Below are 72089 nucleotides of genomic sequence, written 5' to 3'. Positions count from 1 at the left end.
TGCTGTAATTCTGTGTGTTATGTCAGAAAAAGTGTGTGTAATAGTTAACAAGCACCCGGTTCACAATGCCTAACAACAGTTACATCGATGTGAGCACGGAGTAATGTTCCTGAAGACCAAAGAATCCCAGCAAGCAAAAAAACCCTGGGCTGAGGTCAAGTTCAGGCTGGTAGAGTTGTCGTCTTCAACGCCTCTGCAACGTTGGACCAGTGATGGCTTAGGAAAGGTTCTGATCCTGCGGTCGGTCACTCGGTGTATGTGCTGCACAGCTAATTCCTTCTCTGAGGTCCATGTGAGTCAAATGCTTAACTGGAGTTTTCAGATGTGTCTGATTCTGCATCCTCATAAAAAACACGGAAGCAGTGATTGGATACTCCTGTCCCAGTACCCTTCAGCAGTCCATTTTTGTTAGTAGGAGAAGTCAGAGCTCCCTGGTCATTGTGGGGTGTCTCTTGCTGCATTCCCCTACTTGAGGGGGGGAAAGGACACCTTGTCTAGATCTAATTGGGAACTAAATTATCTTCTAGCTGAAGCGGAGGTATGTCGGCAGAAGACATGACCCTGTGCTGTTACAAAGCATTGTAAGAAGCCATGAGCTCTCTGATCCAGTAGGAATTTTTGAAAATCTCGCTGCAATTTTAAAGGAGAGGGAATATACTTATTAATTCCAACTTTTACAATATGTATTGGGTTATTCTTTGGTAGTCCTAATTCAGGCTAATAAGATTTTTTTAAAATTTTTTTTTTTTTAAGGGTGCATGTTTTGGGGCGACTACCACTCATTATAAAGAGGCACTGAGTGGTTGGATCCCGCTGCACAGTTGAGTGAAATTTAATAGGGTTATCAAATAGCCTACTTTTATCCATGTTTACTAATATGTAGTCATTTTTTTTCCTCTTGAGCAACAGTCCAGGAGAACGATGCTGTTATTGGAAAGAAAATATTGAGTATATGAATAGAGACCACAGCAGAGAACTCTTGCCTGTTAGGATCGTCACGTGTGGTGTACATTGGGTACCTATAAACAAATAATCAAACTCAGTAATACGGGTATATTGGGCGCCTATCATAACAAAATTAAAACAAGGAAAAAATGCATGTGCCTGTGGGATGGGACTTCACTCAACGAGGACCTGACTTTGCTCGTTAAAGTCAGCAGGTTTATTCCTAGGGATTTCGGCGAGAGCAGGGCTTAACCGTGGCGAGTGCATCTGAAAACTTGGCCTGCTGTTAGTACAGTAGACATGAAAGCTTAGCTTGGGGGGCTCACAGGAGCAGTTAGATTTGCTGCATCGGAACGGAACAGTGACCACTATCAGAACCTAGAACAATACTAATATTTAAGGCCCCTATTTTCTAAGCACGTACTCTGTTTCCTGTATTTTGGCACTATTGAAAGCCACTGAGATATTCTTCTTGTTTTTTTAGGGGAATTTGGAACTGCCTTTGGTGTTCCGAGAAGCTCAGTAGAGGTTTGGTTGACTTTAGTATGAGAAGTGGAGCTGGTCTGCAGGCTTGACTTGAAATTTTGTCGGTTTGGGATGGAAAGATAGAGAAAAGTATTATGGCTTTATTTCCATTTCATTTTCTGTTGTGATCCGTGTGTGCTGCCTGGGCCTTGGGTTTGGAATAAAGCGCATACGGATTCTTCAGAAGAAGACTTTGTTATCCAGATAAAAATGTGCATTTCAGAAGCAAAACACATCTGCGTTGCAGCACGGCAAGTTCAAAGCCGCTCGGAGAAGTTTATGGGAAGCAGCTGCGGGTTGTCTTTGCTAATTAGGAACAGAACATACTTGAGGATTTGACACAACAGGTTTACACAGTGCGATTAGGTAAAGAAAGTTAATGTCTGCTTTTAATAACAAGAGCAAGTAGCAGAGGTGGCAAAGTATTTTTAATGACATCATTTGCCCAGCTGTTTTACACATCTGTAATGCGGAATGTCGTTCCAGTTCTGTAACACTTCATCCTTGCTCTTCCACACCTTTGGGATGAGGGATAAAGTTACCTGTCTGGAAGGGAGCAGCCTGGGAAACATTTGTATTTGGGGTTAGTTATCAGCATTGGTCACGTTAAAATGTTGGCTAGAGTGTACTGAATCAGGTATATATTTTTTTTCTCCGTGTGCTAATTACTTCACTGTGAATTTGGCACTTATGCGGAGATCCCGGTGCTCTGGGCCAAGCTTACATCTAGGAATGAAACATTTGCAGCAGCTGCAAAAATGTTTTTACTTATTTAGAGCATTATAATGTTTTCTAGCCATGAATAATGACAAGTATATAAATCACTCATTAATTTGTAATGTTAGATGCTCCCCCTTACCAGGTCTGAGACAATGATGGCACGGAAAGGATACCGTAGGTGGCTACACTGCTTTTATATGCAGGCGCACGTGTTGTCTTACATATATAGGATCTTTTTCAACTCCTGGTAAATTCAATGGGATTTCCATTTGAGCGGGCTTTGATTCGGGCTCCTTTTCTCTCTGTCTTTTGTGAGGATGGTGTAGCTCTGCAGAACTACCCTTAAGGTGGTGCCCGGGCTCCTGTTTTCAAAAGAAGGCCTTGTTTTGTGAAGATGCCACGGCCAAGTAAGGATGGGTGCGTAACGACATCCAAAGCATTCCTGGGACGAATTTAATTGATTTGTGTGCTAGAAAAAAACCCATAATAATTAAGTCTCTTAGGTTGCATATTTCTTTTTTTTCATAAACCTGAGCAGTTTGCAGTTTGCTAGCTCAGTGGGAAACAAGGGGAAACTTCCTTTTAAAATAACTTTGGGATTTGCCATCTCTTTGGGTCAATGTGTCTTGCGCTCCTCAGCCCAGTAAGTGGTTCAGAAAGGCACTGTCCAGCTGGCGTGCTCCATTTGTCATTTGGGTCCACTCTCGAATAGCTATAATGGAATTGAAAATTTTCTTTGTCATAAGAAACACCGGATACGAAATACGGACTTTCTTAGACTATTAGTATATTGACAGATTGCGCATGGCGTGCTTTGGGAACATACCCGAGCTGTACGATTTCATTACAGTGCGAATTAGCCTTCAGTTTGCAGGAAATAATGAAAACGCTAACTTTGATACAAAATTGTAGTGTGCCTGGAGAGAAATAAGATACCAACTAATATTTAAATGCAAAATAAAACAGGTTCATGAGAGATAATGCTGTGGGATGAAGAAAGGGGCACTATTCATTGTAATATAATAGTAAAAATCTTCTTGCTGTTTTTCTTTATTACCATTCTTTATTACCATTTCTTTATTACCATTAACTACCAGGTTAAAGTAGATCGTCTAGAACTTGGGGGACAAAAAGATGTCTTTTGGGGAAAGATGTTCTTTAGGAAAGATGTCTTCTTTCTTTTAAGATGATACTTAATATAGAATTCGCTGGAAACCTAGATAATTAGTAAGTGCACAGATGAGTCTAATGGTGCTCCTTTCAGCCAACAGCTCCTTTTCATCACAACTTTGTATGTTCTGTTGTGTTAGTGGTTTTGTATGTACATTTTAATTTATTTGTGTGTGCCGTAATGGTTGACTTTCCATAAGCTTCGTTGCAAAAACACATGGGTGTTTTTCAAAATCAGAGGTTTTTCAGAACTGTTGAAATGAGCTATAAAATTCCTGCAGGGTTAGAAAGTCCAAAAATTTAATTTGCTTCTGAAAAAATTAAATTTCACTCCATGCTGTAGAAAAGATTGAAAAGGTTCAGGTGGATAGCACAAGTCTTTAAACAGCGAAGGCAAAATACAATTTTAAAGCAGGCTGATAGATTCAAGGAGGAGACGAGAACACTTTTTTTCGTAGTGAAAAATGAACTTTGTAAACCTTGGGGTTTTGTGTTAACGAAGTTAACATTTACAATTTTTCAAGTTTCTTTAAGTGATATATGAGTGATACAATAAAAAAAAAAAAAAAGGAAAGAAAGCAGTGACAATTTGCATCAGTGGGAGAACCACCACGCGAAACTGGTAGAAGATGGCAGGTGCTGTACGTGTCTTAGAAGTGGGGAAGTCTGGGCAGGTGATCACAGAGAGTCGGGGTTGCACAATTTGATTCCCGAGTGCTCTTCAATTGTGACGTGACCTTCAGGTGAAGACTTGAGGCCAGAAGCCAAGTATTCGGGTAATATTTCAAGGGTGTACTCAGAACTGAAATTCTTTGTATTTAACACCTCGGTGGCACGGGGACGACGGGAGGTTGCAGGTAATCCGTCTTGCCAGCCCCTAACCTCACCTACTAGCACAACTGCGTGTAGGCGGCTTTTTACATGAGTTCCACAATTCTGTCTCCTTTTCTAAACAAAATTAATCCCAAGGTAAGCGCTATCCTCTATTCTTGGAAGAGATGGGCATTTCCCATTTAATTTATCAGTAGTTGATTAGAACTACCGATAACTTGCTGAAAAATTACTAAGTCAGTTCTCAGTATTGAGATTGATTCAAATCAAGACTGAGCCTCTTTTTTAAAAATGTATCTTACCTGAACCAAAAAGATTTGGCCTGACAAAGGAATCATCTGCAAAATTCTGTACGCGGTGTTGTGCGGATGGTTAGTTAGATGATCATAAGTTCTCCTTTCTGGCTTTAAAAATCTATTAATGCTTCCTGTTGCTTGAAAATACTGTGAAACTTAATGAATCTGACTAAGAAAAAGCGGGTGAAAAATTCAGCTTTGCGAAACTAATGTGTGTTTGTGTTGGTGTAGCCCAGCAGAGGAGGGGTTAAGGTGCGTGAGCGGGTTTTCTGCAGCGGGTGCATGGATCTGTCGCGGGGTCCCGGGATGCAGAGGGATCGGGGCCGCCTGGAACACAGCGCGGTGCAGTTTGCAGAGCGGGGCCGGCTGCCAAGCCGTTTAACAGTCGGCTGTTTTTGTTGAAAAGGCAGCTTGAAAAGTTAAAACCTTCTGATTTTTTAAAATCAGCTGGAGAACATTATAGTCACGCAGAACTGAAGGCAGACAACTCGTTAAAATTAGCATTGGCCATAATTAAAAACATGCTGGGGGAAAAAGACCATGAGAAGAAACAGACTCTTGGAAAGCTCATGACGTTGCTAGATGTCTAAATGGAAACGTAGCTTGCTAATTGATTTAAATAATTGCGAGGTTACTACACGCTTCACCCTCTGGAGCGGATAGCAAAGCTGTTCTGGGTGTGGTGGAGCCCCCAAAATCAGGTCTTGCAATCCTGGGAACCGATAAAGGACCTTAACGGAGGTGGGCAGAGAGAGCAGCTGGTGCACTGCCAGGCTCCCCTGCGCCGTGCTGGGCAGGGACCTCTTCCTCCTTTCCCAAATCTGTTACTCGTCTCTCATTTCTCAGCGTGACAACTTGACTTCTTGTGCCAGTTGTGATCGGCATCGCTGAGGAACTTGCTTGATGATTTGCATCCTCCTCTAGGACTCTCCTAGAGGTTGTGTGCTACCTTTGAGCCTGGGTTTGGTCCACGCCGGTATGCAGTTCATACCTGCTCCGCGTTTAAGACTACAAGCATACGCATGGGAAAGGAGATTTTCGGGAGGGTGAGGAACTCAGAATTGAGTTCAGCCTTTGCTGTGAGTGCAGATGATGACCACTGGTGATGCTGACAGGCTTGAGGCCAACTTTGGGAAGAGTGAAGGGGAAAACTGGACGTTCTAGGTCTGTGCTGTGATGGGAATGGGCGTTGTGTGACCGTCCCAGCCTGCTTCCCATTGCTGCGTTGCTGTCTGCAGTACTAGAGGTGTTATTATTTGTCAACAAAATGTCAGGAGTTTCTACTCAGCCTGCTGCTCTTACCCCTCACAGTGAGGGTCAGTAAAATGAGGTGTAAGGGGGAGGTGTAACCTGAGTCTTCAGCAATGCATGTGCTTGCCTAGGACGTGGCATCTGAAGACAGTAAAGTTGGGGAATACAGGTTGTGTCTCTTACAGATGGCAATGCAGACGCACGATGGCAAGTCAAGGAGCCCGTCTGGCATCTGTCTGCTCCCTGCTCCAGGTTCCTGAGGGTGGTGTAGCTCCAAGGACGGGGAGAACAGTCAAATCAGCATTATCATTGGGTGCATTTGGAGTACTGTTGCTAAAATAATGGAGCTACCGGCTTTTATACCTGTGGGAGGAGTTTCTCTGCTGGATAACATAGTGTTTCTTTTCACTTTTGAAAAATATGCTTAGTTCTTAGCAAAAGTATCTTCCGAAGCTCCTGTAGTAACTTTTCCTCAAATAAACATCATTACGGCTTGAACAGTACCTCACGCTGCCTTGCGTGCTGCCTTCAGATGAACAGGCAGCCCCAGTGAATCCCTCTCCTTATTGTACTATTAGGTCTGATTTTGTAGCGCTGTGAATTTTACATCCATCCTGTCCCATTTAGGAGGAATTTTTATTTCATAGCTATTGCATATGGTTAGGAAGCGTCCCTTTCCACACATCATAATTCATTTCTTTTCTGTTGGCTTCTATTGTATAACCCAACATAAGCGTGAAAAATCTTCTTCTCGTTTAGTCTCAAGAAGCCCCATTTCATATCATCGCGCAGAGTCTGGCGGTTTGTCCGCATCGTTAGGAAGATAACAAATCCCACTTCGTGGCCTTATGTAAGACCTACTGGCTTCAATTAAGCGTTGTAACTCAATGACTACCCTATTAAAATCATAACGCCATTTATATTGGCGTTTACTGCACATCGTAACATGATGATAGGCCCTTTTCATGCGATGCCTTTTGGCTTTTTTAACAAATCGAAATGTCACAGCCCACCTTTTTATATTCTAATGTAATGAACTCTTTCCACAGCTCCATCCGATGATTATTGGCTTCTGTGAGAGATCCTATTCCTAATTTAATGAGTCCCTCTTCGCATCATAATGTAATGCGTGCCGGCTTTTACAGCGTATCCTTGCACACCAGTGCCAAACCGTATTGTGTCATAAAGCTAAGTGGCTCTAATGGACGTCGCACCTCCGTAACGCTGTCGCGCGCTGTAGTGTTCATCTCTGCTTCTCTAACACGTTGCAGAAGGCCAGCGGCTCTGCGGAGCGTCGCCTTCGGACGTGAGCCCTGCCGGGGCTCGCCAGCAGACTGCTGCAGCGCGTCCTGAGCCGCTGCGGGCTCTCGTGCACGCAAAGTCTGTCTCACGGGTGTGTTTTAAAGACTATTTTAGAGAAACGTTGCCTTCTAGCCTTGAATGACTCCCTTGGTCCTCGTCGGTTCTTGCACAAATAGTGGGCTGAGGTCCTTTTCTCTCTTGGTGTGTTTTAAGCACGTGTAGGGTTTATCCTGTGTAAACTTTCAGTAAGGCGTTTATTTGCTTCCTTAGCAAACTCTGATTTTAGGACTAAGATTGTTTTTTTTTTCCATTCCCAAATCCATTTGGGGCTTTTATGTTGTCTAGGAGAAGGTTTTCCAGCATGGAAAACCAGAAAATTCCTTTTTGGGTTTGTATTGCTGGCAATTCGAGCACTCTTGTCTGAAGGCAGAAGAGACGGTGACCCCATGTTCTCCTCTCCTGGTGCTCGGCGCCGCTGACGCCAAGGGAGTAAATACAGTATTTCACCGACATCTCTTGAAACCTTTAAATGTTCTTCAGAAGAAAAGGATACACAAATATGTACTGCTCCAAGCTGGAACATGAGATAGCATTAGTTTCAAGGTATGCCGATTTAGGGCCTAATACTGATTCTCTTTAGAGCGCCTCTCAATAGGGTTCACGTATCTTAAATATTATCAGTATTGTAAAGCAGATGCTAAAAATGGGATTTGTCTTCCCAAACTTCAAATGTCTACGTCTTGTCTAGACCCCTTAGCCTATATTTGTAGGTGGAAGGGAGAAATGACAATGTTGGTACGTGATTATTGGATTTAGTATAGAAAACTCCTTGTAGCTGAGGAGAATTGCTCCCTGAAAATGTTTTCGTTCCCCTGATGAAAAATGGGGTCTGATGACTTGTGAGATGGAGGATCCCAGCCTTGGTAAGATGACTGTTTGTAAAAATATCACAGCCAGGTACTGTAAATTGCACATTTGGGATTTTTTTAAAAAATCTCCATCATATTTTCTGATGTTATAAAGTTTTCATCAACTTGTAACGACTCAGCTTTTCTCCTTGCTTTATGTTCCCTTGTAGCCTGTTCACCCCCCAGCCCTGCACCATTTTTTCCCCCACCTGACATGCATCCAAGATGATGCTGGTTGTTACCAAACGCTGTTTGCCAACGTTCAGTAGGATCTTCCTTCTCCAGGTCCCTGAGAAGAGCTGGTGAAGTGCAGTTCAGCCTATGCACGTGAACGTGCAGGTGCACCGGAGACCACTGAAGGATTTGTGATTTTAACACACGCCTGATCATTTCTGAATCTCTTAACGAGCTGTGCGTTACCTCTCTTGTTCTCTGTGGTGCTATAAAAGAGTAATCCTTGGCCAGGGTTTCAGGCTGACATGCAATGCGGTCCTTCTAAGTCAGCTATTGTTATAACTCTTTAAAACTATCATCCATATTGTTAATTATCAGATAATAGATCTGACAGCAGTAATTTTATAACTGAGCTCCTTTTAACACTGTCATGGGATTTAATTACCTTTAAAAAGGCAAGTGAATAACTTTTGCTTTTTACAGGACAACCTGTTCTCATTGCTCTTCAAGCTTTGGTAATAGAAAAACTGGTGTGTCAAAACTTTTTAACAGAAATCTGAGCTTCTAACAGCTTTGCCACTGTTCTTCTCCAGGTTTGAAGCTGGGAGAACTCAGTCCCTGTTCTCTTCTGTGGGCTGGGTTCATCCACCGGATTATTTTGACATTGACTCACGATGACCTTATCTTCCCCCGAGATCTGTTTTGTTCCAAGTGGGAGGGCAGGTCATGGTACATGGTGGAGTATGAAATGAGATCCATGGAAGGTGGTGGAGTCTCAAGCTCCTGTAAAGCCAAGCTTTTCTATTTGATCAGTGTGTAGACTCTCAGCGTAGCTGAGGTTGGCAGGGGGGTTGGACTAGGGGTCCCCCAGAGCTCCCCTAGTCCAGCCCCCTGTCCGGGCTGGGTCTTCTACAGCATGTGGCTCTCAGGTGCGTCCAGTCAGATCCTGAATTAGCGCTGAGGATGGAGACTCCACAGCTGTTCCAGGCAGGCTTTCCACTGTTTGACCATCTCGCAATAAGAACAAAGTTTTTCTTACCTGTAAGTGGATTTCCTGGGTTTCAATTTATGCATGTTGTCTCTTACCCTGTGACAGGACACCACTGGGGAGGGCCTGGCTCCCTCTTCTCTACTCCCTCTGTCAGGTATTCACGCGGACTGATGAGATCTCCCGAGCCTCCGCTGCTGCCGGCTGGACGGTCCCAGCTCGCTCAGGCTGTCCCTGTATGACAGATGCACCATTCCCTTTGTCATCTCCCTGGCCCATCGCGGGGCTCAGGGCTTACCAACAGCTCCTACGCACCGTGTGTTGATGTTGGAAAGAGCGTTGTGTTCCCTCCACCTTAGCTTTGAACGAAAGCTTCTGTGGTCGCTGAATATAAAGCATTGGCAGTATTCATTTTTCAGTGGTGCTTATATATTTTATGGGATAACTCCTATAGCTGGGGTTGGTGCAGTCGTATTACGCACACGTGTGAGTGTAACTGGTGAAGTGCTGTGTGGACAGAGCTATAGTATGAAAAAGGACATCACTGCTAAGTACCGGTGACACACTGATAAATTGGAAGGCATTATTATTCTAACATTTAGGGCTTTAGAGAGAGTTGTGACTTTATAGACTTAGAGGCAGAGCTTGGCGCTCGAGGTAATTTTATCTTTATTATCTGCGTCTGACAAATTCAAGAGTTGTACCATCTCCTTATCTGAGTTACCTATTACCAGTTGCTGGGCACAGATTGACTTGTCAGTTCTGTTAAAAGAAAACCTATGCACTGTATGAAAACAAGGACAGATAATTTGAATAAGTAGTTGTAGCATCTGGAATCATAATTATGTTGATTATTTTATATATACAAAGATATTGGAGCTAAAATAGTAAACCCAAAAATATAGAAAAAGTTTCATTGCAGAATATCTTCCCAAGAAGTGAATATTGCCTCCTTGTGTGTCCTGGTGAACAGTACTCTTGGAACAATCCCGCCTGCTGTGTCCCGTCCTCTGGCTAAGGATGCCAGGATGTGGCAGCTTCATTGTCCATCGTTAGAACACGGGGTAGGTGCTGCTGGGAAATGTAAGAGACTCCTCTCCAGCTCTTCTATTTTTTGGCTCTGTCTGAGCTAGTGTGCCTGAAGCAGTTAAGACTCACACTCGCTTGGAGTGAATGAAGTGATTAATATTTTCTACCTATTTTTGAGTCATGTGTTAGATGGCCCTCGAGTTTTTTGGGGCCAGTATGCAAAAAAAGATGACGCAAATCTTCACCTGGATGAAACTGCTCAGCTGGTCGGTTTGTGAGGCTGCGGTGCTTGTGAAGTGCAAACTCAATTTACGGCGTGCGGCCAGGGAAGGAGTGAGCTGGCTCCTGCAGCCCCCTCCAGGGACTCACGCTGCCAGCTGCCATCCCCCCTTTCAGGTCTTGTATTACGGGTTGCAGGCACGGGCAGGGAGTTGGGTGACTCTGGTCACACCTGCACCAGTGGACTATGGACAAGATAGCCGGATCCCATGTCCTCATATGGGAGCAGAGGGAGATCCAAAATCTTCCCCCCTTATTACAGATAGATCCAGGACATGTGGGTTTCAAAAGCAGGCACTGCAGGATTTGATGTTTTTTATTCATAAGCCCTGATCTTACTAATTACTTCATTTTACAAGTTGGAGATCTCTGCGCTCGGTTGGTAAGTCTGAACCAACTTATTTACCAAACTCTTCTGGCTGCTTAGATACTGAGATGGTTTGTGTATTCAGTCCTGTTATGAAACTCTTTTTGGCGGCGAGCGGATCCCTTAGGTACAATAAGCAGGATGAGTAAATACCAGCCTGTCTGCCAGCGTGGGCACTGCCCTTGGAGAGCTGTCCCCCGGTCCCTGCGGGCAGCGGCGTCACCCTCTCAGCAGACGGGCAGCGGTCCCCGCAGGGGAGGGAGCATGCGGCCGTGGTGACAGCGGAGAGCAAAGATCTCAACCCACCGGAGCAGTCGTGTGTGAGTGGTAAAGAGAATGAGGTATTTTGGTGATTTGCTGGATTTCAAGTCAGACGTACGTGTTAAGCTTTGCCCATGCTGGAGGACCTTGCTATATGTGTGTTTACGTGCATTATCCAAGGCAAGGCTCGTACCAGCGTCGCACACGGGGCTGATAGCCCGTTTCCTTGCTGCGCTCTCCACCCTGCCAGCCTGTCTCCCTCGGGGATCATTATGCTAAGAAGAAAACCAGCGTTTTGCATAAGCAGAATGATCTCTCCTGCTGACGGTAGAGTATGTGAGCTAGTGCTCCTCACAGAAGTGAAGCACGACTGAAGCAAGAACACAATAAATAACACCGTGGTTCTCTTCATCTGTAGCGGACGGATGCTGCAGAGATCACCCCGTTCCTGCTGCTCGTCTTGCAAAGTAGGCTTTATCTCCCACTCCTGCCCAGAGGCAGGAAAAACAAAGACATCTTTGAAATTCCCTTTACATTCTTTCCCGAGACAAGCTCTTTTCCCTGCTGAAGGAATCAGACTTCAGTGTTACTCGCTGGGTGTGCCAAAAAAGCCACCTGCTTGTGTGCAGCCCAGTAAGCCCCTTCTAGAAACATCTGACATCCTGGGCCGAGATGGGCTGTGCTCATGGGGCCGCAGTCCTCGTGCTTTCTACTGGTCTGGCCCTGGTGGGGGACTCTGCTCTCCTGTCCCCCGTTGGCTTCTCCCTGTGGCACAGGGGCAGGGGGGAAAAGGGCACCCTAGGGGCTCTGGTCCAGGAGAGAACTGGTGCTCAACAAAATTTGCCTCAACCTTGTAGAAAAGATAGTGGTAGAAATAAAAAATTAGAATTAACTGCCAGGTGCGTGTTGCTGTCTGGGAATTTCATCGTTAAAATGGAGATTTTGGGGGGTGTTTAGAGATTATGTTGCAGTGATGGTTTTTTACGGGACGTGATTTGCCTAGAGCCGGTAGATTGTCAGAATACAGAATGGTGGCTTGATGAGGTGGTTGTTATCTTTACAGTTTGCATTGCATTTCTGTATAACTTCTTAGTGTGTCATGCTTCTTACCTTTATTTAGTACATGGGGGTTTGCTAGGACTGCGATCTTGGAAGCGACAGGTAAAGATCCAGAGGACAATGTTTGGATTTCCTACATTGGAAGGACATCGTGGAACCTATTCAAGGTAGAGAAAGATTGCTGTGTCAAGTTTCAGCTATGGTAGGAGGTTTAATATAAAACCAGGTGAATTAAAACTTCAAAAGCTTCCAATCAGATAAAATGAGGAACATATTAAGTGAAGTAGACTGGCACTGTTTATTAGAAAATGGCCTATGAAGGAAAATTGGCTAAACTTTAAAGAGGTGCCGGAGTTGGCTCGGGGGGAGTGAATATATCTTTACATAAAACTAAACATAAAACTTTAAAACCAACGTGGATGAGTGATAAGTTGTTAAAGTTAATTGTGAGTGAAAATAGAGCTCTAAAGCATACAGGGAATAGCAGAGTATGGGGTTGTCGGGGGGATTTATAAGGACAAAGCTGCTATACAAACGTAGGATTTGAAGGGCAGAATGGAGCGTGAGTGGTTAAGGCCATTAAGCTACAGAGTGCTCTGGTGAACCAAGAGGTGAAGTGAACCAGAGGGACTGCTCTTGGGATACTTATTCTTTGCTCAAACAAAAAAACCCCATGTAACGCCGTACCATTAAATGGTTCAACTCTTACAAGTGCCTGGATTTGATTACCTATTATGCCCGTTGTTATTACTAGTAATTAAAATAAATGATTACATAATAATATTTATATAACTACTACAAGGTAATGTGTATGATTATATATTGTGTGCTATAACTACATAGTTATGTCTATTGAGGTACGGGTTCATGTAGTGCATATAGTATGGTATCTATATGATCTGGTATTTATCTAGCTTATAAACAGGCTCACGCAGGAAATACATCCTGTAGGAGATTCTTACAGATTCATCGCATTATGTGATAGTATGCATCATGTAGTATACGGTTATGTTAATGTTACTTATACATAATAATGAGAATAGCAGCAGCTGCTGGCCCCTGGTGCCTGTGGGCTGTACATAAATAACCTGTTGGGAGGCAGCTGCAGTCATGCAGGCGTTGTAATTTTGCAGCGTACTTTGCTACGAGCTTACCTTCTATCCACTCTCACGTGCAGCCAGGGGAGAAGATGCTGAAAAAAACCCCCAACCATCTAAAACGAAACAAGAAGTGTAGATGGACTCAGACGCAGTACCACTCGGATTTCAAACACAACCGTAATGGGAGTGTGGGAGCAGTGGGAGCAATCACTGAGCCCTTTTCATCAAAATGGTTACTCTAGGAGACCTGTCTGGAATTATACGGTATTTCAGGTGTGGTCTTACTCCTGTATTTTCTGGTGGTGTTAATATTTCTGTCTCTGTGGAAAATAGTTCTGCTGAAGCCTCACTGGATAGCATTTACCCTCCTTCATTTGCATTGTTTTGGCAACCCTCAGTCATCACCAATTATAATATCTTAATCCTTTTCTTCCTGAACCTTGCCTTTATTAGTGGTGAGGATGTTTATTTGCTCAAATATAGCTCGCCTTTTAGTCAGATTGGCAGCAATATTGCTCGGGACAGGAAGAAGCTATTTTTCGAATTTGTTGGAACTCAGCAGGATTTATTATTAAAAAAGCTGAGATTATATTTAAGATAACTGAAGCTATTAAGACTGGAGATATTAAAACCTTGTTCACAGTCATATCTGTGTGTTGCCTTGTTCTCTGTTCATCCGTGTTCTGGTCTCCTGGAATAAACTTGATGTGGCACCTGCATAATTCAGCAGAATTGCTGTATTCAGTTGCATTAGCGGTAAATCTGTGTATGAGGGATCTCCATGGAACCAATGTAGAAACACTCACTTCAGTGTCTCTTCAATAAAAAATAAGCTGGAGGACACCATGCCAGGAAAGGAGTATTTGCTGATTGGATTTACGAAATGTGTCCGAAGTTTGGGTTGGTTGTTCTTTTTTGCTATTGACATGTGCTGCTGATTTTGGCAGTTTGAAGAATGCAAACAACGTTGAAAAAAAACCAGTATGGATGGTAAGGAATTGGCAGGCATCTCCCTCTGGAAGAAATCTGTTTGGAGTGTTTATTTGTAGCCAATAGTCATTGGCGTTATTGGTCTACTGTGTTACGTCGTGTCAGAGAGCTTTGTGCATTTATTTTATAGGCATTTTTCTCATCGCTCAGTGCTTTTCCCTCTTAATACATCCCTTGATAAAATGATTGCAATTCATTAGTCAATATTTGCTTTTCCTCATAACTGTTCCATGTAAGACTCAATTTGTTGGACTCTCAGCTCGTACTTAGAGCTATATGGGGGTTTTGATGATAGGAGACAGTACAGCTAGTGACCAGAGTACGCATTGAGCTGCATAGCTCTCTTTTCCATTCCCACCGATACAGGCACCAAAATGACACTGAAATATTAATAGGAGTACTGCCTTCTCATAGTTCTTTGAAAAACCGTTACTGCTGATCCTCCCTTGTGTCTTGGAGGGATCTAAGACCAGTCTTCCTGCTTACCCAAATCCGAATGCTTTTACATGTTGTTCTGCAATGCAGTTGGCACCGTATTTTGTCCTGATTGGTGCTGCTTTTGCCGTCTTCCACCTTGGTCCTCATCTGCTGCGGCTGCCCCATCCATGTCATTTTAACAAGATGATGATAAACACCTATATAAGTCTTTGGGGATCTGGGCCTAATTAGTTTCTCTCTTTTTTCCTCCAGAAATGCTTTTTTCTGCTTACTAATGCTTTACCCGAATGCTTCCTTTTGAGTAACGCGGCTGTTTGCTGTGCTTTGTCAGCTGAGTTTTTTGGTAGCCCGTACGACAGACGCAGCCCGTGGGGTCTTCCATCAAACTCTTTACCTTATCCCTGAAGGAGAATGGAAATGGCAAATCTTGGGCAGTGAATACAACCCTAATGGCAGAACACCTTCGTTTGGGTCCCGACATCCCCTTCACGTGGAGGAGGCTGTGGACGTGGGCAGGAGGAAGGCTTCTGCTAGACCTGCGTGTGGCCGGGCGGTTCTGCCGTGCCTTGAGGGCACGGCGATGCCACCCACAGAGTAGGACCAGAAACAGGTCTGCAGCTTCTGCCTGGGGGAGGATGGGCCGTCCTAATACGGTACTCTTAAATGTAATAATGCCCAAATGTAGGCAGACAGCATGTTTTTTCTCTCTATGCCAAATACTTCTTCAATTGATGTCTCCTGCTGGGTGTGTGTGTTTTGGTGTTTTTTTTTTTGTTGTTGTTTTTTTTTTTTTTTTTTTTTTAAGGAATGTGTAGCTTTTTAATGCATAGGAAGGAATGCATAGCTTTTTAAAGTAAGACCTAGCATTTAAAGTGAATGAGGGTTATAGTTTATTTTTAGGATAAGTGCGGAGTAAATAATTGATTCAATCATTACCTCTTTGCTTTATGAAACCTCTCTTCCATGAAAAAATCCAGCGCACAGCCTGAACAACAGCTCCGTATGAAAATGCTGGTGCCAGTAATCCAAGAAAGGATGACAATTTACTTTCATTTTTGACATGAAAACAAGAATTTGCTCTAATTAGCTTCGTAAAATGTTCAAATGCATTGCCAGTTCCTGACCTTTGAGGTTTGAGCTGTGTGAATCGGTTTGGGTTGGCTGAACAGGTCTTGTGGTGGGTGTTAGCACTTGGGTCATTGGGGGTGTCGTCGTTGAGCCTTCGTCGCAGGGCACTGCTGGGCGCCCGGTCTCACTGGGGGCACGTTAGAGACGAGCGCGTTTGTGAGGTCCAGAAGTGGTAGGATAATTTTACGGAACGCTGGAAGGATGGAGGTCGTAAAATGAACCATCTTCGCATCTCAACTGGCAGCTGCTTCTTAGAGTAATTAGAATATGGAATCGCTAACTTTGTATAGCAGTTAATAATTTTTAAGCCGTTGCTATGGGATACCACACTTGGTCTATATGCCACGGATACACAGATCTGCAAAATGCAGATCTGGCTGAGATTAAAAGGTGCTTTGGCTAAGTTTCTGCCGCATCTTAAGTGAAGTGGAAGATGTTAAATCATCAGGAAGAAAATATGTCTGTAATAGCACTTTTTTTTTCAAGAAATGTAGATAGAAATGAACTAGAATGTCATTATATTATTTCATTGCGTTTTTCCTACCATTAAATGGTACTATTAGCCTTATTACTTCTGCTATGCATTTTATAATCATTCCAGAATCATGACTCCTTTGTGATGGGACTCAATTACAGTAAATATTGTACAAATAAAGGGTGAGAGAGGCTCAGCAGCACAGAGTTTCAGTGACAGAGGTTTTGTACTCTAAAAAAACATAGGAATTCTTCAAAAACCCCATCCTTTCATGAGACAGAGAGGATAAAACAGAGGTGCCAGTATTTATTCACCTTCACCCACCAGCTTTGTCCTCCAACTGGAGCTTTGGCCAAGCTCAAGTTCTCAGCTGCTCAGAGAGGTGCCTGGTTGGTGTCCTCGGATGGAAGAGACTCTGATAAATGACAGAGAAAATACCCTTTAAAAAAAGAGTTAAAAATAGGGAGCGGTGGTCATCATTTGTCTATTCAGATCCTGAAAGCTGTCGGGGTTTATGGTGTATGTGTGCTGGTATTTGGCACTTTGTCCTGTTCCTCGTAGTTAGACAGTAGCGAGAACTGACATCCTTCATTTTACTCAGAAACGTGTTCTCGGGCTTCCAGGCTTTTAAACGGCAGCATTTAAATACTGTCATTATGGCTTTTAGTCTAGAAGGGAGCAGAAGAATGTTTCTGAGAGCTCAAACCTGCTTTAAATCATCGGAGCGGTAGTGCCCAGGCAAGTATCATTACAGCTAGCTGAACGGGGATGAAAATAGATCCCGGCTTTTTTTTTTTTTTTTTTTTTAGCACCTTTTGGAACACAGGGGTAAATCTGGAATAAATTCACCATCGGTTACTCTGATTTGCACCAGTTCAGCAGAACAGAATCTGACACGTTTAATAGATTCTTGGGCAGGAGCAGTCTCAGAGGCCGATCCCATTTTCTATAGAAATGAAGCCACAGTCTTTTATATATTAACGCACTGATCCCAGAACGATACAATGAAATACTTTGCAATCTCACTTTGCATTTTACTGCGCAGTAACTGCGTCGTGGGTTCTTCTAATCCACTGTGAAGAAGCTCCAGGGCAGGCGGTATTTGTGCGCAGCGTCTGGCGTAGCACATCCTACCTGGTGTGTCGACAGAATCCCCGCTGGACTTTGCATAAGTTGTTTACTGTAAAGATCGCCGGGCGAAGGGCTTGTGAGTCAGGACAGCATTGGTGGGAGGCATTACTCAGATCCGTGTGAACCCTCAATAAAGTTCAGTACAGTTTTTAAGCCGTGGTTTTGGCCAGGTTTGTCTTTTTCTGTGTCAGTCAGTTCCTTTGTTTGGACCACGGCTGATTTAAACGTTTTTTTTTGTGTGTGGATCCATTGACTTTTTTTTTTTTTTTCTTCTTTTAATCCTTTGGTTAGAAATAATTTTGAGGGAGGTGATTTAAATAGGGACTGATGTGTCCTGGCTGGGCTTCCTGCGGCTGAGAAACACATTCTTCGCCACTGAACTACAGGCGTTCTGTCTGCTCGCGCTCTGCGGCCGACCGGGATATTGAACATCTTGGAACACAGAAAGCTTTTTGCTTCGCTCCTTAGGGACACCCGGTATATTTTATGACAAAGGCTTTATACCAGCTTTAGCTGTCTGAGTTCACAGACCCCGTTTCTTCAAAAGTATTTGAGGAATTTGACTGGGATAAGACAGAGAACTGTGGTGTCTCCTTAAGACTATGCAAATGAATGAATTTAATCATGAGAGTGTGCGATGCTTATTCATTCTATGTCCTGTGAGGATTTCCTCGTCTTTATATGAAAGGTGGAGAAACCCGGGGGGTGGGGGTGAGGGGAAGGAAATTTTTTTTGGAAAAATGCTCTGCCACATAAGAAAACAATTGTTTTGGTAAGCAAAAGCCTGCAGTGTAGAGAGTGCTCCTGTGGTTGGAGATGTGGCCTTAGAGCGGGGATCCTGGACTTTGCGTTCTCCTTTCCACCACTGCTTGCACGTGTTGCTTTGGGAGGACTTCTGAACCTCAGAGATAGAATTTGATGCTCTTCCCTACAAACTGCTAAACTCCATAAACAAATCATGTTGTGATTTATTCATCGAGGATACACTGTTCCAGCAGTCAAACCACATTTCAGGTACTGCGAGGGCTTCGTAAGCGTTGGAAAGCTGTTTGAAATCTTCAGTGCTTAAATTATAAGTCTTCCCACGTGGACAGCTCTGCTGGGTCAGTCTTTCAGGATATTGGCGTAGAGAGCTTAGGGCTGATTACGTGACCTGGGCAAAGCGAAAAAGACCTGATTAAGATGTGTACGCTAAGGTGTAAGAGTCTGTTTGGTGTATTGGCTGTGAAAAGGTGGCAGGCGTCTCCGTACAGAGCAGGTTGGCTTTAAACATACGGCGGCAGAGGAGGATGCAGCAGGTACCGCAGGGAGACAGCGCCTGGTCCTCCCTGCCACAAGGAACCACACACTGATTCTCGTGATGTGAAAAAATTCGGTGAGTGCAGAGCGGAAATGAAAAATGAGCCAAGAACTCACCTTCTGCTTTAATAACCCTTTTAACCATTAACAAAAATAAAAAGATATACTGGAATGGAAAAGGCAATTATCCTTCTCCCTCCAAAGCTGACGTTGCCCCTTAAACCTTTTTTCAAAGCTTTTAGTGGCATAAAATGGGAGTAAATTGTTCTCTCAACACACGCGACTGTGTTGGGACTGCTGCTGGTTGCTCTGAAGTATGAGAGAGTCGATAGATGCATTTGAGGGAGCAAAGCTACCGGAAAGGAATGAGCTGTTCATTAGAAACTAGCTTGTGCTGAAAAAATGTAATAGCTGTCCTCGGTGTAATTAATGACTCATTTAGCACATAAAGGGAATTGAATAGATATTATGCTCCTGGCTCTTAGCAAACAGTTGATTTCCTGCCATACGCAAATCTATGAAGCAAGCTGGATGTATAGCAAGCAGATATAAATTCCGTGGCATGGATTCTCTCTTGGCTGACGTGCAGGGAAGGGAGGAATGGCTCATGCGGAGCCCTCGGCGTGTGAAATCCTGTAAAGCGGTTTTACTGCAGACGTTGGTGCTGGCGTCCAAATTGTTCCATCTTTTATATATGAATATTTTTGCGTTTCAGTTTTTTTGACGCTAAACTAGGCTTTGTAAAATCAGCCTTGCGGAGTGTGTGATGGAAGTGTTGCCGTGTTAAAAAGCCCAATGAAAGACAGTGAACAACCACATCATAGATGTCTCCCACAGTATTTGCAAACCCGACTGTTTCAGCACTGAGCTTGTGTTTGAAACTCTTAAAGTGACATTCAAGTGGAGACAATCACGAATATGCCAATAATGTCACTGACATAGAGGACTACAAGAGTGACACAGTGTTAGCAGAAATAAGGAAGAATGTTATTTGCTTCTTTCCCTTAGGAACCTCAAGAACTGTTGATAAACAGGAATAAAGATAGTCTATAAATAAATGAAAGTAATAGATTTAGTCAAACAGTTGGAAAAAAATAACTTGAGGCATGCAAGTTTTTCTCGAGATCAGAAAGCTCCAAAACTCTATGTGAGTTGAGAACAGTTGCTCTGATTTCTATTTCCAGGGCATCGAGAGGATCTGTTGTCAGTGTCTGGAGCGGGAGGGTGTTGGAAGGGAAGAGGAAACAAAGTTGTGTTAGAACCTGTGAAAAAGAGAGAGGAATAAGTTGTTTGAAATGGGTGTGTGCCATCTCGTTCCCGTTCTTGTCGCGCTAGAGCCCAGCTGACTCCCTGGGGTTAACTGCCTTTTGCTACCCTCTGCTTGTCACGTCAAAAAGCGAGTGACGTACAAAGCGGTGGGAATTTAGTGGCATTAGTACTTCCCATGAATGTCCAAATACATGGGAAGGGTATTACAGTCATGTAACTTCTAATCCAGGGACTCCTTCAAAATCGCTTAAATGGAAAGGTGAAATGAAAAGCAACTTTGGAGGATTTTTTCAGTGTGCTGCGTTCTCCAGGTGGGTATCCAGGAGGTCTTTTGACAGGGAACATGTCATACTACCCAACTCCAAGAGTATATCCAGCTTGGAAATGCATGGCGCCTTCACTTGGCCAACTGGTTTGGCTCATGCGCGCCGAGTTGTCTGGACTCGACCTCTTTGCTCCTCAGCTGGGATGTTTTGCTGGCCGGGAGGGCGCAGGGTCTCCTTGTCTTTGTGGTAGGGTTTGCTTTGGCCGTTCCGCGGTGCTGCCGCGCCTGAATTAAAGCTGCTTTGGTGCGGGGGCAGCAGTTAATGCCGTCTCTCTGTGGAGCATTAACCTGGCTGTCGGCAGTGGGTACAGTCGGCCAGGGGAAGGGGGAAGAGGTGATTGCACTGGTGGTATTACTTCAGAGGAACATGGTATTTTTTAAAATTAAGCTTTTAACTGCTGTAGAAGTCATTTCATTCTCACATCCCACCCACAGAAATCTGCCGTTATCTTTGAAAGCCTGTACTAAGGGTAGAGATTTGCCTAGATTTCACTTTATTATAGCTATCCAAAGGCACTATTGGCCAACTTCAAGAACAGTTAAAAAGAAAAAAACAACCCAAAACTGCATTAAACCACTGCTAGACTGAAGTAGGGAGGGGTTACTGCACATGAAACAGCACCCCAAACTCCTGATATTTTACAGCCAGCACAACCAGACTTTCCCATCTGCTGAAGAGGTGGGCTTAGAAAAACAGACAACAAATCCCACCTGCAGTAAATCATGCTGTAGGTTGAGAGCGGCCGGCCCCTGAGGATTCAGTGATGCAGCTTTAGCCCAGCTGCTGCTGCTGAGCTAAGAGGGGCACCTTGTTAAATGCAGAAGAATCTCAAGGCAAAGAAATGACCCCGCTCCAGTGAGGTATCCCAAACTTTGTGCGAGTCGCGAGGATGGGCAAAGATAGAATATTTATGCAGTCATCAGGATGAATAAAGGAACTATTCCTTTGACTGCAGTAGGCTTGATGGAAAAGTAGTCACTGGAGAACTGAAAGTGCTACGGAATGAACGGTAACAGTAAAATTCGAGTGAGTTAACATAATATGCGTATTTATGAAATGTATTCGTCTTCTCGTTTTCTGCCCTGTAGTATTTGCGGAGACGCCTGCGGACGGCAGTCGTGATGCTCTGCTGTGGCAAAGTGCTGGAGCCTGGCTTTCAGGATTACAGAACTTTAATTTTTTCGCACCCCCCTTCTGACACTTGCTTATGTGCTGAGCTGTAAACGGTCTCCAATTCATGCCTTTGCAAAAAGTCACCCAAGGCAGAGTTGTGTAAACCACAGCTCCGTGTGTCCGTCGCCTGCGCCCAGCCGGGCGCGAGGGCAATGGCAAACCCCAGCGGACACAATTGTGGTCGGGTTATTTACGCTGGGTACGCAGCGTCACCCTGAGATCAGTTCCGATCTTAGAACAGCGCCATAGTCTTATAAATACAGTATGAATAATTCAGCTGATTTTTTTTTTTTAAATTGTGTTTTTTATCCCTTTCTGTGAGTTGGAAGAGCAGAGAGATTCTTAACTGCTTTCATTCCTGACAGATAATTGCAGTGAGTAATTCTTCATCGGTAGGGAGCTGGTCAGCAGGTGGCATTTTGTGCTTATATTTGTGAGCCATGTGAATGCGGAGAGTAGCATTTTCCTAAAAGCAAAATGATTTAGAAATTTGGGATGTGTTTTCCTTACTGAGTGATTTTTCTCCTGTGTTTTTGGTTTTTTTTGTTGTTGGTTTTTTTTTTTTTTTAGTTCAAACAAGAGTGACTTATGAGTTTGGTTTGGGTGTGGGTTTTTTTTTTTTTTTTAAATGCCGGACACACTGTTTAATTTTAAAAATTAACCCATTAAACACAGTTTTGATTGCATTCCGGTGACTGATGAGACTTTAACTGGCCAAGGGCTTTTCAGCTGTGTCTGAACTAGACTGGATTTGTCCTGATGCTCTTAATACACCAGTATTTCTTTTGCGGATCTTTGAATCAACCACTCCCCTGCTATTCATTCTTTCTGGTTGCTGGAGACCAGGGATGCTACATCAGACCCCGATTTGTAAGATCAGGCCTGGTGATTTTCAGTAATTCAAGATTTTCTTCCTGTTAAATCAAATCGGAAGGGATAACCTATCATTCTGTGGTATTTGTCTTCCTTTTTTCCTTGTGTAAAGCCACGGGATAAGGACTGAGGTGGCTGCTGGTCGGGGTGGCATCCCAGAGCTTCCCACACGGCTTAAGTTTCTCGTTATGTAACAGGAAATTCTAAAATATGGTAAAAATTCACTTTCTAACATTTTGGCATATAAACGAAAATCACCGTGCTTCCAATTCAGGCAGTATGGTCTCGCATATGTTTTTTGTCTCATATTGAAAGAATTTGTGCTAATTTGGCTACATACTTACTCCACCCATAGTTTGCATATTGTCTTCGTCTTCAGGGTAGGGTTTGCCTAGGAAATCGAAAGACAAAATAAATTTAAGTTCCAGATGCAAAGAGAGCTGAGAGGCTCAGTACAGCGTAGGTCAGCTAGAGCTTTATTTTGGGGTTCTGGGTCTCGCGTGGAGTGAGGAATGGGCGGGTATGTTACAGACAAGGCTTTTCTTCTGGCTCTGTTGTTTTTCTTTTCTCTGCTTCTCTTTTTTACACAAAATTTCTAGAAAGATTTTTTCTTTTTGTACAGATGGAATGGAGTGGTCTGTCTTTGGTCTGAGCACAGAAGTGCCAGGGACAGGGGGGATTTGAGGGTGTGGGTTGGGGTTTTTGGTGTGTGTGGCTTTTTTGGGGGAGTTGGTTTTGGTGGGGATTTTTTTGTGTTTTTTTTTTTCCTCAACTGGCATACCTCTCTCTTGTTTGTAATTTTCTCTGCTATGGTTCAGCTGATGTGTACCATAGATTGTAGGACCGAATGACTCCCCCAAATTCATCAAGTCCACTCCGTTGCTGTTGGAGGCGAGCACACAACAGCATTCTCTTCCTAAATTCATCAGACTTTGCCTTAAAAACAAATCGGTGATTTTATACCTGTTTCTGTTACAGCACCTTTAGCGCAGCAGCTCTGTAAGTACAGAGTACAGCAGCTCTGTAAGTACACAGCAATTAAGGTTGATGATTTTAACCTAATTTGTATTTGTTTTAGCCAGTTGCCTGTAATTCAAGGCAGCTTTGCCGCACGTGGTGAGGTATAGTGGGATAGTGATGACAGTGTTCATGATGGTTGGTTCAGGAGTTTTAACCTTGTCCTGGTCTGAGGACCACGGTGACTCCATGACATGACTGCTGTGGACAGTAAACTTTAGTTGGCTTTTACCATGAAGCGCTAAGTCATCTCTGCAGGATTTTCTCCACATCTTACTGACCTGTGGTTGTCCCTGTTCGAGCTCTGGCTATTGTCACAGGCAAGTTTGATTCATTGCCAGCCCACAAAACTGGGATATCCCCAGGAGACGTTTCTGAAGGATGGATGTTTGCACGTCGGAGAGAAGCAGTGCCTTGGCCGCTGTGCCCTCTCCCAAACCTGCCTCCTGCAGCGGAGGAAGGCAGGAGGACGCTCAGTCCCAGGACCTGTATCGCGTGCAGTGGGAGCGACGACGTTCCCCTGCCTCTTACCGGGGCCGTGCAGAGACTGACTGCTAGAGATCCCCGCTATTTCCCTACCCTTCATTCCCGATCGAATCCTGCTCCTTTCCTCCAACCCTCCCTTCCCAGCTTTGCCATCCTGCTTCCCTCCATAGCCATGAGGTCCCCTGGGGTCCTTCTCCCTGCCCAGCTGGGTTGTCACCTTACTCTGTAACCTCATCCTGTGCAATGTGCCTCCGGTGCCACCTTTACGCTTTCTTCCCACGCCGTGTTATCCCTTGTTGCTCTCAGCTGGCTCTTTCCTCCCGCTTTGGCCTCGATTCCTGCCGGATGATAGATGGTGGACCGGGAACGAGCGCATCTGGGAAGGGGCCAGCACGTGCCCCGAGCGCGGGGTCTCCTGCAGCGGCGGCGGCGGCGCGGTCGGGATTTGTGATGTGTGAGGGTTGGGGAGGGGGGTGTCCAGCTGCACGGCGTGAGCTCAGGCTTGGCGGGCGGCCAGGGCACACACCGCAGCAACCCGGAGCGGGTGTCGGGGAACGGGATTGAAGTGCCGGGCGCCTGGGACGTTCCTGCTCAAGGGTCGGGCGCGGGTAAAATGGGTTTGGGGTGTGCGCTGGGGGTCGGAGCCGTGGGAGGTTTTTGCGGGTGGCACAGTGCTTCCCGCGCTAGTTCTCGAAGAGGGGGGAGAAGAAAAGCTCTCTGGCTGAGGAACTGGGTGTTGCTTCTCTGCTCTGCTTTTTCACCGTGAAAGAAGGGCTTATCTCAGCCTTAGCTGGGGGAAAAAAAGTCATCATCTGATAAAGATGGTTAATTTATTGTGTAGTTTACCTAAATTACCACCATCTCACCAAAACAAAATAGAAATTATTTCAGCAAAGCCAGCAGAAAATACCCGAGGTCATTTATGGAAATGTCCTCTCCTCCACTGCATTTGATGTTGATTTGTTTGGGTTAGTGTTTGTGCTGCTAATGAAGGGGCTCTAAGTACCTGTCTAGATAGTGTTAGGGTCTTCATTACAGTGGTACGAATGTACTGCTCTTCCCAAGATGTTTTCCCCTCTCCTCCTGTGGATCCTGAGTGGTGTTAGCCCTGACGAGCTGGAGTCAGTGCCCGTTGGTGTGAGGTGCTGTGTGAGCACAGCAGAAGGACAGCAAGGAGCTTGCAAAAGGAGCATCCTAGTCTAGTGAGGATGTTCTTTCAAAGAAACCCTAGTTTTGGCTAACTGGAAGGAGGTGTGTTTTTCTACTTAAGGTCCGTCCTCACAATGTAGTGTCAAGGTGTAAAGAAGTTTGTACATGTTGTCACAATATCTTTTTGCAGTAGGTGCAATGAGGTTGGCTCAGAAGTGTCTGAAGAACTACAGGCTCTGGCTTTTCCTCCACTGATAGAAGTTCATCTTACTACCTCAGAAAGATTCTGTATCAGACAATGATTTAAACTTGCAAATGAAATTCTTACCTCGGGACTGCTATGTTGAAGCTCCCCGACCTCCGAAAGGCTCCTGTACCTCATCCTGGGTGGGGTGAATCATAGAATCACGGAATGGTTTAGGTTGGAAGGGACCTTGAAGATTATAAAGTTCCAACTCCCCTGCCCTGGGCAGGGCCACCTCCCACCAGCCCAGGTTGCTCCAAGCCCCGTCCAACCTGGCCTTGAACACCTCCAGGGATGGGGCAGCCACAGCTTCTCTGGGCAACCTGCGCCAGGGGCTCACCGCCCTCACAGGGAAAAATTTCTTCCTAATATCTCATCTAAATCTGCCCTCTTCCAGTTTGATGCCATCCCCCCTCGTCCTATCACTCCATGCCCTTGTAACAAGTCCCTCCCCAGCTCTCCTGGAGCCCCTTTAGGGACTGGAAGGGGCTCTAAGGTCTCCCCGGAGCCTTCTCTTCTCCGGGCTGAACACCCCCAACTCTCTCAGCCTGTCCTCCCAGCAGAGGGGCTCCAGCCCTCGCAGCATCTTTGTGGCCTTCTCTGGACCCGCCCCAACAGGACCATATCCTTCATATGTTGAGGACTCCAGAGCTGGAGGCAGTACTCCAGGTGGGGTCTCACGAGAGCGGAGTAGAGGGGCAGAATCACCTCCTTTGACCTGCTGGCCATACTTCTTATGACACGGCCCAGGATGCGGTTGGCCTTCTGGGCTGCGATGGCGCATTGCCGGCTCATGTTGAGCTTCTTGTCAATCATCACCCCATAGACAGTGTATTTCAGACAGCATATTTGCTGTCAGAAAGAGACACTTGGAACTTCTGAGTGCTCTGTCGTTAGGCTGCCCAGAGCCCAGGTGAAGCCCTCCTGAAGCTGAATTTGTCCATACATTTGTACATGAGACTTTATACTTGTTAGAAGCATGGGTGATTTAAAAGCCCAAATAATTAAAAAAAAATTAAAAAATGGAGATTTCCATTAACCTGATTTTGCTCCATGCAGAATATACATGTTGTGCAGAATCGGTGCTTTGGCATTGCAAATAATACACAAAATTATAAATAGTGGAGGAAAGCGACTTTCACTTTTAATACTTCGTTGTTTCTGTCATAGAACTTTGTGAGAAGAAGGTTTAAGTGGGAGTTTGTTGTGAAACAAGATTTCTTCATTATGACTCAAAAAAAGGCTGTAGGAGTAATTAATTTCAAAGGTTATACGTATTTGTCTACATATAGTTTGGGTTTTTTTTTTTTGGTAAATGCAGGTGAGAACTGATTTGCAAAGCTCCTTTTGTGAAATATGTTTTAGTGGATGGGGAGAGAGCCTGGATTACAGGGTTAGTGCTCTGTTGCTCAGAGCAGCTAGCTGCTTAATTTTATAAATACTAAAGGAGGCTGGATGTCTCCTGGGGAGAAAGGAACTCCTCGTTATGTCGTGGACTGTTGAGTCCAGCTCAGCATCAGGGTAACGTATTAAACGAATTCTCGCTGCGGCTGGTGCAATGCATTTCTTTTATGAAACTCTCCTGCCCCTCGTGGGAAGCGCAGCCTACTTCTGCAAAGGGTTTTGATTGTCTTCCGTATACGATATGAATTTCTTCTCTGCCTGTATTTATGTCTGCAGTTATGCTGTTTTGTTGGCGTCATTGTCATAGGACTGTCCATGTCCGTACCTACCCAGTTCCTCAGGAGAGGCTTATCTCGGCCCAGAGGGAGAAGGGTTTTGCCCCCGGGATGGGCAGCTGCCCGTCCAGCGGGGTGAGGCAGGTACCCGGCCCCGCTTTGGTGTCTCGCTTCACCCGATGGGCGGCTCTCCCTGCAAGAATGTTTGTATTTCAGCCCTCCTTAGGTGAAGGTGTCTGCTCTACAAAATACACCTTTTTTTTTTTTTTTTTTTTTTTTTCCCAATCCAAGAGGTTACGAAGCTACTTGCTGTAACCTCAGCCCGTGTGTACACCTTGTCAAGTAACTGAAGCCGTTTTAGAGTGATTATACCACTGGTGCTCCCTCTTCCCTGGCACAAACCCTGATCTTGGCTGAGGTCCATGGGAATCTTTTACGCGCAGAGAGAATCTGTGCTGTTGGCACAGACGGAGCTCTGCAGTGCACGGCAGGGATGCTGACCACGTGGCGTGACTGTATCTTCTTGATTTGTCGAAGGCGCTCACCCCTCCTCTCTTCTCTGTGCCTTGAAGTGGAGAGAGCTTTTGGCCTTCTGGTGAGGATGATATTGCCCATTTCTTCGACAAACTGGCTTGAATGGGTGGGGGGGCAAATTAAATAGGGACTAGCAGTGGGGGTGACTTTCATAGAATCGCAGAATGGTTTAGGTTGAAAGGGACCTAGAATGTCATCCAGTCCCCACCCCTGCCCTGGGCAGGGACACCTCCCACCAGCCCAGGTTGCTCCAAGCCCCGTCCAACCTGGCCTTGAACACCTCCAGGGATGGGGCAGCCACAGCTTCTCTGGGCAACCTGCGCCAGGGGCTCACCGCCCTCAGAGTGAAAAATTTCTTCCTGATGTTTAATCTAAACCTGCCTTCTTCCAGTTTGAAGCCATTCCCCCCTCGTCCTATCCCTACATGTCCTTGTAAAAAGTCCTTCCCCAGCTCTCCTGTAGGCCCTTTAGGGACTGGAAGGCAGCAATAAGGTCTCCCCAGAGCTCTCTCTTCTCCAGGAAATAACTTTATAGTCTACAGAGATAAACATAGTCCCAAAGGAGTCATTTCCGCATGAGTAGTGGGAGGGGTTTTGCCATTCTCTCCAATGCAACAGTAAAAGAACTCTGTTTCTAAAAAAAAAAAAAAAAAAAAAAAAAAAAAATTAGCATTTTTCTTGATACAGTTGGATTTGCCTGTTGCTAAGTGTGTGTAAATGTTGCCCTACTCAGCTAATGTACTGCTTTCTCATGGAAAGGCCCTCTTTTCCGTCCTGGACTAATAGAAGCAGGAGCCTGCCGGAGGGTCACGTGCCATCCTGCTGCAGCTCCTTGCCACCGATGTTTTTCTGTCGGGTGGCATCACCTTGCTGTAGGTTGCCGTACGGCTCTCTGCTGTGCTTTGTGCCATGGGTGTTTGTGGTTCTCTCCAAGCTCGCTCCAGCAAGGCAGCGGTCGTGCTGCACAGATACACCCCGGGGGGACCACGCTCTTGTTTCATCTTCGCCACTGGTGCCTCGGAACTGCTCCGTCCTCGCCGTGGCTGCGTGGCTCCGTAAGCTGAAGAAGAGCCTAGCAGTAATGAATCTATCTTTGACATATCTGGATCCAACCCAGGCCCAGTTGGCTGAGTGGTTTTCTGGCAAAGTCTCCTTTCCCATCCGTATCCGTTCTTACAAAGTGAGCTTTCCCCATTCAAATGTTTTGATCTCACTGAAATGTTTCGGTTCAATATTTCTTTTGCAATGCCATTTTCTGAAAATCAGTATGTTCCTGTGGAAAATTTGGATCATGTCTAAAATACATTCTCAACAGGAAGATATAGTTAGAAAAATGTCAACCAGCTCCTCTTCAGAGAGGTCCCGTTCATTGACCAAGATCTGCGAAGCCTCCTTCTTTCTCAGATAAATTTCCTTCTTTTTGTGTCTTGGCGCTTCATGGGAAGTCCCAGGAAAATAAGGATGTTGCTGTACTGTGGAACAAGCTCTTAACCTCTTGACAGGAGCCTGACCTGGGTATTCTCCAGCCATAGTTGCCCTCTTTTGGGAGCGGGAGGGGAGCGCCATGGAGCCAGAGCTCCCTCTCCACTGCCACCCGAGCAGCTCCAAAGGTTTGGAGGTTTCTCTGTCCCTCTGAGGATGCATGAACAAAAGCTAAGCAATCTGTTAAAACACATAAAGGCCTTACAACATACTTAGGTGGATTATCCATGAGGTATTTGCTGTTTGAAAGCCGAACCTCCGTGCAATTAGTAGGTTACCGTACAAGCTGAAGACCATAGGGTACTGCTGAAAGGCTTTCCATGGGGAGAAGTCATCTCTTCTTGGAGAGATGCGTGTCAAGATGGAAGCAGCGTGGAGAAAAGAAAGGGGAAAGACATTTGCAACTGGCCTTATAGGAAAAGGTATAAAGCTGAGAAAAGAAGAAAGAAAAGGGTCCAGGACAGAAAGCTGGGGAGGAGAGGGGGAGGAGGAGGATCAGTGTAGATTTGTTGCACTTAGCATTAGGAATTGCTACGGAGCACGCAGGTTGTAGTGATTTTCTAATACTGAGTAATATGTCAGAAAGGCTATTCTGGATTTAGACCAATATATACAGTTTCTTGTCTAAGCGGAACCATATGCTCAAATGAGAGATCATTTTATTTTACTAGGATGGACAGTAAGTAGAAACACATTCCAGATTTCATGAGGTTTCTTCTCCCCCTTGGCAGCCACAGTGCTGCTTGTGCTTAGTCTACGGTTTTTCAACTGTTTGATAACTGTCCGTTACTTTACAGGGCTCTGAATCCTGCTATATCATGATGCCTGTTGAACTGTGACTAATGACTGCGTCACAAAGCTGGTTCACCGGGTCGTCCCGGCTGTAGCTGGTAATTGTTAGTAATAAAACAAATCAGACTGATACGCACAATATGCCAACATGCTGTACAGTACAAGACGTAGCTTTCGCGTCCTTCCTTGAGTTAAGACTTAATGTTCTGTGTTCAGAAACTGACCTCATCCAAATCCTTTCTGACAGCCTAGAAAGAGGGGGGAAAAAAAACCCCAACCAACCCTAGACCCTTTGTGGAATGTGCAAGCTGGTGTTTAATACATGAGCCCTACGCGCAGCAGGTTGAGCAATCAAATGTACTTAGATATTTATGCAATCTGACATCGGTAGATAGTCCAACCCCCTTTTTCCCTTGCAGCCACTGATGGTTCTCCTTCCAATTCTTGTAAAATGCTCAGTCTCTGTAGTTTAGTGTCTGCCACCACTCATGCCTTGGTGCTGAACCATCCCTAGGTGTAACAAGACGTTTTTGGCTCGATCCAGCCATGTAATGGACCCTCTGGCCCTTCACCTGGGGTCTCTCCCCAAGTAGACCTGAGGACTTGGTGCTTGTTGAGCTTGCTCAGGTTCCAGGAGCAGGAGATCCTGTGCCCGAGGCCGTGCCGCGGGTCTGGGCTGCCCCTCCTGTGGACCCTCTCAGGGTAACTGCTGGCCGTCGAACGCTGATACCCGGGGACTCTGTTTAGCTCGTTCAGGGAGTCTGTTGGCGTTGCTTTATGGAGGGATGGTCTACTAGGGATGACTAGCGACAAAGCAACTCTGGTATAGCTGAAAAAATCTGTGTTATCTTGCAGGGTCTTGAAAGCAAAGGCCTCATCTAGTACATGTGTGGTAAAGCCCTGAGTTACCCACGCGTACAGCAGTCTCTCACTAGCAAGAGTGCCAATATCAAAGCGGCTTTAAAAGGGCTATTTTAATTAAAAAAGAGAAAAGCAGGCTAAATTATGAGCATGTTTGCCTCAGTCAGGAGGACAAGTAGAACTATCTACAAGAAGACCCAGTGTAACGTTGTCCAGAGGTTGACTGCTGGGTACCAACCACTTTAACTGTCCCCAGGAGCCTTCTCATCTCTGAATTTATTGGGGTTATACTCTGGGGAGATGGTTGTCTGCTGCTGATCTGCAGTGAGGATGATCCTCTTACCTGGGTGGTGGAGCAAGTGAGATGCAGAAGCCTGGTACTTGCTGGCATCTAAAGGGTCTCTGCACACAAGCAGTGAGAGCCTGTATTTGTCTGTCTTAGCTTAGTGATGAGTGGCTGCTGGTATGCGTATGGTGAAACCATGACAGACCACGATAATACAACTTGTGGCACAGGAAACATCCAGCCTGGGAGTCCAAACCTCTCGGGTATTACTGGAATTACAAATACAGGTTTATCTGCTTCTTTTCTGCTTTTGCTATGCAGGACTGGATCACTTGTTAGGGAGAGGATGGGTCATACTGTCAGATTTCTTTCTTCTCCCCTTCCTGGCCGCTGCAGCTGTCCTGAAAGGTTGTTTGTCGGTGCCCAGAAGGACATTTCTCTCTTTTAGCAAATTGAGTCCAGCAGAATCAGGTTTTATCTGCTCCCTGCTGGCCTCAGCCAAGCTGTGAGATGTGTTTGATCCCAGATGTACTACACAAATGTGTTTGGTTTGAGGTTTGCTTTCTTTTTCTAAACAAAGTGTGTCTTCCTGCTGGTGAAGTTATAGAATTAAAATATAGTGAGCGAGGCTTTGCGGGCTCACCTTTGCTTGGCTGATGGTGCAAAACAGAGGGTAATTTCTCCTTTGGGTGATGGACCTCAGCTGAAGCACACAGTGGGTAAGAAGCCCTTGGGTGGCCTTGGTGGGAGAAGCAGGTGCTAATCTCTCGCTCCAAAATGGTTGCAATACCCAGGCATGGGTTCTTCCTGTGCCATGCTTTCATAGAATCATGGAATGGTTTAGATTAGAAGGGAGCTTGAAGATTATCTAGTTCCAACCCCTCTGGGCAGGGCCACCTCCCACCAGCCCAGGTTGCTCCAAGCCCCGTCCAACCTGGCCTTGAACACCTCCAGGGATGGGGCAGCCACAGCTTCACTGGGCAACCTGGGCCAGGGGCTCACTGCCCTCGCATTCAAGAATTTCTTCCTAATATCTCATCTAAATCTCCCTTCTTCCAGTTTGAAGCTTTACACCACGGGTTGTTGCTAGATCTCCAGCTAAGTTATCCTGCTCCTGGAACCTAAGTGTGAACCCAGGAGGTGAACCCGTTTTTTTTAGTGCTGCTTTCCATTTAAATCCATACGCTTCATATCCACTCTTGGCAAGACCTTTTTTAGCCTTGTGGTGAGAAGTCCCCTGGGCCAGCGTGTCCTCCCGAAGGACACTGATAGTCAAACTGCTGAGGAAGGGTCCACCTCGCCGAGTTTTCGCAATGGAAATCCTGGGAAGCCAGCCCAGCCATGCCAAGGGCTTCCACCTTTGGAAAGCCTCGGTGATCACAGACTCACGGAGGAGTGGGACACCCTGCAGGATTTGTTGTTGGGCACGGGAGGAGGTTTTGGATGGACAAGCACTTCAGAGAGAGCTCCAAAAAGGGAACTCTCTTTGGGAATTTTTGTAGGTGGTAGATCTCATGAAGTCTAGGAGGTCTGAAGGGAAATTATGGCACTGCCATTTCTTTGGCAACATAATTTTGTTGAATGTGGCTGTTCCCATTTATTGTAATACTTTTAGAGAAAACTTTTCCTCCTTTTTCCTGCCTTTGTCATCAGAAACATTTTGACATGGGTAGGCTGAAAGAACCCCTGTGAAGGGGTACATATGGTATATATGCATATGTAAAAAAAAAAAATATATTTATTAAGCATATTTGCCTACATTCATGGAACAATTTTACATAGTTTGAAACAAGACCTGCTTTGAAGTAAGTGTGATTGTATTTCTTTGGTATATATTTTCAAAAGTCTAATTTCGTACTAGAGGGGTGTTCACAGGAGCTTCGTTACAAATACCTAACACCCACTTGAAAAAAGAAGTTAAAGGTTTTTGGAAAATGTGTGTTCTGTGGTGTGGATGAGTAACTGTGGCAAACGGTTGTAGTAGCGCATGAGTTTACTGCTTTTCATTTACTAAGTTTATTCCTCAGTTGTGTAACTCCGTCTGTAATTTTTAGCTTGGTTCGCGTAGTGATCCCATGCATGAGAGCAAAACGCTGTTACTGATCCGCACCAGCAACCCACTCCAAGAAAGATCTGAATCTGTGGAAAAAACAATCCCGAATGACACATGTTCTGTGGGGCTGAGGAATTCCATGTATTCAAACACGATATTTCGCCTTTTGTTGTGGCGAGGACCTGCCTTTCATTGTGCTATTGAAACATCATCAAAGCCTGGGAATCCGAGGGACATTCCAGTGGAAACCTTTGTAACCGCTGCAGCGGAGAGACTGAAATTCAAAGCAGGTCTGTGGACTTGGCATCTTTGGTAATAACAATACAAGATGTGCTGAAAGGCCGTCTTGAAGCAGACGGGAACCGGGGCTGTGCTGCTGTGGAGAGGAACGGGGCTGGCTCTCGTGATTTATTCACCTCTTAAATAGAGGCAGATTATACTGAAAGTTGTAGGATACTCCAGGAAGCGACTGTTTAATATTTTGGCAAAACTCTCCAATTGGTAGGACTGCTCTGTTTAAAAGGGTTTCAAGGAAGATAAATATTTGCGTGTATTGTCTCTGAGTATGGTGATAAACACAGTTGTTCTATACAAATATTGGTTTGACCTCAGATTATTTCGTTAGTAGCAGCATGTAAGGCTGATTACATGTCTTTGAAAGCAGCTGCCAGCTCTTGCGAGCATCCCAAGTTGGTCATGGGGGCTGCTGTTGATAGTGTGTGTTTGCCTTTTGGTTTGGGAGGAGCGAGCTCAAATCTTGCTCTTGCTTCTCTGTGGCAGGGAAAAAGCATCCCATCTGCTCCAGAGGAAAACCTTACTGTGACCAGTATCGAATCAGAATGGTTTAGGTTGGAAGGGACCTTGAAAATCATTGTGTTCCAACCCCCCTGCCCTGGGCAGGGACACCTCCCACCAGCCCAGGTTGCTCCAAGCCCCGTCCAACCTGGCCTTGAACACCTCCAGGGATGGGGCAGCCACAGCTCCTCGGGGCAACCTGTGCCAGGGGCTCACCACCCTCACAGGGAAAATCTTCTTCCTGATACCTAATCTAAATCTCCCCTCTTCCAATTTGAAGCCATTATCCTGTCACTACATGCCCTTGTAAAAAGTCCCTCCACAGCAATCCTGGAGCCCCTTTAGGGACTGGAAGGCCGCAATAAGGTCTCCCTGGAGCCTTCTCTTCTCCAGGCTGAACACCCCCAACTCTCTCAGCGTCTCCTCCCAGCAGAGGGGCTCCAGCCCTCGGAGCATCTTTGTCTAACCTCCAACCTGAACCATTCTATAATTCAATTCCATCTTTGGTTTTACAGCAGGGAACTGCAGTGATTTTGAGGGGTGGTATTTCTGCTTGACTGCAGCTGCATAACCTGGTGGAGAGCAGTCCCTACAGCAGTCACTGTGTCTCCTTCTCTGCAGCATTCGCTTCCTTCTCAACATGCTTCTGTGAGTCTTCAATGTAGAAAATATATTCACAGATGTGTCTACATAAAGAATAAACTTACATCGTATGTATCGACATACACTTCCTGCGTTGCACAGAGCACGGAGAAGGGCGGTGAGCGGGCAGGGACCAGAGCATCCTCTCTGCGGTGGCACGGGGGAGCTGCTGCTCTGCGCTTCTATCCCAAAGGACACATCTCTGGCGGCTGGGTGGCAGGAAAGGTGGGAGATGGGAGCGAGGAATTCTCTCTTAAATGAGCAACTGGCTGCATCTTCACAGAGTCATTGTTAATTTAGAGCAAAATGAATTGTGTTTCGATGTTTTCTAAGCAGGCTGCTCTCCTTTTCAACCGGTACCTTACATTAGTGAACCCTGACCAAGCAGAACATCCTTATAATTCCCTTAAAGGAAGGTATGGCCATGCATGATGGAGAATTTTAAGTGCAAGAGAGTTGGTCTTGAAAATCAATTGTCCACCATTTTTTTTTTTGTTTGTTTCAAATAAAAATAAGCTTTTAGCTGTTGAAGAAGATGTGAGTTCCCTAAAACTTGTAGAATTATCCAGGGTTCGGGAGGTGGCATCCTGTGGGGTGGTCTTGTGCTCTCCAAGAGTATGTTTTCCAACTAGGCACTTGCGGGCAGTGAAAAAAATTGTTTAATGACATGACATAGACAGTAAAGGGGCTTTTTTGAAACACTTGACATTGTTACTATAGGCTTTTATTGTTTGGTTGGTTTGTTCTGTTTTTAACTTTTCTACCATTCTTGGCTGGGGTGTCGAGGAGATAAAATATGAAGTAGGTAGAAACTGTCAGTACACTCCGATGGGGAAGATGCGATGCTAAAATGTAAAAGAACATGTCTTGCTTCACCATTGATGGTGTCACAGGGCATTAAGTATATTGGTGTTGGGTTATTTGGTAAAACAAAAAGATGCAATGTTGTTCAAAACAATCAATAGATTTCAGAGCCAGAATTGAAATTTGCTTTGTGGCAGTATTTGTATAATAGGGATTTGGAACAGAGCAGGAATGGGAAAGCTAAAAAACAACCTCTGCAGTTTCTAGAGAAGCAAAGTTTAGCAGGTCTCGTTTTCTGAATCCAGAGCTGTCCTTGGGATCTCTGTCACCGCCACCCTGGCACACACAGTGTCACCTTCCCTGAATTCTTCATGGTCCCTCACAGCTGATTTTTTTTTTTTCCGTTTTTTTTTTTTTTTTTTTTTTTTTTACCTGCAGTACTGGTTAGAAGTTGCTGTGCATTTTAATGTTTTCAAGTTCTGAGTTGGAGGGAATACTATGAAAAATGTCGTGCACAAAGGAGCCTTTCTAACTGAGCTTGCGTTTAGCTCCTTACCAAAACCAGGCAGCCCAAACGCTCGTGGGGAGCTGGTTCGCCTTTGAGTTTTGAAGTCGCTTGCAGGGACCTGTTGTGAAGGAGGCTGGAGAGGGGAGAGGTGCTCTCCCAGCTGGGCAGGGGGTGGTGGGGTGGAAAGGGGAGATGGGTAATTACCCCCTTCATTAGGACTCTATACGTGGATCAGAAAAAAAATAATATAATGGAATATGGGAAACCGTGCTTAAGATCATCGATTTAGTCTTACGACATGTAAAGAGCATCCTTGGTTGGTTAGCATCTAGCTGAGAATAAGACCAAGTTCTTATTTACATGCGTGGTCATTTCCATTATTCATATTCTGCCCAGCCATGAGCTTTGTTACTGGTTTTCGAAGCAAAATACAAAATCCAGATCAGTATTTTATGCAGCAAGGTTTAGTGTTTGACACCAAATGGATGGCAGTGCTGGTAAGAGTTTGTTACAGCTCATAGTTTCGCCCATTCAAATATTCATCTGCCCTACTAAAGCCATCATGTATCATTTGCTGTTACCGTAGCTGTTGTATCACAGTGTGACGTCTGCTTAAAAAAAAGTAAGTTTAATCAGAATAGTGGAACAGAAGAATCCCAAAGCTACGCACAAAGTAGATACAAAGCTACTCACGCGAATTTTGACTGAACATGAGCAGGCTTTCTGGTTCGCTTCGTGGCTGTACAGGGAGGCACGGAGTTTTATTGTTGGGGACTGACCACCTCTGAGGGCTAATGATGGACCGGGGGAGCTTTTCTACCCCAGGACTTCTTTAATTCCAGTTTGTGTACACAATTGTGTTTATGGCATCTTGGAAAGACAGAAAATTGGTAAGAAGTGAAAGTAGTAATGAGTATCTATTTCAGTGTGGAACTTCTGTACCGGAGTGCTGTTTTAATACAGGTGTGATAATCAGGAGAGAATATTCCCCTTTCTTACCCATTTCCTCTTACCCTTGTTTGTTCCTCCGGATTTTCTGCTGTGTACTGGGTTATCTGCTCTGCTGAGTCTCATTCTTCGCTGTTCATACGGTAGGGAACAATATACAGCAGTCTGCCGTTTCTGAGTCAACCGGTGTCATTTACTTCTAATTCAGCCATGAAACAATGGTTGCCAGCAGTTACTATGAATTTTTTTAATTGTCTTTTCCCACTGTTTTCTAAATGAGGACTTGAGGTTGCTGTGCTAGAGGGCGGATGTGTTGTTTGATGTCCATGTAGCTGGGAAGTGTGCTTTATCCCTTTATTTCTACCTGTAGCGGTCATAACTGTTTCCTCCCTTTGTATCATAAATGCTTCAACGCAGGTACCTGTGTCTTAATCTGCGCTTTTGCAGTGCTCAGTATGTATGGTGGTTAGGCTCCTTAGATGTTCCAAAGCTACTTCCAAATACAATATAATATTTTAAAACTCAAGGGACCGAGATGTGCCAGAAATTTAATTTATTGAGATTTTATGCAGGAAGTTAGAAGAAAGCTGGACTAACGCACCATTTACCCGGTATAAAATCAAGGACAGGTATATATTTATACCTGGTATAAAATCAAGGTTTATTTAGGACTTCAGATACCTTTTTCCTTTCCATCCTCTTTCTTTGGATGCAAAGCATATTTTATACGTACCTTCAGCCTTTTCACTTCATGGCTTGTAACAGTCAAAAGCAGCGTGGTTGTGAAATGTATATTTTTGCAGTTAATCCTAATGTGTTTCAAGTGGAGGACTGAGTCATTTGTCGTACTGCGCTGTGTGGGATATATAAATATATAACTGTAGGCTCTCGCGTATCGATATCTTCCCTGCACTGTCTGGGACAGCTTGGTGACAGCCTCCAAGAGAGACCACGGAGGACAGATAGAGTAGAAGCTATAAAACTGTGCAGCGTGGGGAATATAAAAGGGAAAAGATAGTTTATGCGTCTTGCAACACAAGAATAATGAGCAATTACATAAAGTGGTGGATTAAAACAATCGAAAAAATACTTTTGCAACGACGTGCAGTTACAGTGTGGACTTCACTGCCACGAGGTGTTGTGGATGCCAAGTATTAACGTGGGCTTTGAGTTGCTCTACTCAAGTGAGAGCAGCCCGGTCGGGTCTGCTGAAGGTGCAGCGCGAGGTCCCGGGTTCCCTGGTAGCGGGAGGGAATGTCGGCAGAGCGCGGCTGGGGGTAGCCTGGCCCGCCCCGGTCGTACGCTCGCCCTTACGGCTGCTGCCGTAGAAATCCCTGGCTGAGGGAGGCGAGATGTTGAGGGAGATGATCCTTGGTCAGGCCTGGTGTTCTCGTGTTCATCTGCTGAAAATGAGTGTATTTTTCTAATTTGTTCTTCACAAATTTCTGAGGGCTAACAGCCCAGTGGTGTAAAACTTTTAAGCATGGCTTTTTGTTAAAGTACAAGTATATAGTTGCCCACAAGCCAGCAATGTGCCCTGGTGGCCAAGAAGGCCAATGGCATCCTGGGGGGCATCAAGAAGAGTGTGGCCAGCAGGGCGAGGGGGGTCATCCTCCCCCTTTGCTCTGCCCCGGTGAGGCCACATCTGGAGCACTGTGTCCAGTTCTGGGCTCCTGAGTTCAAGAAGGACAGGGAACTGCTGGAGAAAGTCCAGTGGAGAGCTACGAAGATGATCAAGGGACTGGAGCACCTCTCTTATGAGGGCGGGCTGAGAGACCTGGGTCTCTTCAACCTAGAGAAGAGGAGACTCTGGGGGAACCTTATAGCAACTTTCCAGTATCTGAAGGGCGCCTACAAGAAAGCTGGGAAGGGACTTGTTACAAGGGCATGCAGTGACAGGATGAGGGGGAATGGCTTCAAACTGGAGGAGGGGAGATTTAGAATAGATATTCTGAAAATTTTTTTCCCTGTGCGGGTGGTGAGCCCCTGGCGCAGGTTGCCCCGAGAAGCTGTGGCTGCCCCATCCCTGGAGGTGTTCAAGGCCAGGTTGGACGGGGCTTGGAGCAACCTGGGCTGGTGGGAGGTGTCCCTGCCCAGGGCAGGGGGGGTGGAACTGGGTGATCTTCAAGGTCCCTTCCAACCTAAACCATTCTGTGATTCTATAAAGACTGAGGGGGGATCTCATCAATGCTCATCAATATCTAAAGGGCAGGTGGGAAGAGGATGGGGTCAGACTCTTTTCAGTGGGACCCAGGAAAAGGACAATGGGCAACAGGTACAAACTGGAACACGGGAAATTCCGTCTCAACCTGAGGAGGGACTTCTCTCCCGTGCGGGCGGCAGAGCACTGGCACAGCTGCCCAGAGAGGGGGGGAGTCTCCCACTCTGGAGCCATTCCAAACCCGCCTGGACGTGTCCTGTGCCACTGCTGGAGGTGCCCCTGCTCTGGCAGGGGGTGGGAGCTCCAGAGGGCCCTTCCAACCCCCACCGTTCTGGGATTCTGTTGCCCTCAAACTTTGCTGTTACTAATTATCAGGTGTTCAGTTTTAACATAAAATGTAACCTATCTATGAACATTAGTACACAAACCTATATACCTGTTTCCCTTTCAGAGCTGATTTTTGAGCATTTACAATGTGTTAATGGGCACATACGTTTGTGAGGGATCTCCAGAACGTGATGGAAGTGCAGTTGTCTCAAGAAATCACAAAGTAGTTTAAAGCATATCTCAGAATACATCGCAAAACTGAATTTATCGCAGTGTTTGGGCCATGCATTTAAGAGCAGGAGTATGTTTTAGAGTTGAGGTGTCACAGCAAACGCCTTTTGCTCCTGTTTGAATTTTCAGTTCCGTCTTCAGCTTTTACGTGCCAATTCCCTTAGTTTTTGGAGAGAAAGGTGGTTGTGGAGTTAGCTTGGCTGTAATAATACTGTCTATCCTGCTTCAGAAACAACTCCGGGAATGTCTAAAAATAGCCACGGCTCATTCTGTGAAATTTCTGGCTTCTTGTGCCTTGGTTTCCTTGAGAATATCTGCCGGGACGGGATGTACCGACTGGTACCGGTCAAGGTCCACATGATTTTATTCTGGTTTTTTTTAGGGCAAACAAAGGGAAATGCTACGCATAGCTCACAAAGATTACACAAGACACTCTGCAGAAACAAAAAGTGCTCATTTGTGGGTTGGATTATAAGGTTTGTGGTCTAAGAGATGTGCTAGTGGCTGTGATAAGAGAGTTAAGAGCAGAGGAGACGCTGCTGAAGCCTACAGCACCCGGGGAGGGAGTCCCAGCTCCCCTTCTGCACAGCTCTCGTCATCAGACTGCAGTTTTAATTAACTTCCGCTGGGTTCATTGTCTGGGCTGACGTGCTAAGGTAGGTACGCGGTGGCATTAGAGCCACCGGTATGGGTTTTAGACATCCTCGTTTCCAACCAGCACCGGTCACTGTGGGGTCGCAACCAACGGTGTATTGCGGAGTTGGTTCAACCGGTGCCTTCCCCCAGCGCGATGGAACACCCAGTAAGTTTTCAAACTGGAGAGTTTCAAAAGCGATGTGAGATGTGTCACCCTCCCCAGGTAAAATACCGACTGGTATAACACCCCGCAAGAGAATCCCCCCCTGGAACTTGGAACCGGGGCTGTAACCCGGTGTCTGCAGGCAGAACATTTGATCAAGTTGGCGCTAAGAGTCGAATTAACGCATGGAGAATCACAATCTGCCCGGAATTAATTCAGCTTGGTTTTTTTTTTTTTTTTTTTCCCCCTTGGATTTTTATAGTAATACCAGCAGAACGTTGCAGCAGTTGGACAGTCATAAAACAGAACGCTACAGCTTGAAAAATACTTTAGCCTGCTACTGAGATTAAAGCAAGCCCTAGATAGCTATATAACTGTCAGACAAATCAAAGTGTGGCACGGTGTGCTGCAAGGGAAGATCTACTGTGGCTGTTTAACAAACTCCAAACACCGCCTCACAGTTTCCAGCGTGGTTGCGCAGGACCCTTCAGGAGGGAAGACGGATAACGACCAGATGTCCGAGAGCGATGAAGATGTACTGTCCAGTGAGCTCCTCGCCGACACGGATTACGACTCTTCATAGGGAACCTCAGGCTCGTCTCTTCACTTCGGCGATAAAGACAGGAAAAACACAGAGGTGCAAATGAGAAATATAAACTGAGAGCGTTATTGATTGGAAAAATGCAGTCCCCGCGCTGCATGAGTCATGTAATCCACGATGCTTTTCAAGGTTAATTTGAGAAAAGCAGAGGTGCATGGAGGATGGTTTCAATTTCCAAGCAGTGCTTTTTGACCACTCATGCTTTTTTTGAAAAGTAAAAATAATATCTTGGCTCAGAAATGACCGCGAAGCAGAGGTATTCTGCTTTTGGCCCGTTGCCTGCTCGCCCTCTTGAAGGGGAGCTTATGGATCGTGATGGAAACATAACAGCTTACCCTGCCAAGGAACAGGTCATTCCTACCGGAGCCTGTGAACGAGGAGTTATTGCTGCAAGTAGAAAAGTTGAACCAAATGGGATCAAAGAGGTTGAATTCTGGATAAATTTGCAATTGGGGGGGTGGTTACACCTGAACTTCTTTTAATAGGAAAAAGCTTTTGACTCGCTTTGGTGTGCCTGTCCTGGTGAAAGCATCCTGAAAACGCTAAATAAAAAAGAAAATAAGGCTGATGTTGAGGCTCTTTACTGGTGTTTTCACCACGAACCTTTGCACTCTGAGCACGTTCTCCCACAAGACTTCCCTGCCACTGGTGTAAAACTTTTGACTTTAATAATTAAATTAGTTTCCAATGTCTTCTCATAGAAATAAGATTGCACTGAAATTCACAAGTTAGATTTAATCTCAGGTATGGCCCCAGAATACTGTAACAGTAGTTTAGAAATAGTTTAGAAAATTGCCACTTGCGCTGTAGTTCATTCAGGATCTTGATCAAATTCTAGATACGGCAACTTATATCCTCATTTTTCATTTTCATACAAATATTTATATCTTCACTTTCATACAAGCGGGTTGTATTGCGGAACCACAAGACGGGCACTCTCTTAGGATGCGTGGGCAGGTTGCATATCGCATACTTGTACTTCATGCCTAAGAAGACAACTGGAGAACCTAAGTTACTGAATTTTGCACAGTTCAAAATGTCCTCTAAAAGGTTTCGAGCATCCCTTTCAGCGAGGAGGACAAGCCTAGTGGAAGTCATCAAGTGATGGAACATGTTCTGTACCAGGGAGGCGGTTGCTCCAGCAGTTTGTTAGTGGAAGCAGTGATTATAACAAAAATTATTTTCGGACTATTCACATTTATTTGTAAACTGTGGATCAAATTGGCTGCCGATGGAAGGCAGTTGGGTTTTTTACGGATACAGCTCCATATTGTCTGACATTGTGTACTCTGATTCACACATCCAAGAGGGTACATTGTCTTTCTGGGCCTGTGAATGCTTCACGTTCTTTAGCACCAGTATATGAGAGATGCTGGAAATTACGACTGTAGGTTTCCCTACCGTGAGACTGCCTACATATCAAAACTCTGTTACATATTACAGAAAATGAAGTAAATCAGTTGATACTGGATTAAGTTTTTGCATCTTATAAACAATGTTTTAATCAGAACTACAATTTTAATTACGTTATATTTTGCTACTGAGAGCAAAAGGAGTTCTGTTTTGAAGTTTATAACAACTAGTTCTGATGATAGTGTGTTTGTACCGAGGAAAAAGGGCTACAATCACTATCTTGAGCCCCAAATACCAAAGATAGGCTTCTCTCAGCCGGAATCTAAAAATATAAAAACATCAGGACTGAAGTTGCAGAGTGATGGAGGGAAAGCGTGTAAACACACGGAAAAGCAAAACGCGCGTAGAAAAAGAGATACATCAGCTAGTAAGCCAATTCATCAGTTAGTGAAAATATAAAGAAATAGGAAGGAGGCAAGAAAAAGAGAGTTTTATACACAGAGAGGTTGGAAGTGTAAGGAATGCTAAGAATAACGGCAGAAATATTCAGTGAGGGGAATTTTATTGGGGAAAATGAGAACGTTTACATAACAGGATTATTTCTCTTCGGGGAAGGAAGACCAAGCATTAATAACAAGCACGCTAATGCTCTGTCCTGTGTACCGGGGTTTGGTAGCTTGTAATCGGAGCCCCCGTGTTTTCCGGCTCCTTCACAGTGGCAGAAGAGCTGTACAATCCCCAGTGAGCTGCGGCATCTCGTGGAAGCGGGAAGAGGAGGCGAGGCTAGAAAGCAAAGGCAGTGTTTTGGTTTCCTGGTGTGGGTGATGCTGCAGGCTTTGGAAAACCGACTGACTCCCCGGGGCTGCTCGGGAGGTTGGGTCTCCAGCTCCTGTTGGAAAACACTTGTGGATGAGAGTCGGAGCCTGCCTAGAGCAAGACGGGCTTGGTTGTAGCTCTGCTGTAAGGTGGCTTGCTTTGTCCGCGTTCAGCTCTTGCATTAAAGCCATAATGCTCCTCCGTTGACTTTCACAGAGTTGGGATTTACTGGAAGAACCCCAGAAGGCACGTGCAGGGGGAGAAGGCAAGCTGGGCACTGTCCGAGGGCTCTCTGCTGAGATCCTGCATGCTCCTCCTGGGAACAGCTCAGCCTCTTGAGGTGAGGCATTGGTACAGGAGGATTTCTGTAGTACTTCAGTTTTACTGGAATCAAAGGACCTGTAGTATGGAAAGATGCCCAAGGTGCCTTGGTGTACGGGGCTGTGCTGTGTCACCCTAGTGCCAGCTCGGGAATTACTTACTCCATCATATAGAACAGGGAATATTGATACCGTCAGGGAAGGATTATTAGCAAAATGGACCGTAGATTTTGTACAGTACAGCGATTTGTATGATTTTGAGCGGATTTTTCTCTGTGTAAAGAAATGATGCTATTTGTGGATGTTGAATTGTCAGTGTGAGCCTTTGAGGGCTGCTGAGCCTCCACGACCGAACGGGAGCACCTGAGACTTCACGTGGTTGGTTGCACTTACGTACACAAAAGTCTGCTTATACCTAAAATACATGAACAAATGTGTGTGTCTGAGATAATAAGCAGATTATTGTGTACATAAGCTGTCTTTTTTGAGGACTTTAAGCATGTCTGTAGAAGGAGGAACCTTCATAGGAAGACGCAGGTTCAGACCACATCTGTACCCCCGGTATCGCCCTGGATGACGCTTCCTGAAGACTTTTTTTGGTAGCAATGAAGTAATAGCAAAGCTGGACGACATCTGAATTACCTACCCTGACATCTGAGGAGTTATTCTGCAGTTGATGGTGAGGTTTATACCCATTAAAGCCAATTGGTTGTTTAGTTGTAACTGGGGGATGTTTTGTGAGAACCAGAGAAGTTTGGCCTGTGGGATGGGTAACTTTGAAGCATTAAGGGGAGGGAAAGGTAATAAAAAATGCGAGCCTGGTAAATACGTCCGGGGCAAGTTCTGCCTGTGTATCCTCAAGAAATGAGAAACCATGAGAATGTAGCCTTGAGCAAGGACTATAGATTTCAGTCCTGTGTAGGTATAAAAGAGCTTAAGGAATGCCGTGAACTTCATTGAAGGGCAATGATTTGGGGAATCTACTTTAAAAAAAAAAACACGTATAAAGTGCTATAAAACTTGCTTTGTTTCAAGAGAGAACTATGGAAATAGAACAAGATTCACAAGTAATTCATCTCAAGCTGTAGACTGGTGTGTAGGTCTCTGCAGCAAGAACATTAGTATCTGTTAAATTCTCCAAATTAGCTTAAACATTCCAGAGAAAGGATGTAATTCTCTGTTGTATAGGGAAGGAATTCACCCTTCCCCCAGTCTTTCTGCTTCCCAGGGACTTGAGAGAAACACTAATATCAAGTCAATCTCCCCCCCCCCCCCCTCTTCCCCCCCCTTTAGTAATCGGGTCCAGATTGGTAGTGACTGAAACGCGGTCCCATCAGAGCAGTTTGGCGTGATGGATCGGAAAGGGCTGGTTGCCGTCGGCTCGGTGGGTGCTGGCATCTCGCTCACAGTCTGTACAGACGTTTGGATTTAAGTTCACATCGTGGTTCTCGGGTTCGTGGAGCGTTATTTGCCTCTTACTGAGGCAAAACATGCAAGCTGCTTGTACTTCAAAAATTGAGATCTATCATGGCTCTTCCAACTCAAGCTATTCTATGACTCCTTCTTTCGCTTGGATTAACCAGGGTAGTACCAGGCTTAATGAGGTTTGGGGAAGATTTTTGCTTGTTTGGACCAAGTATCTGTTGGAAGATGAAGCGGGAAAACAGACTGAGGAACGGGGAGGAGAAGCACCAGGAGGAGGTTGTTCAGCAGTCATGAACTGGGTGGGGAAAAAAAGAGATTTCAAACCTGTCCAGTGTACCTGGCCTCGCATTCAGCCCCTGAGATGGTCAGCGGTGCCATCTTGTGTTAAGTGGGTGGTATTTTTGGGAAAAGATGGATACGGGTGCTTTAAAACCTCTGGGGAAAGGGTGTTGGAAGAGCCCTTGAAAACTTCTGGCGTGAAGTGAGAAGAGAAGTGAAAGCCCGTAGGTCTCTGAGGCAGAAAGGCAGAGAATGAGCAGTTGCCACAATGAAAACAAACCAAAAAATCTTTGCAGTTAAGACACTGTTTGCGCACAAGCAAGTCTAGCAGGAGGTTTTCCATTTAAATTGTGAATTTTTCCATCCGGTTACAAATAGCAACAGTGCATGTGATGGATGCACATGGGCTTACCTGAAAGGGTAACTTAGGGCAACTAAGATGATTAAGGGAGTGGAGCATCTCCCTTATGAGGAAAGACTGAGGGAGCTGGGTCTCTTTAGTTTGGAGAAGAGGAGACTGAGGGGTGATCTTATTAGCGTTTATAAATATATAAAGGGGGAATGTCATGAGGATGGAGCCAGGCTCTTCTCAGTAGCAACCAATGATAGGACAAGGGGTAATGGATTCAAGCTGGAACACAAGAGGTTCCACTTAAATTTGAGAAGAAACTTCTTCTCAGTGAGGGTGACAGAGCACTGGAACAGGCTGCCCAGGGAGGTTGTGGAGTCTCCTTCTCTGGAGACATTCAAAACTCGCCTGGACGCCTTCCTGTGCAACCTCATCTAGGTGTTCCTGCTCCGACAGGGGGATTGGACTAGATGATCTTTTGAGGTCCCTTCCAATCCCTAGCATACTGTGATACTGTGATAATCAAATAGTGATGATTTTGCGGATGTATATTCTTCCAGCGCTTGACAGAGAAGCAGGAAAAAAAACTCACGAAAGCAGATGTAGTCTTTGGACTTTCCCACCGCCTCACACTAAGGAAGTTTCTGCAGTGTGTCCAACGCTGCTTTTAGGGCTGAAGTGGACCGTGAGTTTATCGCCGTTCACCCCATTGCCCGAGGACTGGTGTGGTTGCTGGTGTGCGTAACCATCGTCACGTCACGTCAGAGCCTTGCCGGAGCAGCCTGGGCATTGGGGAGCGTCCTAGTCCTTCTGTGCCCTTTATTTCAGATTCCTGAGACCTTTTTTCCGAGGTGCTGGTAGAGCTGCAACTCACAGGATGCCTTGTTGATGAATTTTTTACGTCCTCAGCAATGGGATTTTGTAGAAGGACTAGGCGTACAAGTCAGGCTGCTAATTTGCATCCATACAGTACTCAGACCAGCCCATGGCAAGGGAAATGCTATGTTTCCTTGGAGAATTATCAATTCTCCACGCCAGTGTAACATTTCCCTGCTTCACATCCGTAATCTAGTGCTCCTTTAAAATTCTTTGGTGTGCGTTCTTTATTGAAAAGTTTGTACATGTGCATCTCCTCTGCACAAGCTCCCACGGTTATTTTTGCATTCAGAATCCCAGACTGGTGAGGGCTGGAAGGGCCCTCTGGAGCTCCCCCAGTGCCACCCCCTGCCAGAGCAGGGGCACCTCCAGCAGTGGCACAGGACACGTCCAGGCGGGTTTGGAATGGCTCCAGAGTGGGAGACTCCCCCCCTCTCTGGGCAGCTGTGCCAGTGCTCTGTCGCCCCCACAGGAGGGAAGTCCCTCCTCAGGTTGAGATGGAACTGCCTATGTCCAAGTTTGTGCCCGTTCCCTCTTGTCCTGTCACTGGGCACCACTGAAAAGACTGTTCCCATCCCCCTGCCACCCTCCCTTTGAGTATTTATAAGTTATCTTTAAGTATTTGTAACTTTATCTGAAAAGCAACGTCCCTTTGCTTAGCAGCCGCCCTCTCCAAGCTCACCCGGAGCTGGCACATCCCCTGCAGATTGCCTTAGTACGGATGATTCGTGATCTGATCCCCACTCACTCAGCAAAGCTGTCAGCAATTCATGATGACCTCGTACAGCACCTGGGGAGGTGGGACGGAGCCGTTTCGGGGTCCCAGGAGGAGGTTGGTGAGAGGTGGTGCACACACAGCCGCGTGCTTGCTGCTCACACCGCCCTGCAAACAGACGGAGAACAGAAATTAAGCCATCAAATTGATGCTTTTGTGTGTGTTTATGTTTTGTTGTGTTTTCCGTATGGAAAAGCTCATTTTGTACCTGGAAGCTGCCAGAATGTCTTTGTGTCCTCCGAAGAGTCATTTCCTGTGACCGGTGGGGTAGGTTATTGCTAGACCGCTATCTGGGTGCTGCCTGTGCTCAAAGCAGAGAAGCATGACACGGAAAATAAATGGAGAGCTGTGGTCAAAGGCATCCTCAGTTGTGCTTTCAGCACAGTGCTCTTCATACTGTGCTTTTAATGAAACCTTTTTTGGGTGAGAAAAATAATGGGTACTGTAATTTGGTGATGTGGTTATTACTGAAAATGGTCCTTTACTAACTTTCTACTTTGTAATACCGCAGTAGCATCTAGGGGTACCAGCAGGGTTGAAACCTCCATCATGGGAAGAGGCTGAAAACTGATTCCCGCTCCCAGTGTTGAACTGGACAGCTAACGAGAAGGCGGCATTATCCATCACGATTTCAGAGGCAGCAAGCTGAGGTACAAAGATGGGGCCGAGGTCTTTGTCACCAGTGGGTGACTTCCTCGCACAGCACTCTTTAGTTTCTAAAGAATTTTAAATGAGTTGTTCCAAATGTTTAGATTTTTGGTTTTCTAGCACAAAGACTGATTTTTATTTATTTATTTATTTTATTTTCAAGGAAAGCCAGCACACAGGGAAAAATGCAATTGAAAAGAACATTGGATTTTCTGTTATGGGAAAACCTTTAGTGGAAGTGGTTTGAGCATCAAAGATTGTTTTGAGGCATTTTGGGTTTTTAATAACCAAGATGATTTTCAGCGCAACCCAGAGGGTTTTTGTTGTTGTAGCTGTTGATGGAGTTAGAAATGCGTAGCTGGATAATTTTTAACTAGGTCAACCTGCAATTAGCATTAGGGGTCTTTTGACCTCAAACGGAGGTTTCCAAGCTGGGGGCTGGTTCCTGTAATACCGTCGAGCCCGGCAGCTTCCCGAGGGCAAACCGACCCAGCCAGACTTCAGCACGGGAGGTTTTTACGCAGAGCTCTGACTTCAGGCGGGTCAATTCATGCATGAATGTCTGTGCGCTGAAGCCTGACTTCAGTGCGTGAAGAACTTTGTGGAATAAAACCTTGGGGAACGCATCTGACCTTCCCATAGCCCGGTCGGTCCCTGGGAAGTCTGGAAAGCGCAGGGCCCTGCAGATGACTAGGGCTTTTTGGTTAAGTGGTGTTCTGGCAATGAAAGTTTATAACTGTACAGGGAAGGCAGTTTAGGCCATAGAAGAAGTGGAAAAATCCCTAAAAGATGCTAGAGGATCTCTGGGATTAACATTTCTGAGTGGGGAGGATTACACTCTATGCAGCAGTTTCTCTAAATACAAATAGCAAGTTGGGAAACGGGAACGTTGGTAGGACTACCCTCTTCGGGAGACCAGCAGAACGGGGTGCAGACAATGAGTAAAAAGAGGTAAAGAGGTAATTAAACCCAAATGGTGGTGTAATAATGGAGGAGTGCTGCTGCTGCCATATAAATGGTGGGGTTTTGTGAATGACGGCTTCTGGAAAAGAGGAGGGTTTTACTGCTAGCCAAGCAACCGTATCCATTTGTTCTCCCCAAATCATAGACGTGAAAAGTTTTATTTGTTGTGGCACACTTAATGAAATTCAAACCAAAAAATGTTAATTCTGGGGTGTGTGAAAGTAAATGAATACAGCGTAAGGGATCCACTAAGAGGCACCATCATATTGCGGACGCACAGACCTTTTCTTTGCATGAAATGGCAGAGCATCGTCCCCCAGCCTCCTCGGCAGAAGATGCCAGAGGCACGTCCGTTGGCCGGGTGGTCTACGGTTAACTTCTGCCCGTTGTACCTGCAGGGACTATACAAAAAGTATTAGTAGACCCAAACCACTGGGTTTGCAGTTTATGCATAGTTCAGTTTCTACCTCATGCCCCTGATGAGCTCTTCAAGAAAGAGTAATTCCAGTTCAGTGCTATTTATCCCTCCCACTTGGAGCAGCGTGGCAAAGCTCCAGCTTCTCTCTGCTGTCCCCGGAGGGGTCTGCTCTCCCCGGGCCGGGTGCCAGGCGCTGGCTGGGGGCCCGGCCGTGATTAGGGTATCGCTGCAGCAGCATCTCTTCCCAAACACAAACACACCTCTGGGGAATGCCCGATTCAGCTGCAATAGCCACAGCGGAGATGGTATTTGAGTAACGTCACTTTGGCTGCTGGCCATTTTAGCAGATGATTTATTATTTTTCTCTACGAATCTGCCTTTAAAGCTTCTCATATAGTGTTACGGATGATATCATTCAGTGTTAAGTACTTACAAGATCCGTTACAACCTTTGAATGTATGCAGAGATACGGTCTTGGCAGAAATAATACTCAGGTCCTCTCTGTTTATTGGTAAGGATGTGTCACGTGCACCTCTCCCGTGCTGGGTTGCAAAAGCAGAATTTGAAATCATTGTTGTGTGTTCTCATTTCTTTTTTGTGAGTGTCTCCAGGAGTGGCAATCCAGACGTTTTTATGTTTTATCATACTCTGTATGCGAGTACTGTGCAAGTCTAAATGATGAGTATTGGAGAGCCGTGTGTGAACATCTCGCTGTGCGCAGGGAAGCCACCCTTCTCTCGGGCGAGCGGGCACGTCGTAGGACGAAGGTGGTGTGGCCAAAGAAGCTCTGTCAGTCAGGCGGACTTGGGAGAGAAATTATTTTTCCGCTCCTGAAGGTCAGAAGTGAATTACTAACCCAGAAAGCAAGGATGAGAAACTGTCTGTCAAAAAAGACACCTTGGAGCCTTTTGGGATTCCTCCTGGGTGATGTGGTTTGAATCTCTTCTGCTCCTTAGGCTTGTGCTGGGCTGTGCCGGGTTATGCGTTAAGATATCCTATAGCTCTCACTGATTATTAATGCAGAAAAGATTAACTGTGCGAACCTGAGAGCGGAAGTTATTCCTGTGTCCACATGTCTTGCTCTCTATTAATAGCTTGGGATCTGAGCACAGGTTTTCTTTTCCCTTAAATGTAGTGCTTGCAGCGGTTGGAGGTCTCGGAGCTGACGAGGTTTGTGTGTGTGCTCACCTCTGCCTTCCTTGCGAGGCCCGTGGGTGTGGGTGGTCGCAGTGGCCCTGCCACCAGCCGCCGTGCCGAGCCCACCTTCCTCCGGGTGCCGTGGGAGCGAGGTCGGGGAGAACAGGGAGCCAGGTGCCGCATGAGAACACGTACTGGTGTCTCTTCACGTCAGTGCGCATCTTCCAGTGATAGCGTGGATCTTCCGGTGATGCTCGGTGGAACAAAAAATGAGTCCTCAGCCTAGTGCAGCACGGGGAGAGAAACATTTAAAGGGCGCTGCGGAATCTTATCTTGCACCTTGTAGTGTGTCTTCTGTATCCCATTCCGCCTATATAAAATATCACCTGGTCACAATTCTTTGCTGACTTACGCTTGTGGAAGGAGTTCACAGCCCTTTTGAGAACCAAGAGTTAGGTCTGCAGTGATGAAAAAACTAGAAGGAAAAAGTTTTCATGGAATTCCTGGGTTTGCTGTGAGCTTATACAGAGACACGGTGGTCAATACAGTAACAAAACCTGCTGTGTGCAGTCTGGGGTGTGTGGAGTGGAGGTAACTTGTTTTTTTGACAGGAGAACAAGGAGTTAAAGAGTAAGCGGTTTGCAGATAGGTGTCTGGAGAAAATCTGGAGCACCGGTATTGTCTTGGATGCTCCAGTTACACACTCCTGCTGCAGCAAACAAAAGCTGAGGAACTGGGAAATAAGGCTGAGCCTGCGCCGTTGCTTAGCGTAGTTTGCACAGTATGGATTTGCTAATGAAGGGAAGTTACAATGTTCATTACTTATACAAGGTCCCAGGAAAGATTAATGGCTGTATATCCAACTCTTCTCGTAGCCCATTAATCTCCACTGCAGTTAATTAGCCTTTATTGATTCTGTCAGGTCAGCTAATTTCCATTTCTTTCACTGAGGCTTCTTAAGTACATCCTTATCTACATTTATTTTTTCCAGTTATCTCTTCACATGTCTGATCGGCTCTGGAAGAAGGAAGATGGGCCAGAGCTGTCAGTGATAGATTCACTGGTCAGAACCTGGGCTGAACGGTTTTGGCACATTGAGCTGGTGGAAAACTAATCCAACAGAAATACACATTTTTTTTTCCCTGCGTTGCCACTTTGAAATGACTCGGCAGAGGTTCCCCTCGGTACTGGCCCAAGGACAGGGGCACGAGCAGAAATCTGGGCAGCAAAAACATCCGTGAGGCCCTTTACAGAACAGAGGTTAGAAGCAGACTCACGACTTTGTGGAAAATATTGGGCTGGTAAATGAGTATAGCTATAATTGTTTGTTTAGTCTGGCAAAAAGGAATGCAAATGCAGTGATTCTCCCCCCCCCCCCCCCCCCTTTTTTTTTTTTTATTTTACCCAATAGTTTGCCTGAAAGCTGTTGGCAAAAACCTTCCTGCCCTCAGTGGCCTTCAGAGCCCGCTTAGGGATTCACATTTTGTTATCGTCATGTCCATGTCATAAACAAATACCAATTTACTCAATTCTATGATCACTTTATAGATAACCCATAGATTGCCACGCACAGAAAATTAACAGATCAGGATGCCTACTCCTACAAAACCACTCCGGTTGCTGGGACAGCACTTGTGGTGCTCTCCTCATCGATCGGGGACGTTTCTTCAGGGAGCTAGATAGTACCTGCGAGTTGCTCACCCATGAAAGAAAGGGGGGGAAAAAGAACAAAATACTGAAAGTGGATTGGAAGGTCATAAAGATGTCCAATATCGCAAGGAAAACCAAACAAATGCTCCCTCAAAAAAACCCAACCAACCAAAAAGCCCCTTCCCTGAAATTGGTTCCTCCCAGAGCCAGACCTTCTCTTGGCCTGTGAGTAAATCTGCGAGTCCTTCATGTTTATCAGCATATACAAGTCTCCCGTTGAGTGGAAGCGAGCCCTGTTCAACGTGAGCCGGCAATGCGCCGTCACGGCCCAGAAGGCCAAGCGCATCCTGGGCTGCCTCAGAAGTGTGGCCAGCAGGGCGAGGGAGGGGGTTCTGCCCCTCTACTCCGCTCTTGTGAGATCCCACCTGCAGTACTGCCTCCAGCTCTGGAGTCCTCAACATAAAAAGGTCATGGACCTGTTGGAGTGGGTCCAGAGGAGGCCATGAAGATGCTGCGAGGGCTGGAGCCCCTCTGCTGGGAGGACAGGCTGAGAGAGTTGGGGGGGTTCAGCCTGGAGAAGAGAAGGCTCCAGGGAGACCTTAGAGCCCCTTCCAGTCCCTAAAGGGGCTCCAGGAGAGCTGGGGAGGGACTTTTCACAAGGGCATGGAGTGATAGGATGAGGGGGAATGGCTTCAAACTGGAAGAGGGGAGATTTAGATTAGGTATCAGGAAGAAGTTTTTCCCTGTGAGGGTGGTGAGCCCCTGGCACAGGTTGCCCCGAGAAGCTGTAGCTGCCCCATCCCTGGAGGTGTTCAAGGCCAGGTTGGAGGGGGCTTGGAGCAACCTGGGCTGGTGGGAGGTGTCGCTGCCCAGGGCAGTGGGGGTGGAACTGGATGGTCTTTAAGGTCCCTTCCAACCCAAACCATTCTATTATTCTGTCAGAGTAATGAAGGTAAAAGGTCATGGTAGATCTCTACAGCTCTCACATTAATTGCCTATTACAATATAGCCATCAAAATATAAAAGTCTTGCATGTAGATCTCAGACTGGACTATTTCCTCTTGTGCATCAGATGTTCTCGTGGCAAATATTTTTTGAAAACTGATCACTGTGTACCTGGACTAAGAAACAAAGCAACATCTCTAACACGTACCATTAATTGGTATATATATTTTATATTAAAAATATTAATTTAATATTAATATTATATATAAAATATTAATTTTATATTAAAAATATATTTTATATTAAAAAATCAGTTAATGTAATGAAGGTTACTGTATTTCAGAGTATCACCTCCACCTATCAGCATGGTACCTGGAAGCTCTTTTTCCTTCCAGTTTCTTCTGTGTTGCACCTCTCAAGAGGCTCTCCCCCATCTCCTTTTGGACCAGAGGCAGCTGTGGGAAGGAGAGGTATTTGGGAACCTTCAAACTAGAGTGGCGGGAGAAGCAGCTGGTTAAGGTGCCAGTTGCGCAGTTGAAAACCATATGAAGAGCTGACCTGAGAAATCTGTATGAAACAGTCCTGTATCGTTAGAGACATTGGATGATCTAGCGACTTATTCCCATTCTGAGGCTGGTTTCTGCAGAATTGTCCTTTAATCAATCAAAAATCTCAAACTGATGATCTCGTGTGTCACAAGAAGAGAAGGTGTATTCGTCGTAAAGTCAAAATGGCTAAAACTTGTCTAATAATTGCTGAGCATTTGACAAGCATGGTTGAAGCACATTAAATGCAAATTTTAAATCACTTACGGAGGCTGTCGTCTAAGAGACGTTGTTTGAAACAGCTGGCAAAAAAAAAAACCAAACCCAACTGTAAAAAACCTGCTTAGAAACCACTAGTTATTCTCGTCTTCTGCAGGAGATGAGGAAGAGCGTTGTGTTTCCCGGACCTGATGGCTGTGCCAACAGATAATACTGTCTCTGCAATAACAAATTGAGTGTGCACCATCCCTCTGAAGGACACGTGTTGAAACACGAGGAGATTCGTTCCAGATAATCTAGCACGTTACTTAACGTCAGTACCTTCAATTTGTCATGGGAACCTGCTGCTAAGGGAACTTCGCAATTAAAAAAACACAACAGCAACAAAAGAAGCTCCGCATATTGTTGCGATGAAATTAAAACCATCCCCGATGTCTGTGCGCTTGGTTTAATTGATCAGGGAAGATGTGGACCACACCAGTGCCTGCGGTTCAACTCAGCTGCAAAACCGTGCCATGCAATGACAGCTGAAAGCAGGAGCATGCGGCGCTTAATTTTGAAAGGCGATTATTCACAAAGAACCACAGACAGACCTGACTTTACACGTAGTTTAGGAAGTGATTTGACAGCTGGAAAGGTCTGTAACGCAGTCAGAAGCTTTGGGGTGTGGGGCAGGTGATGAAGGTGGTATGGTTTATGGCAGGTTCTGTAGGGTGCGGGGGCAGGGGGGAGCTGTGGCAGTGACAGTGTGGTACCACGGGCTTCTGCGTGTGTTAACAGGAGGCTTGGAAGGTCCACCTGCTTGTGAAGGTTAAGAGTCTCTGGTTTTGTGACTGTACTGTGATTGAGAGTCCTACTCATCTGTGCTAGTACATAATGTCATAGAATCACAGAATGGTTTGGGGTGGAAGGGACCTTAAAGACCATCCAGTTCCAACCCCCCTGCCCCGGGCAGGGACACCTCCCACCAGCCCAGGTTGCTCCAAGCCCCGTCCAACCTGGCCTTCAACACCTCCAGGGATGGGGCAGCCACAGCTTCTTGGGGCAACATGCGCCAGGGGCTCACCACCCTCAGAAGGAAAAATTTCTTCCTAATACCTAACCCAAATCTCCCCTCTTCCAGCTTGAAGCCGTTACCCTGATCCGATCACTGCACTCCCTTGTAAAAAGTCCCTCCCCAGCTCTCCTGGAGCCCCTTTAGGGACTGGAGAATGTCGTATCTTTATTTTGCTGCATAGGCTTGGCTGTCGCATTGTCTGTGGCATTATGGCTGTTAGAAATCCTGGGCCGAGTGTCAGGCGTAGCCTTTTTTAATTAGGCTGTGAGTGGCTTGACAGGAGCATCACTACCAGCCCCTTCCCTCCAGCCCTCTGAGCACTGTACAGTGAGGGACGGACATCGTCGTTCGGAATTCGCGGCCCCTGCAGTAGTGGAACTGAACATGCCTTCACCCGACTTTACGCTACAGGGAATTATTCTCTCTTCCTCCGTTTGTCTGTCATTGTCGCGCCTGATCATCAGAAGAAGTCCCCGAGTGAAACCTCTGAGCCTGCAGAGCCCTGCGGCTGGCAGAGTTTTGCCCCCCGTTTCCGAGGTACGTGGTAGGGGATGGGAGGAGGAGGGAGGCGAGTAGGAAGCAGGGCAGATGGATGGAAAGAAACATTTAATTCCAGCACCAGTGGCACTTACAGAGCAAAGTCTGTGTAGCTGCGGAGAAGAGCACTGGGCAGTGCAGGAACTGGTCTGAACCCAGTAGGGACCCTCATCCTCTTCCTCGGAGGTGGGGGTGGGCATTACCGCGGATGAGCCGTCTCTGTCCCCATCAGAGCCAAGCAGCAGAAGTAGCTGTGGATGCCAGAAGCCTCTGTTTCTTGTTCCAAATGGCAACGGGCTGCAAAAGTTAACTTGAAAAAAAATCCATCTCTATCCTAGAAACATGTACACATCTGGACGAGTAGTTATGAAGATTAATGTAATGCGCAGGGTCAGAATTCCCACTGACATTTACTCAGTTTGTCCAAACAAGTTAGTGGAAACCTCCTGTGAGCATGAACTGCGCTCTGCAGCGCTGCACAGGCGTTTAACATCTTGGATGCCAGTTTCCTTGCAGACACAGCTGTAAGACTTCGTTTTTAAGTGCTGTAAAATATAATACTGGGAGCAAAAAAATCACAGAGACAGTGTGTGAGGTTTAAGACAAGTACAGAAAAATAAGCAAAAATGAAGTTATCCCTATCTTGTGACCATACTTGGACCTCAAACCAGTCCTAATACAGCCAGGTTTTCAAGGAAGATGGGAAATGCACGTCAGCCAGACTTGAGCGAAACGTTTCTCTGCGTTGATGATGGATGCCTAAAATAATGCTGAGGTGCAATGGTAGCTGCGTAAGGTTTGCAGAAAGGATGTAGCCTCTTAAAGCGGGGACAGCGACTATGTTAACCTAGCAGAAAGGACGGGTGTCTGGCGCGGAACGGTACCCGCTGTGTCTGAAAACTGGCCGTTCTTCAGTTCAGACACTCGCTAAGGTGCTTTTGGATCCTTTGGGATGATGACCGTTATGTAAAACTAAGCCATTTGTGGGGTCCTATGAGTCAGTACTGCATGCGTCGATCGCAGCGTGCAGGTCTGGACTCAGCCGCTATATGGATATTATTTGAATTTGGAAACAATATTATTTTTGCTATACTATAAAATCAAGAAAAATGCTTTATTTAGCATCTAACTCCCTCCCAGTGCTTCCCAGCTTTGAGAATATTACCATTGCAACATTACGAGCTGCGTAATGCAGACTCTGAATCAGTGTAAAGGTGCTACGGGCTAATGTGATTATTTCCATATGGGAATAAATTGTGTTATCAGAGAGCATCTTCCTACTGGTGTAATTCCAGGCACATTGCTGTTTTCCATAATATAATGATGATAATCTAAAATTGACAAGGTCGCTATAAATGACTGCTACGTTTATTTGGCCGCCGGCTCAGCAACGTGAAGGATTGACACAAAATAGGCCAAAAATATCATGTCCTGCTCCCAGGTCTGATAACAGCACAGGTACGTCACTGAAATACAGTACTGTGTAGTCTAACGCCTTTGTCACAACATCTCTTAATGATGTTCTGTAACCGGGTGTGCCACATAACAGCATAAGACGGGGTCAAACCTGAATTTCATCGCCAAATTGTAAAATTCTTCTATTGAGGGTTTTGCTACGATGAGTTAATCGTGCGATTTGCTACTATTATTGTCCCAACCTTTTTGTAATAGCACGTGTGCAGGTTCACAGCGTGAAGGCAAGATGATCATTTAACGTACATTAATGTCTGTACGATGTGTAGGTCCCCCTTTACCAGTTGTTCTGCCAGTGTTGAATGCCGAATCGCGGTCAGGAATGTTTCAGGAGCCTTTTCTCGGCACGGCGCGGAGCCGAGGGAAGATAACCTACCTTTTTCCATGCTCAGCACTTCCCACCCTGTGAGAACCTAAATCATGCCGACGCAACTACTGGCTCTGCAACGTTGACGGGGAAGATAAGGCGGTAACAACTCATTTGTCTCCCCAGATGATAGAAACCAGGAGCAGATCTCACCATTTGCAGGTGGCCCCCCCATCCCAGGGGGACTCGAGGTGAGAACATCTCTACAGCTCTAACCCAGCAATCAGCAGGGATTAATAATAGTAAATCCTGCAAACCATGTGAGGATGGCATGGAGGATAGTCCTGGGTATGAATATTATGCATTTAATTTACAGGGTTTCTAATACAGCTCTGAAATTAAATTATTTCCTGTTCTCTATGCAAGAAATCAACATCCATTTTTATATTTTTTGCACTTTTATGTTCAGCAGAGGAAGTGAGTACCCTGTAAGTGAAGATTACTTCATCCACAGCGCTTCGGGTAGTAAAAATAGATTTATTCCAGTTTTGCATGTTAATTGGATCCAGTGCCAAAATCACTGAAGTAAATGCAGCAGCCCCAGTTGTGTTCAGTTCGGGATCACGTTCTGAATGATGATGAAAGAGAAGAAATGTGTTACAGTACGCTAAATAAAAGGAGGGGCACTGTAAACGTATGGGATACTGAGTTTGCTTGTTTGATTTGTAAGCGTATGAAATAGCCTGCCAGAATCTTCAAGGAAGTACATAAATTACCTAAATCTTGGTCACGCGTTCCCTGTGTTCGCTGTTATCATTGGAAGCGGTTTTATCAGACTTCGGTCCCGGTGGTGCTTCAGAAAGTCGTAGGAATGCGAAGCTATCTGAAGGTCATTTGCAATCTTAGCTCCAGAAATTACCAGCTGCTGTCAGCTATTATAACAGCGTTGATGTGTATCGTCATAGCTCTACAGCGAAATGGGAGATGTACTGAAACAGAAGCTAAAAGTGTGGTTTTTTCATGCGTAGGCAGAAAGACATTTCCCCGTCCGCTCTGAACACGATCCCTCTGTTACGATGAGACGCGGTGACTCCTTAATGATGGAGACTGCTGACAGTAAGACAGGCACTTGAAAATTTGTCTTCGCCGAGGTTTTCATGGGGAACTGGCAGATGTCCAGGGGTGTTCCGCTAGGGCCATGGAGTGGGCACGTTGGAATCGCCTTGGGTTTATGCCAATTCGCTACGTGGCAGTGGAACAAGGTTCCCCAGAGAAGGCTGCTCAGCCTCCATCCTTGGGAGATTTTTCCACACCAACGCTGAGCAAGTTGGTCTGATCTCATAGCTGACCTGCTTTGAGCAGGAGGTTGGTCTAGAGGACCTCCTGAGGTCCCTGCCAACCTGAATTGTCCTGTGAGGACAAATTACAAGAGGAAATGGCTTCCAGTTATGCCAAGGGAAGTTCAGATTGGATATTAGGAAGAATTTCTTTACTGAAAGGGTCATCAGGCATTGGAATGCGTTACCCAGGGCAGTGGTGGAGTCCCTATCCCTGGAGGTATTTAAGAGTTGTGTAGATATAGTGCTCAGGGACACAGTTTAGTGGTGGGCTTGGCAGTGTGAGGTTCATGATTGGACTAGATGACCTTACAGGTCTTTTCCAATCTAGGAGATTCTGTGATGATCTGAGTAGGCTCTGCTTTAAAATGGAGGGATTGGTTGGAAGAGAAGGTTGTCAGAAGACCCCTCTGACCTCTGAGTCAACACAAAGTGACTTGTGAGGACATCAGAGGAGTTCATCCTGGGTACGCATCCATGTCATGGGTATTTTATAGTTACGCCAAAGTAAACCCTAACCTACCTTCCACTGAACCTACTGAAGTCCCAGCTTGGGGGTTGTTGGGACAGTGTGTTACCATGTCACTGGAACTGTGTTGTCCCCGTAGCAGAGGGGATAGCTTAGGTGTGCTTACCTCCAACCGCTCTGCTTTGTAAGCTGCACTCAGCGGTACGCACCTGCGGTTCGCAACTTCTCCTGTGAGAGACACAAATGTTCAGTTGTTGCCTTTTTCCATCAGCAAACCCTTTGAACTTAGTGGGTTGTCCTGGTTTGAGGTAAAACAGAACCAATTTTGTTCAGTAACGTTGCTTCTTAGCTGGGCCTCTCTAATAACCGAAATTAACAGCCTATTGTGCAGACAGTGTTCACTCTCGGAGTGATAAGACCAATGTTTATAGCTGATGCCCAGGCATGGTATGCAGAGAGGCTCCTGCTTACACTTACTGCTGTAACCCCCACGGCCAACCAACTCTGTTATGTGCCCCGTTGGAGGGTCGGAAGCAGAAAAGCTCAGTGGGGTCCCACCTGGAGGGAGGAACGGACAGGACAGGTGACCCAAACCTGACCAACGGGGTATTCCATCCCATCTGCCTCATGCTCAGTATAAAAGCTGAGGGATCAAAGGGTCAGCGCTCTTCCTTCAATGGTTGACGTCTGAGGAGGATTCTGTTTGTCTGCCTGTGATCCCGATCCTGAATCCAGATCCGGAATCCAGTTCCCGTCCAACACTGAGTCCAGCCTGGGACTGCCCCAGTGCCAGCCGGTGCTGTGATCGTCATCTCGGGAGCTTGATACGGTTTTGTATCTATTTCATTATTTCCTTTTATTTTATTATTAATATTTCATTAAAGTAGTTTAGTTCCTTCTAAACCATAAGTCTCTTTTTCCCTCCTCTGCCTCTCTCTTTGAAGAGGGGTAGAGGGGAGCATCTGTCGGTCCCATCTGGGATCCTCCAGGCCCCCAGTAGCCAATTTGGCCTAAACCACGACGTGGGTATTGGCAGTAAACGGTTGAAGGGCAGGGAGCCAGTACCCATAAATTTGTATCTGTAGGGCCCTTATACGTAATCGTTAATGGTTGCAATGATTTCTGTCACACAGTTATATTTTGTTACTTGGGATGTGGACGATAAGCTACAGATGCAACTTGGGAAAGTTTCTGCGTGAATGAATGGATCCAGCTTGCTCCAAACTTGCTTTCTTGAAGCAGCTTACTAGGGAGCACGCTTCTTGATTCCTGTTGTATCCTGGACAGTAATTAGAGGATTTCAGGTCAGTTCCTAATTGCTCGAGGAATCGTGACGTTCCTGAATATGGTATTTAAAAGCATAGTCTTGCTCTGCTTGTTTGGTGGTGTTGAGAATGATGTGTAATGGCCAGGGACTCTCCTTGAGAAGTTCTGAATTTAATTTCTGGTGGGTCAGACTGTAGCCAAAACTGGTGACACACCCTTCCAGGCAAAGCCCGGATTGCTTTGCTGGAGTTTGGTTTGTATTATTTCTTCTGTCAGACCTTAAACAATGTCTTAGCAATACCTTACTGCAGGAGACTCCGAAGGAAGAGTGGCACTTGGCTTGAAGGATGTCTCGTGTTGCGAGAAGCTGAGTTACACACCTCGCTGCGTACGAGCGCCCCGCGTTATCTGCAGGTGGTGGTGGAAGGCAGGAATCAAAGCTACAATTAGCGCCGTAGGAACAGCTGGACCTCATAAGATCTGCAAAAGAAGATTCCTCTTAACTCAAATATATCCTTGGAGAGCCATATGTGCATAGCTGTGAGGATTTTGGAAATGATGTGGTGCAATGACAGGGAGATGACTGGTAAATATTAATTGGGAGAGTGGCCCATGCCAAGAAATTCCTCGCGATCATGTTACCTTCTCTTCATGCAAAACATTTACTGAGTTAGAGCAAAATACCACAGTTTAATTTACCGTAACTATGTAGTCATTATACAATGACTTCAAGAGAAGACATAGCTGCCTGGCAGCCCTCTGGCACGCTGTTGTGTTGCCTCAGTGACAGTGAGGTGGTCAACACATGTCACCTCTGGCTGAGGAGCTGCTTTAATTCACATTTCTACCTTTCATTCCCCAGCGTACTCTGATTTTGAAATTTAAAAACCTCCTTGGTGAAAACATCCCTATTTTTAGTTTTTAAATATCAAAATTCTGAATTTAATTGAAAATGTACTAAACACATCTAATTGAAACATATTTGACATCATCTATTGCTCATGTAGACTCTGATATTGATCAGTATCAGCATTTTTAGCAACTGTTCTGAATTTCTAGTCCTTCTTAAACCTCAAAATTTAAAATACGAGCCTCATGTTAATAAACATTGTTAAATAGGTGCACATCATAGTCACTAGAAGTTTTACATCTGATGGACCTAGGAAGATACTTGCTGTTATTCAGATGAACCCAGAAGATTGCTCCATAAACACAAAAGCCCTATGTCATTTGTAAAGTCCATGTCTTTTCCAAAATATGACGGCCAGTATGTGGTTGAAGGTCCAGAAATGCTGAAATCTAAGGTGGGTGCACAGGGGCCATCCGTGGAGCGTCGTGGCCTCCTGTAGGGCCTGGTGGTGGAGAGTCAGCTGGGAGGAGTACCACTCTCACCAGCTGGTTTAGAGACTCTTCAACTTCTTGATAATAACCATAAGGATGGTAGTCTGATCCCTCTAGATCGTGGTTTATCTAACGGTCCCTGACAGTGTAAAAAATCTTCTGTTTAAAGTTAGAGAATCATGGAATGGACAAGGTTGGAAGGGCCCTCTGGAGCTCCCCCAGTGCCACCCCCCGCCAGAGCAGGGGCACCTCCAGCAGTGGCACAGGACACGTCCAGGCGGGTTTGGAATGGCTCCAGAGTGGGAGACTCCCCCCCTCTCTGGGCAGCTGTGCCAGTGCTCTGCGCCCCCACAGGAGGGAAGTCCCTCCTCAGGTTGAGATGGAACTTCCTATGTCCAAGTTTGTGCCCGTTCCCTCTTGTCCTGTCACTGGGCACCACTGAGAAAAACCTGTTCCCATCCCCCCGGCACCCTCCCTTTGAGGATTTATAAGCGTTGATAAGATCCCCCCTCAGTCTTCTCTTCTCCAGACTGAAAAGCCCCAAGTCCCTCAGCCTTGCCTCGTAAGAAAGATCCTCCAGTCCCCTCATCATCTTTGTAGCCCTTTGCTGGCCCCTCTCCAGCAGTTCCCTGTCCTTCTTGACCCGGGGAGCCCAGAACTGGACACAGTGCTTCAGACGTGGCCTCACCAGGGGAGGTTAATCGGAACAAATTATTTTAAAGTTGAAGATGAAACTTAGAATTAGAAGAAATACCAGAAAAAGGAAGACCCTGGAAAAATACCGCTCATCTCCTCTTTTGTTAATGCTCTGTATGCAGAGATTTACGGGGAAACCCTCCCCCCTGCTGAAAGGATGGGCAATGTGTGTATTGAGTAAGCCCAAACCCGCCCATCCGCGTTACTTAACCCCCAGGCAACGTGCTGTCCCTTTGCATTTTCCCTCTTAAACTTGTTTCCATTTAACGCCCTTCAGCAGCTCTGGGAATGACGGCGCAATGCAAAACGACCCTCAACTTGGCCCGCCTGATTCTTCGCTCCCGTCGCTCCCAGCTCGGCGCGGCAACGTGCTTTTACCGGGGCTGCCCGTATGCCCCGTGCATGCCCGCGCCCTGGCTGCTGCCGGCGATGCTGCGATCCGCTGGCCCCCGCCAACTCCCGTATCTAAACGTTTTCATAAGGGGGAACCCCTTTGCGTTAGTCATCTGGTTGTCAAACAAGACCTGGCTGCGATCCTGGACCTGGCACTAGATGAAATATGTGCACTTTAAACATTTCATACTTAAACTGATGGGAATGGGCAATTCCTCAGTAGGTTTTCTCAAGGTTTTTAAACAATAAATGTCAAGCTAAGGCCAAAGCGAGACAGATTTCAGATTAAAGGGATGGGGTTCGCTTAACGTTTAGAAATGCCTTCGTCCCAACCTCCTTCACGTTTCTTAAAACAATGAACAAGGAAAGGCTACATCGGCCTCAACGGGCACTTTTGTCAACACAGCTTTTTTCCTTTAGTAGCATGATACAAAGATTTCAAAAATAGATTTTTCTGGTGGTTTCATGACTTGGCATCCCCTAGAGAATCTAGTATTCTTCCAAGCAAAGCTAAAGGCTTGTGTTAGAAGACTAATAACGCCAGTCAAAAGAACCTTTCATCCCCAAGATAACTAAAATATTCCTTTGTTTATTTTTTTATCTTGAATTACTTTTCCTGTCTAGGTTGAATCTGTAGTGCTGAAGCTTGTCAACGCTCATAGCCTATAGTTTAGGGTAGATGTCTCGGCAGCACGAATAAAAGCGAATTTCATGTAGTGTCTCCCTGTTGTGACTGCTGCCTGAAGCCCGTTGGCTTTTCTTTCGAAAGACCTGATTCTGTGCCTGTATAAATGGAACAAAACTTAATCGGAGTCGGTAGTTTTATATTCCTTATTACCAGGGATGAGACCTCCTTCTTTAAGCCTGATGTTCTGTCACTTGCAATGAAAGCTGCTCGTCTCTGTTGTGTCTCCCACTTTCCAAAGACAAAAGGTCTCAGAAGGAGCGATCATCTCGGAACAACTCTCTTGAGTTTGACTTTGTAAAATTTTAAAACCATTTAAAATGCAAATTGTAGAGTTTAGAGCTGAAGCGAGGAATCGTTCCGAGTAAGAAGATGAATCTTCTATTGGGAAAATCAGTTCTCTGAAACAAAAATTGCCTGTACTTATTTTAAATTTTTCGAGTAAAGCGATTTCTTGAAGCGTGCCACGTATGCTTCCCGTGGGTGTGAGCTCGCACTGCCACACAGCAGAGATGTTTCTCAGGAGGCTTCCAAGAGGTAACAAAGCCCGGAGCCTTGCCGTGCCATCTCTTGGACGGGGCTGTAGAGCCAGGTTTGCTCAGACAGAGCGGGGCTTTTAGGCTTTCGGGTTTTCGTGTTTTGGTTTCTTCTCCTGTCCTTCACCTGTCTTACCAGCTCGGGTGCAAGATCGAGGACTTGCAGCCTGTTTTTTTATGGGATAGTTACACCTACATGTCAGCTAGCACAAGGAGACCTGACGTTTCCTTCACACCTTCCTAGGGAACGTCTTCACACAAATAATACATTTTAGGGTTTTTTCCAGTGGAAACAGTGGTTATGCTATCGTGTTATCCAGGTGGAGGGGGGATGCTCTCAGGCAACTTTTGAAGCTTTTGGCCAGTTTCAGCCAGGTTTGGCAGAGAAGGATGGTGAGCGCTTTCGCTTGAGACCAGGTAGGGCAGGACCCAGCCAGTGTCGCACCTGTAGGAATGTTGGAGCTTGCAGTCATGGGCGTTATTTTCTTGTGGAGAGCAGGGGGTGGACGCACAAGGAGATTGCCCCAGCTGCAAGAAAAGCTTCAAGGGAGGTCCAGAGTTACTGTCAGGGTAGAAGTGGGCAGCAAAGCAGGTGTCATTGGGTTTATCGCTCATAAAGTCATCTGGCTGTCACTTTGTGGGTTCCAAAACCACGTAACAAACCCAGCAGGAAAGCAAGAATGGAAACCACGTAGTAATAATAATTCAAGGTCTCCATTCCAGCATGGGGTGGATGCTGCCCTCGTGGTCAGCGCTGCGTGGCGTTGGTGTGGAGAGCAGAGGTGGTCGGGCTGTGTCTGGGGACAAACGGGGTGAGCGCAGATCTGTGCGAGCCCCCGGGAAGGGGGCTGTGGGCTGGGCTGGGCTGGGAAGGGGGTTTCGTACCACTGCGTCCCCGTCTTAGCAGGAGTTTCTTGGTAACTTGGAGCGTGGACCTTTCACCTTCGTGCCATAAACGTTTTCTAAAATGACTGCTATAGACTTCAGTTACGGAGAGCTCAGCTCACTATCGCCAAATAACGCTCAACTCAGTCACCAGTTTTTCAGGATTTATGTCTGCGTCTTTTCCTTGTATGTTTTGTTTTTTCACTGATAGTGAATCATTCCGATTTATTGTAGGTTGATTGCAACCACAAGATTTTTGTCTGTTTACAGGCAGTTCTAGACAGCAAAGAAATCGGTACCAAGCAGCCAAGCAGTCCAGCAGCAGCTCTCGGCAACGGCGGCACTGCTCGTGTATGGAGGCTGTAAAGGTTAAATGGATTTTTCAAGAGTCCAAACAACACAAAAGTCATATTCATCAGTGTTAATGTAAACCTGTCCTGGCTTAGGAGGTGCAACAGTGGCTCAGCGGTGGCCGCCTGCTTTCTCCAGTACCTCCAGTTACCGGCATCTCGAGTTGTAACTGGACTTGCGTTGTCATCGTCCAACTACGAGCAGGTCCAAGCCTCTTCAAGGTAATCTCTTTTACTGAGAGAGGGTATCTTCTTCCTACACCACAGTTGTCATCTTCTTCTTTACCTGTTGCGCTTGCTAATTAGGATGCTTTAAAACTAAGAAAGAGAAGATAGCGGGGGTACAAGAGGGTACAACTGAATTAAAGGCAAGAGAGCGCAATGGGGACACGGACAGTAAAACAGGCTGTGTGCTGAGCTCATGAGAAGGGACACATGTGGAACAACGTCTGAGAGTAACAAAACTATTTTGCCATTTGTGTGTGCCTATGCCCTTGTTATTTTTCCCCGGTATTGCGTTGCAGCGTGGTCTCCCCAACCCCCCCAAGGTTAAAAATCACAGTAATGTTTTTGTGTAGGTAGCAAAGTACCCCATGTACGGGAAGCGATACGTCGTTTTACTTAATAAGAACATGTCGCATTTTTTTTAACGCATCAAGGGAAGTTTGTCTGCTGGCATCTTTTCCGGAGATGAAGTGTCGGTACTTTAGCACTGCAGACTTTATTCTGGGCTGGGAAGCTGAAGGGTGGGTCTCGTGAGGACTGTGCATGCAAAACATGCTTGTGCCTATCTAGGATCGTGGGCTGTCAGGTTAAAAATATATATAAATACCTATAATTCAGGTCTGGTTCTTATCTAGAAAGGCCAGAAGAATATAATCCTAGGATTGTGGCTGCTACGTGCCTTGCTGTGACCAGCAGTTCTTTACGTGAACGCAGTGAGAGGAAAAATAGGCATATGTGTATTTAAATCGAGACTTGAAAACCGGACAGTATGATGTTAGCTCGGAAGTTATTTGGGCTGGAGGACTGGGGGGAAGTGTCAGTATGCAGCAGTTCAGAAATCGCTGTAACTGTGTCGTTGCCGGGCTGCCCGGCAATTTCACTGGGCTGCATTTTGCTTGAAGGCATGAGGACAGTGAGTGTCCTCTTCTTCTGCGTAGATCTGTTGAGGGCGGCTCTCCGTGTTGCTGTACTCTGCCTCCCTCTGCCCGCTGGAGCACAAACGTGGGTGTATCTACCAAAAGCCACTGGTGCGCTTTATGTGGCTTTATGTGTCGCTTGAGCGGCATACCTTGCGCTGGTGGATTTGGTGGTCTCAAGTGTGGGGAGATACCTGTCAGGGAAACACTAGTAAATATTATATAGGCGTCCTTCCGTTAGATTTTTGCGGTTCCCTCTCCTCTCCACCTTAATACCCCTTTAGTTCACGCTGATATCAATTGATTGGGCTGCATCAGAAGAAGTGTGGCCAGTAGGTCAAGAGAGGGGATCCTGCCCCTCTACTCGGCTCTGGTGAGACCCCACCTGCAGTACTGCATCCAGCTCTGGAGTCCCCAACATAGGAAAGATGAGGACCTGTTGGAGCGGGGCCAGAGGAGGCCACAAAGATGCTGCAAAGGCTGGAGCACCTCTGCTGTGAGGACAGGCTGAGAGAGTTGGGGGGGTTCAGCCTGGAGAAGAGAAGGCTCTGGGGAGACCTCAGAGCTCCTTCCAGTCCCTAAAGGGGCTCCAGGAGAGTTGGAGAAGGACTTTTTACAAGGGCATGGAGTGATAGGAGGAGGGGGAATGGCTTCAAACTGGAAGAGGGCAGATTTAGATGAGATGTTAGGAAGAAATTTTTCCCTGTGAGGGCGGTGAGCCCCTGGCGCAGGTTGCCCAGAGAAGCTGTGGCTGCCCCATCCCTGGAGGTGTTCAAGGCCGGGTTGGACGGGGCTTGGGGCAACCTGGGCTGGGGGGAGGTGTCCCTGCCCAGGGCAGGGGGAGTGGGACTGGATGATCTTCAAGGTCCCTTCCAATCTAAAGCATTTGATGATTCTATGATGCCAACAGAGAGAGAAGATAAATCCTGGAAACCCCACAGGATGCTTGTGCCAGCTGATGCATTTTCTTAATGCACATGTAATCTGTAACTGTTTTTTTAAATACTTTTTTTTTAAAGCTCATTTGAGAATCGTACGGTGAGGATATTGTGCATTTAGGCAGTCAGAAGTTACTAACTGGTTTAGAAGTCAGCTGCAAAATGAAGACGTCAACAAAAGCTGTTGCAAAGCTGTGCTTTCACCTCACAGGGCTTTGCGGAGATATGTTTTTGGGTCTGGTTCATGTGGGCTCATTTCTCTGACTTTCACTTTGAATTCGGGAATCAAAGGCATTTTAAAATTCTAGGTCAAACTCATTAAAAAACACGGGATCTCACCTGGTTTCAGCTCTGTAAATCACAAGAAACAGTAAATCTCCTGCTCTGGTTTTGATACAAATCTATAAATCATGGGGTGGGTGTATTTGAAGCTTGGCCCAGAACCTCTCCGTCCAGAGTCAACGCTGCTCCAAAAGTTCATGACTTTTTTTCTAAACAAGCTCACGGATATGTGGGGTGTTAGTGACACATGGAACGTGGCAGATTTCTGGGGCGATGGCGAAGATAGCGTCCAGCTTTCAGATTTGGGATTTTCCTAGCAGAAAGCTACATCTCTGAGACCGAGCCCACCTGCCTCATCAAAGAAAGACACAGTATTTCAGGGAAAAAAAAAAACAAACAAAACAATCCCAAACATCCCTTCCCTATTTCTCTGGTGTCCCAGGGCGGCATGGGGAGACCTCTCCCCGCTCCCCACCGCCTCCTCCCCGGAGGAACGTGGCTGCCCCTGGGCTTTCCCGGAATTCCCGCCTGCCTGCGGTTTCTTAACCAGTCCTGCAAAAATGTATTTTTTATTGAATGTTATTCTAACCATAAAACTTTTTAAGCTGTTCAAATACTTTCCTTTGTACCGTAGACATCTGAGACTATTAGACATTAACAAGTAAATGTACTTTTTTTTCGACTGCTTCAGTCTGCTAAGTAGTTTTCTTTGGACTGATCTCCCCTCGTCTTGTACCAGAGGAAACATGGCTGTGATCTGATATCGTATCTCCTCGGTATCTGTCTCCTCAGACTGTAGATGTAGGTGTGTTTTACTTTGAATCAAAAAGGGGACTTTCTTTCGCGGCAACCCATTTACTCACCCAACATCCAGAGATGTTTAAAGCCAAGAGGTATCGTACCGATTCTCTTCGATTCCTGTATTAAACCTATAAATCTTTGTGGGAATAGAGCCTATACTTTAGAAGGACTCAACCGAAAGATTTCAGGAGATGAAATGCACCGTTTTTAATAATTATTTTAATAATTAACACAATGCGTTCTTTGACTCCTTCCACCAAAGCTTCATGTCACTAGAGTTGACTTTACATGCACTTTTACGTTATTATTTGCATAACGGCCTCATCTGAAATTGGCCTTCTGTTGTGTTGTGTCCTACGGTTGCACATAGCAAGAGAGTGTTCCTGGTCCACGTTGTTTATGAGAGTCAGAAGCAGCGCTGGGAGAAGCAAACAGGATTATTGCGGTTTGGCGTATGAGGAGGTGAGACCCTGAATTTGCTTAACTTGTTCTGGCTCTCACGGAAAGCCTTTGACTGGTGAGTTATACACCTGAACTGGTTTGTTGGCACCTAATTAAGTGACCTGATTTTCTCACATGTGGAGCTGGAGCTTCTCCAAAACGGGCTTTTTGCCTGGGATTTCTGGAAAGACATCCTTTTATGGGATTATGATGGGATGGGTTTTCCCTGACTGCTCGCAGCCCAGTGCGTTCCTGTGGATTCCTTCCCTGGCAGTTGTGGGGGGTTCACTCAACCTAAACCACGACAACGCTGCGTGTTCAGGTTAGGGATGAAAGGGATGTGGCGCCTCTTGGTCTGTGCCGACCAATTTTCAAAATTGAATAACGAAACTAAAAATCTCAAGTTGTTGCTCTGATGAGCACGAGTGAACTGTTGTGACCCGTTCCCTATTGTGCAAGAAATAAGATAAGGAGGTAAGGGGTGGCAGACCCAACGGGACACTTACGTGCAGCAAGGTAGCTAAAGGTCCAATTGGTCCAATTTTGTTTAATATATTCATTAATGACCTGGATGAGGGGACAGAGTGTATCCGCAGCAAGTTTGCTGATGATACCAAACTGGGTGGGGTGGCTGACACCCCAGAGGGCCGTGCTGCCATCCAGTGTGACCTGGACAGGCTGGAGAGCTGGGCAGAGAAGAACCTAATGAGGTTCAACAAAAGCAAGTGCAAGGTCCTGCACCTGGGGAGGAAGAATGCTAGGCACTAGTATAGGTTAGGGGCGGACCTGCTGGGAAGTAGCTCGGAGGAGAAGGATCTGGGGGTCCTGGCAGACAGTAAATTATCCATGGCCCAGCAATGTGCCCTTGTCGCCAAAAAGGCCAATGGAATCCTGGGCTGCATAGGGAAGAGTGTGGCCAGTAGGTCGAGGGAGGTCATTCTCCCCCTCTACTCTGCACTGGTGAGGCCACAACTGGAATACTGTGTCCAGTTTTGGGCTCCCCAGTTCAAGAGGGACAGGGAACTGCTGGAGCGAGTCCAGCGAAGGGCAACTAAGATGATTAAGGGCTTGGAGCATCTGCCTTATGAGGAAAGGCTGAGAGAGCTGGGACTCTTTAGCCTGGAGAAGAGAAGGCTGAGGGGAGACCTTATTATGGCATACAAGTATCTAAAGGGTGGGCTGAAGGAGGATGGAGCCAGGCTCTTTTCAATGGTTCCCAGTGACAGGACGAGGGGCAATGGGCACAAGTTAGAACACAGGAAGTTCCGTTCAAATACACGGAAACACTTCTTTACGGTGAGGGTGACAGAGCACTGGAACAGGCTGCCCAGGGAGGTGGTGGAGTCCCCTTCCCCGGAGATTTTCAAGACCCGCCTGGATGCAGTCCTGAGTAATGTGCTCTGGGCAATCCTGCTTTAGCAGGGGAGTTGGGCTGGATGATCTCTAGAGGTCCCTTCCAACTCTGAAAACTCCGTGATTCCGTAAAGTAGTTCTCCGTTGTGCTGGACAGAATTCATTATTTATAGGGTTTTTATGTCTATAGACGTGCAGTAACGTTGCCTCGCTATCAAAGGCAGCCTGTATGTAGCGTAACCCAGGGCACGTGGTGGGGGTTCTCTGTGCACGAGCTGATTTCTTTAGACTTTAAGGGGCTTCTGGTCTCCACTGTATATAGACAACAAAATCTTTAATATCTACCCCAATAAAAATTAAATATGTGTGTATTTAATGCCTGAGAACTTAAATCGTGTTGTACAAATGAGATACAGTAATTGACCAAATCAAAATATGTATTTGCGTTACATTGGCTGCACCGAACTTCAGAGCCGCTTCTCCTTTGAAATAACATTCTAAACTGCCCACAGCCGTCTCCGCAGTGGATTATTGTGGCCTCTTCCAACAGAGATACACAACTCTTTCTGGCCAGAAACAAAGCTGGAACTGGGGACGGTGTTTTCTGTTCCCTGCTCTGTCTTTGAGTGCGTCTTGGCAGAGAAGGGATAGCCGTGACAAAATGATGCTTGTGGGGCCTCTCTCTAAATCGGGCGTATTTAGAATACCGGGAGTGAAAGCAAGCGTTTTCAGCAGTCGCTTTTATGGATTACAGGTACACCAGCCGGAACTGGGGAATTCTGTCTTAATAACCTCACTCGTTTATACCAGTGACAGGACAGAAATTAAAAATTGCGCGTAAACAAAATTGGAAGTGAAAATTTTGGAACAGCGAACTGCTTCTGGCTGTCACAGAGCTTGGGTTTTCCCCAGAAATCCGTGAAGCTGGAGAAGGTGATGGAACTCAGCAGATGCTGTATGCAGAGTTGAATGGTGGCCATTGCTCTTTGCTCAAAAATAGTACAGGTTTAAGCAGGAAGGCCAATTTTTTTTCCAAGAGAACTTGAAGTAGAGCTCTAAAATTACACCTCGGAGGTCTTTACAGTGTTAGATTTTCTTTCCTAACTTCTTACTCAACAAAAGTTTGTATATGTTGCGTTGGAAATTCAGTCTGTCTGTAGCTCATTGCCTGATTTGCATATGCAGACTCACCGATAACACCTGATAACTCACATATGACATTACTGCCACCTCTCCAGTGGGAAGTGATTAAAATTTTAACCAACCGTTTTCTTACTCAACTGCTACCATAACGGGCAGAAACAATTTCTTCCCCTTCGAACATGGGCGGTGTTTTCTAAAGACCGATTACAGCGAGATCTTGAATTTCAAGCCCAACTGTTAGCAGTCGATGGCTGTGACCACATAACCCCGACGCACATCTTGACACGTAAGCCTCGTAATTATTCTTCATCCCGCGAATGTTAATATTTACTATGTAGAGTCAACCTCCAAACCGCAGGGAGTCATTTGCATTGGTGGTGGTATGAATTATACATTAGCTAAATAAAAATGTTAACCAGCCACTACTGTAAGTATATAAACAAGAACTCACACCTGAGCACGGGTCAAATACTTCTGGTTAATGCAGAAATGGTTTTTTGTCCTCACTCATGCAAGGTGGCAGCTCCCGAGCGCGGCGGGGTGGGTGCCGGGTGACAACGCAGCTCGCGGGACCTCGTCTTGCGCCGCCTCTCCCATGCAGGGTAATTAACCCAGAAGTAGGTCTCAAGGAGCTGGAATTGTGTGAAGTCTCTGGGGCTGGAGAGTCACCAAGAGTAATCCTCTGTGCACAAGCTCCCCCTTATGGAAATGAAAAATACTAAACAATGCTTTTATTTTTTTTTTTATCTCCTGAGTCGGTCAGGACTAAGAGCTGATTAGTATAAGACAACTTCTCAAGCCTACAGTAGTGTTCTGAGACTCCACATTTGAAGTGCAGACGATTTAAGGATCCCCACGATCGGGCATGGATGATGATGGTGTGTGTATGTGTTTATACTCAAAATGATTTGAGCTGCTTTTGAAGTGAGGATTTCTTGCGGCATCCTGGCAGTGAGGAAGGGGAGAGAGGTTTTTTGGGTAGCGAGAGGGACTAGGACGTTGCAGGGAGTTGTAGCTCAAGCCTCCTCTGCCTTATGAGGAGCAAAAACAAGTCACGGGGAGCAAGTAATTTAGTTTTGGAATAGTTTTTATACCTGTTTCTGAGGACACCCTATGATGTATCTTTTGAGTTGGATCCTGACAGTGGAGTTTCACCCTTAGCTAATAACAGTAAGAAGTTTCAAGTTGTTTGGTTAAGAGATGCTGCCTGTAGGCTCAAACCATACCCAGGTGC

The sequence above is a fragment of the Vanellus vanellus genome (genome assembly GCF_965231255.1).
Source record: "Vanellus vanellus genome assembly, chromosome: 13".
In the NCBI taxonomy this organism is placed as follows: domain Eukaryota; kingdom Metazoa; phylum Chordata; class Aves; order Charadriiformes; family Charadriidae; genus Vanellus; species Vanellus vanellus.
The sequence above is the reverse complement of the archived record's forward strand: the minus strand, read 5'-3'. Positions refer to the sequence as shown.